The 71,591-nt window shown below is 43.1% G+C and overlaps 2 protein-coding genes and 1 pseudogene across 4 annotated transcripts; all 3 read left to right on the top strand.

Annotated features, from left to right (window-relative positions):
- Positions 1-38,873: 38,873 nt before the first annotated feature.
- CNBP (CCHC-type zinc finger nucleic acid binding protein) lies at positions 38,874-47,584 on the top strand. Of its 2 annotated transcripts, none has more exons than XM_077325669.1 (5): positions 38,874-39,106; positions 44,883-45,002; positions 45,162-45,254; positions 45,374-45,572; positions 46,418-47,584. In XM_077325669.1, exons 2-5 carry the CDS (start codon positions 44,900-44,902, stop codon positions 46,533-46,535), a joined length of 513 nt encoding a protein of 170 aa, XP_077181784.1. In that variant the 5' UTR covers positions 38,874-39,106; positions 44,883-44,899; the 3' UTR covers positions 46,536-47,584. The 2 variants fall into 2 exon arrangements, with proteins under 2 accessions (XP_077181784.1, XP_077181783.1); XM_077325668.1 differs by having other exon boundaries at positions 45,371-45,572.
- Positions 47,585-54,453: 6,869 nt separating this feature from the next.
- ISY1 (ISY1 spliceosome associated protein) lies at positions 54,454-71,206 on the top strand. Of its 2 annotated transcripts, none has more exons than XM_077325647.1 (11): positions 54,454-54,578; positions 55,864-55,886; positions 56,931-56,982; positions 62,262-62,327; positions 62,833-62,875; positions 63,805-63,917; positions 64,206-64,323; positions 65,611-65,733; positions 68,236-68,348; positions 69,133-69,219; positions 70,454-71,206. In XM_077325647.1, the coding sequence occupies exons 1-11, from the start codon at positions 54,576-54,578 to the stop codon at positions 70,559-70,561; spliced, it is 849 nt and encodes a 282-aa protein (XP_077181762.1). In that variant the 5' UTR covers positions 54,454-54,575; the 3' UTR covers positions 70,562-71,206. The 2 variants fall into 2 exon arrangements, with proteins under 2 accessions (XP_077181762.1, XP_077181763.1); XM_077325648.1 differs by having other exon boundaries at positions 54,476-54,578; positions 62,262-62,358.
- On the top strand, positions 59,722-59,854 carry LOC143834576 (U2 spliceosomal RNA; annotated as a pseudogene).
- Positions 71,207-71,591: the final 385 nt, after the last annotated feature.

Here is a 71,591-nt window from a genome sequence, read left to right as displayed (position 1 = left end):
TGTGTCCACCACCTTGAACTACCCCACCTTATGGTGAGAGGTAGTTGTTTTGGTTTTAAATTGTATTTTTATCTGTTATGAACTGCCCTGAGCTGGCTGGCTGGGAACGGCAGTATATAAGCCTAATAATAAATAAAAATAAATTACAGGAACTGATTCAAACAGAGCTATAGGCCCATTATGCATGCACATTTCAGAACAGTAAGCCTTTAATCTTGACTTTGGATTCTGTGTCCACTTTACACACCATTCTTTTTTTCCTCCACTGTATTGATTCTGCAGCTACAATTTTTAATATGCACTTTTCTAAACTGGGGCGAAACATCACCTCTGATGAGTTGGGGGCGGTGTCTAAAGATTTTTTAAATATGCATTTCCTCTATTGCAGCTGAACAGTAACATCCAGCAAGCACTGTACATTTAAATCCTTCTGATTCTGGTTTTGCATTTTAGTGTGTCAAATGTGATTCTTTGCTGTGTTATTGGCCACCATGAAAAATGGGAGTCACATGATCTTATAATATGGGGAAACATATTGTGTGTACAGAATGAACTAGCATTGTGACCTGTGATTATTGGCAATTTGTGAGTGTGTGTATATAAGCCCATGCCTGTACAAAGTCGGCTGCAACTCCATCATGCTTTGCATAGGGCTGCAATTTGGATGGGGAAGAAGTCCACTAACAGAAGCTCTGGAGAGATATTTTAGTCTTATCCCACTAAAGTGAAAAGGGGGTGCATTTTGCTGTTCCCCTAGTGCAGCTGCATAGTAACTTTAATTTTCTGCCCTTTGTTGCAAATTTGCAGGGTTTTCTCTTTGTAATTCTTGAATTTGATCCTACATACTTGTCATGATTTTGGCAGTTCTTTAAAACCTCTCCTGTGCAGATAGCACTCTGTCCTCTAATGGATCGATCCTAGATAATTCTTAAATTCAGTGGTTTGTAGGAGCTCTATGTGGCTCAACTGCCATTTTAATGTTAGGCTTCCAGAGACTGCCAACATAGTTCATCCCCAAAAAACTTAAGCATGAACGAGAAAAACATTCACAAATCTTTAGACTTCCCACCCATTCTTTGCTGACAATCCACACACACACACACACACATTAATTTATTTGCATGCAGTACTAAAATCCCACTTCCAAGTCAATACCAAAAGGGAACTAAACTTCACACAACTACTTTTAACCTCCCTCCCCACACCTTTTACATTTTTAATTCAATGATCTGAGACTATTGAGAGTCTCGTAATGTTAGACTCATGCCACATGTCAAAAAAAATTAAAAATTTAAATGAGGGGGAAATGGAGCTTGTTCAACAAGGAAGGGGGGAGAATGGTGGAAGGTACAGAGTAAGCAGAACAATCTGGATGTGGGTGGGGGAGTGATCTTCAAGGTGCAGCAAAAGGGCAGGTCAGTGGAAATCTGAGGGATTTGACTTGGAAGTGAAATAAGATGGAAATTTTCCTAAAAGCACTCTCATAAAACCTAGGAAACAGTGAACAGTAAGTGAACTGAGCACTGAAGGGAGAAAAATCAAAAATCAATGGCAAAGAAAAGCAGACAGATATGCATGGGAAAACACTTGTGCATAATAGGCCATAGGTAGCATGATATGAGCAGACTATGGTCAGGATTGCATATTCCTATTTATTTAAAATATTTGTAAACTAGGAATTAAGCCCGCTGTGCTTGAAATACAGCGGGCGCTAGCTGGGGGATAATGTGGGCGCAGGAGGGTGTTGGGTGGGCCCTGGCGTCGAGGGGTGGTGGCTGTCAGTCTGGGCCCCCCCTGGCGATCCTGGAGACTCACCGGGTCCCGGGCACGCGGCAGTGTGCTGGCTCATAGGTGGTCAAAGGGAAGGCAGGCAGGTGAGGGCAGCCTCCGAAGGCGTCACGTGTCGGTCTATCGGCAGCGGCGATAGCGGCGGCATTGTTGGCGGGGCGGTGGCCCCGGAGCGGGCCCGTGCCATCGTCAGTTTCACGGCGGCCATGTTGTCTCCTCGAAGTTGGCGTGGGCGGCGGCGCAGCGGCATCAGCTCCACGGCGGCGCTCCGTGCAGCGGTGCCATTTTCTGGAGGGTGCGGCAGGGCGCTGGGCGAGGAGCAGCTCGGCGGCGTAGGCCAAGTCATGGGCGCCATCTTGAATTTTCGGCAGCGGTGGCGAAGTGGGAAGCGGGAGCGTGTAAGTGGGGGTTTGGGGGTGTGAAGGGCGCGGGTGTCGGCGGGCGGAGAGGCTCGTTGTAGGTTGGGGTGGGAAGGGCGCGTTGTGGGTGGGGTGGGGACAGACGTTCGGGGTGGGGGTGGGAAGGGCTTGGGTGGTGGTTGGGGGGGGTAGGATGTCCACGAGCCGCACTGGTGGGGAAGGGCAGTCGCTGGGCGGAGGGGAAGAAGTTCCGCTGGAGCCCAGCGGTGTGGGGCAAGGCTCCTGGCCGGCAGCCATCTGGCAAGGATGGCTGCTCGGGAGGAGTGAAGAGTTAGTGGCGGGCCATCTGGGAGACGGGCCAAGTGGCCAACAGGGAGGCATGCAATTGGTCACTTGGCCCCTGAGTGGCCCTCGGAGCTTTGCGGCTCTTGATTGGCCCTCTCAGAGGTTTTATCCCGGGCGGGTCCCAACCTAACTTCTCCCCACCAGCCCTTACTGCTTTATTTAGTCCGCGGTACCCCGCGCTGCGGGAAGTTTAAACATATATTTTCTAGAATCAATCTGGTTAATACAAAAATTAAATTCAAACATATAGCAAAAAGTAATTTAAAGACAATGGCACAATTTATTTATATTTTTCTATGCTTGTTTGTTTTAATTGCGACATTAAATCAGCATTTTAAGTTTCGTCAGATCATCATTTCCCAAACTCCACTGTGAGGTTGAAATGAATTTTCACTTGTGTTTGCTTGAATACATGTTTGAAATGTCAAATGCTCTGCTTCTGAGGCTCTCGGATGTAAATGTAAGTTTTTATAATTAACTGACAAGCTTATTTCATAAGCATTATTTTTTTCTAGCCAGGCCTACCTTCAGTGTGACTGGCATTGCTGGCAACCTCCAGGTGGGGCCTGAAGACCTCCCAGATTGACACCTGATTTTCAGACCACAGGGCATAGCTTTCTGCAGATTCTCAGAGGTGTGTCTCCATACATTCAAGCATACTCACATTTTTGGAAACTAATTTGAATGGTCCTGTTGTATATGCAGACAAAGACCTAGAGCTAGAGCCATGAGGCTGGGATCCTGAGCCCTCACTTAGTTTTTTGGATTTTATTGTATGGTTTTTATTGGGGGGTTTTATGTACTGTAACTCGCCTCAAGCCTCCAAGGAGAAGTAACAAATCAAATTAACAACAACAACAACAATGATGATGATGATGATGATGATTCGCCAGCCCTGTGTCCTTAACCAATAGCAGAAGAGACTAACGAGCCAATGGGACTTAAGGTCCCATTCAGGGGCCTCCACTAAGGACCAATTATGTGCTTTGGCAGGAGTTCTGAATTTTATATAAGTTCCACAGTTTGCTTGTTGCTTGTTGTTCAATATTTTTGGCTCCAATAAAGTTGTTGGTTGTTGGAGCTGAGTGTCTGTGTATTACTGAAGCCATGAATTTAACACGATCCCTAATTTTAATGGCTTTCTGACTGTAAGATATGGGCTTTAGACCCCAAATTAATGATTACGTAAGAAATATTTACTGTGAGAGAATTTTTGAAGAAGCAATGAATAAAATGTAAAGAAGATCATGTTTCAAATTGAAGTGACTACATATTTTACAACTTCAGGTCTCATCTTCAAAGAAATTATGAGAGCTTTTGAAGTTTAGAGAACTTCCTTTCACTAATGGAGGTTATAATCTTTCTTCAGGTTCTGGCAACTCGTCCAGCAACAAGAACCACACGGAGCATATCATTTCCTTATTTAAGTGTTTATACCCTGCCTTTCCCTTATGCCACTACACTGTTGGGAGGGATCAATGCTGGCAGAATTCCACACAGCTTATTTGTGCCTGTCAATGCTGTTGGGAAGTTTTCTCCTGCTTCCACACCGCATTTGAGTACACCCAGAATTACTACTGATCTCCAGACCACACAGATCAATTCCTCTAGAGAAAATGGTTGCTTTGAGGGGTGAACTTCATGGTATTATACCCTGCTGAGGTCCATCCCCTTCGCAAACTCCAAGCTTCCCAAGCCTCAACCCTAACCTGAGGTGATCTTGGGTACACTCAGACTTTTTTTGGGTGGTACTGGGGAAATTAAACATTTTTGGATTTCAGACACTCCTGTCTTCACACTTGTAATGGCTTCTGACACCAAGCTAAGTTGTCGTATACTTTTGACCAGACTGTGTATAAAACCCTTAGATTTCTTCAATGGGCCCTTTACAAAGTGGCACAAAGCAAACAACAATCACCCCTTAGATGAGGGCCACTAGACACAAGGGCTTCTGTGGCTGTTTGCTGGAAGTCTATGTATCATAGGTACATCTCACAAATCTACTTAAATATGGACCATTGCTTTGTTTGGAGGGTTGGTTGTAATGTTCTAATGATTTATGTGCTTATTATGGTCTGTTTGTAGGGTGGCCAGTCAGTGGGGAGAAGTCTGGGGGCAGGAACATGAGGAACACTGTTGGCACAATAACATTGTCATTTCTGGGGAAACCTCTCTAGGAATCACCAGAAAATATTCCAGTGTTTCCTAGGCAGTAGAAACCAGAGGAATGGGGCATAGGAAGGGTATGGGGTTCCCATTTACCCAGTTATGAAAGGAAACCTCCGGGTAATTGCAGCCCTTGCCTGCCAGTGATCAATGTTGGTCTGCAATAGAACAGCTAGATTTGAATCCAGTAGCACCTCAGATACCAACAAGAGTTACAGGGGGCTTCTTTCTGCAAAATCCCCTTTATCAGATACAAGGGAGCTTTGACTCTCAAAGGCTTATAGCCAAATCTCTTGTTGGTATTAGTGGACTCAAATCTAACTGTTCTATTGCAGACCAGCACAGCTACCCTCTGAAATTATCTTGTATTATACGGACAATAACCCTTCCTGGTTAGGATGACATCATTTTTCCTTGGGAAATATTTCATAACAAACATTGTGGTGATGTGGCTGAACGTTATCTTAGTCTTTACTTGTCACTGGCTGACGGAGTTTTGTTACCGTGCCATAGGTACACGTTGTACTTCCTTATAACTAATTACACAAGTGAATGGCAATTACCAGCATCAGTTAAAACAATTCCAACTGGTTTGGTGACTAGCAAGAGCCCTGAGTTTGTAAGGAGCTGCATGAGATATAACAAGCCCCAGTGAGATGGCAGCCTTTTACTACAGCCTTCTGATGAAAACACCAATCATCAGTCACTTTCTTTTATCAAGTCACTTTTATTTTATCCATCCTGCAAAACTAGAATCAATGAGACTGCCCACCTGGAACATGAGTCAGGAAATGGAAAAGCATAAGATAAAACAAAGGTAATATCTTATGCTTCTCCATTATGCTTCTCCAGAGGTCAGACTCATAGACCAGTGAGTCTGACCTCTGTTGTGGGGAAGATAATGGAGCAGATATTAAAGGGAGCAATCTGCAAACATCTGGAGGACAATTTGGTGATCCAAGGAAGTCAGCATGGATTTGTCTCCAACAGGTCCTGCCAGACCAACCTGGTTTCCTTTTTTGACCAAGTAACAGGTTTGCTGGATCATGGAAATTCGGTTGATGTCATTTACTTGGATTTTAGTAAAGCTTTTGACAAGGTTCCCCATGATGTTCTGATGGATAAGTTGAAGGACTGCAATCTGGATTTTCAGATACTTAAGTGGATAGGGAATTGGTTAGAGAACCGCACTCAAAGAGTTGTTGTCAATGGTGTTTCATCAGACTGGAGAGAGGTGAGTAGCGGGGTACCTCAGGGCTCGGTGCTCAGCCCGGTACTTTTTAACATATTTAATTAATGATCTAGATGAGGGGCTGGAGGGACTACTCATCAAGTTTGCAGATGACACCAAATTGGGAGGACTGGCAAATACTCCGGAAGATCGAGACAGAGTTCAACGAGAACTGAACACAATGGAAAAATGGGCAAATGAGAACAAGATGCAATTTAATAAAGACTAGTAATCAAGCCTGCTGTAAGAAAAACACAGCGGGCGCTAGGTAAGGGAGCCCCCGGCAGTCGCGCGCAGTGCGGCTGGCGGGGGCTCCCTTGGCCAGCGGCCTGACGTGGCAAGAGGCGCTTTGCGCCTCTCGCCGCATCAGGCCGCCAGCAAGGGAGCAACTGCGAGCCGCGCTCTGCGCAGCTTGCAATTGCTCCCTTGTCGGCAGGGTGGGAATCAGCCGGGCCAATCGAGAGGACATTCAGTAATGGGTTTAAACTTCAAGTACAACGATAAAGGCTAGATATCAGGAAAAAAATTTCACAGTCTGATTAGTTCAGCAGTGGAATAGGCTGCCTAAGGAGGTGGTGAACTCCCCCTCACTGCATCTTCAAGCAAAGGTTGGATACACACTGGAAACATCAACAGAAATTTATCACTGGAGACCAACTCATACTCACAGAACTATATGCAAACATCTAACCCTCTTCAACTTTTTGTGGCTCTGCTTAGGTCAACTACTTTCCTGTTTGAGGAGCAGGGTTGCCAACTTTATATTTGCAAGTTCCTGGAGATTTGGACATGGAACCTCAGAAAACTGTGATCTGAGAAGGAGAGGGAGCTCAGTACGAATGTTATGCCACAGACTCCACTTACCAATCAGCCATTTTTTTTCAGAGTAAGTGACCACTGTAGTCTAGAGGTCAGTGAGTAAGTGACCACTGTAGTCTAGAGCGGTGGTCCCCAACCACCGGGCCGTGGCCCGGTGCCGGGTTGTGAAGGCTCTGGCACTGGGCCGCGGCTCCCTGCCTCCACAGGGCTGTGCCGGGCCGCACATGCACGTTTGCAGTCGCACATGACGCAAACGAGCATGCGCGGCTGGGCGATCACCCTCCCTGCTGCCGCCGGTCCGCAACCTGAAAAAGGTTGCAGACCACTGGTCTAGAGAACTCCAGGTAGGAATGCCAACCTCCAAATGCTGGCTGGAGATCTCCCACTATTACAATGGATTCTCAGGCAATACAGAGACTTATCTTCCCCATAGCAAGCTATGGATGTGAAAGCTGGACCTTGAAGACAGGAGGAGAATAGATGCTTTCAAATTATGATGTTGGAGATGAATGCTGGGAATACCATGGACAGCCAAAGTTACCAACAAGATAGTTTTAGAGAGGAGCAAACCAACTATGTCATTAGAAGGCAAGATACTATGGCTAAAGCTTTTGACACATCATGTGATCAGACTCATCAGAGAAATCATCAATGCTCGGCATGGTCAGCGGCAAAAGTAAACATGGTTGCCAAAGGATCCACTGGCTCGACATGATCAAGACTGATACAGGGATGACCACGGATCAACTGAAAGGGGCCGTCATTGACAGAGATGTGTGGCAAAGATTTTCCTATAGGGTTGGACACGACTGAACGGATAACATCAACATCATCATTGTGTTGAGGCTCCATCCTTCCTTAAACCCGCTGTTCCAGGTATTTCCCAACCCAGATCTGGCAGCCCTAACTCCAGACCCCATCTGGAGATCAACAACCCTAATGAGTAATCTCCTCAGCCAGTAAAGAAGGATGGGGCATGGTGGCACCTTTGTCTTGCTGTGAGCTGAGATGCACAGCAAACATAATGGTGCCAGAAAGTCAGAATGTGGTCACACTCCATTGAGTCCAGGCCAAGTCCTCAGACCCCAACTAACGGACTATCCACAAGATGGACCAAACAAGGTTACAAAAGCCAAAGAGCTGGATATCCCCAAACTCCCTGCTGGTAGGTCTGCCACCACCCCTGAATGGTTCCCTGGGCTTTCAAGACCCAGAGGCAATCTTGAAGCCTATCAAGGGCTATAACAGGTATCTTAATTCTATTTAGACCTATGAGGCAACATTATTTATTATTTATTATATTTATATACCGCCCTCCCCTGAGGCTCAGGGCAGTACATAACAGAATAGCAGAGTGACACAGAGAAAGGCACAGGCTACCACTTAGCTTGTTCAAGAAACAAAGGTTTAAAAAATTATTTTGTTTTTATTAAGGTGCACATCAATCCCAGCAGCCGGCTCAAGGCTGACTCAGCCTTCCATCCTTCCGAGGTCGGTAAAATTAGTACCCAGCTTGCTGGGGGGTAAAATGGTAATGACTGGGGAAGGCACTGGCAAACCACCCCGTATTGAGTCTGCCAGGAAAACCCTAGAAGACTTCAGCCCAAGGGTCAGACTTGACCCGGTGCTTGCACAGGGGATACCTTTACCTTTACTTATGGTAATTATATATTTAGCAGTACTGAGAACAAGAGCATTGTGAAAAATTACTATCTAACACTGGTATACTCACTTAAGGACAAGGAATGACAAAGTTTATAAGCAGAGTGTCAAAGTCCTGAGTGCAATGTTTCCAAATAGTCAAACCACATGAAACATACATGATGCAGGTACAGAAAAAGGTGTGACAAAGTGGTGTAACAAATTAAGCTTCTTTATGGATTAATCCCACAAGGGATTCTCAACACAAAAGCGAATCACGTTCATTTGCCATTCAGTTAAGAAAGCGATAGAATTTCTGATGTCAGGACAGAAGACTCGAAGAACAGCCAATTCCAAGCCAGGGGTTGGAATGCTGACTTCACCTGATTCTCAAAACAGCTAATTGAACACATCTACCTTCTTGTTAAGAGCCTCTTGTAGCGTAGGGTGGTAAAGCAGCCGACATGCTGTCAGAAGCTCTGACCATGAGGCTGGGAGTTCGATCCCAGCAGCCTGCTCAAGGTTGACTCAGCCTTCCATCCTTCCGAGGTCGGTAAAATGAGTACCCAGCTTGCTGGGGGGTAAACAGTAATGACTGGGGAAAGGAATGGAAAACTACCCTGTATTGAGTCTGCCATGAAAACGCTAGAGGGCGTCACCCCAAGGGTCAGACATGACTCGGTGCTTGCACAGGGGATACCTTTACCTTTACCTTAACTTCTTGTTAATTTATCTCTCTTAGAATTCTCTCAGCTAGTCTTCCACGGCCACAGGTGTAGGCTCCCTAATTGAGAAACAATGACTTGCACAAAAAAGAATCTTTTGTGGCCTGCGCTGAAAATGTGCAAACCTAAGGCCTGAACCAAATTTTTAAACAGAAGCAGAGCAGGAAGCCATTATTTCACTACACAGGGGACTTCTGTCTCGGAGTGAATTCAAATGTACACATGTCTACACAGGGAAGAGAGGGGTGGGGCTTTTGGGTGGCACCCTACCATATCCATCCTGGTTGGCTGACTTCCTGATGCCTAGGTGAGATGTGATTCCCAAAAGCATAACGGGGCCCACCTTATAAATAATTTTAGTTCCAGAACTGGTTCAGCTTTGGCATATCTGATTAACTGGAGCCAGTATTTTATTCAAGGTTTTGATCAAGTATTTATCTGATTAATCAACCAACTGCAATCCTTCCAAGCCCATAGAGGATTTAGAGCAACCGCTCTACAGCCACGACCCCTACAGCAGGGGCGGCAGCAGCACGTGCCGCTCCTGTTCACAATTCACAGCCTCTTTTGCGCAGCCTCAGTGAGCTCTGAGGTGGTGGAGCCAAGCCGAGGTGTTCTCGGGGGAGCGCTGGGCGGGGCACTGCTTCCTAGGCTCCCCCAGACGTTGGCAGCAGTGGCGCCCTGGCACTGGCCTCCTCCGCACCGCTGTATGGCGGAGCCCAGGAAGCAACACCCCACCCAGCGTTCCCCAGAGCAAGGCTCGGCTGGGCTCCGCCACCTCTGAGCTCACCAAGGCTGTGCCAAAGAGGCTGGTGCCATGGGTGCTGGGCAGGGTGTTGCTTCCTGGGCTCCCCCGGACAGCAGTGCTGAGGAGGCCAGCTCCATGGCGCCGCCACCACCGCCCTTCTCCCCATTGCCAGCATTCTCTGGGGTCTGCGGTGACCCTCGTGAGAGGGTCGATTGACCCCACTGGGGATTGCAACCCCCAGGTTGAGAACCGCTGATTTAGAGGGATGTAATATTGTCAAGGATTGTGCTGTAAGTTTTGCTGTTCTATTTATTAATAATGAAACATAGAAAGGAAATTGTTGTGTCTGTGGTTTAGCAGAACCGCAAAGTGGGAACTGCAGTTTAAAGATTGGGGACTTGTAATTGCATTGATCTGTATGCAAGATCCATCCTGTTGCTGGATCATTTAAAGAAGAAAAATAAGAAGAGTTGGTTCTTATATGCCGATTTTCTCTGCCAGAAGGAGTCTCAAAGCGGCTTACAGTCACCTTTCCTTCCTCTCCCCCTAACAGACACCCTGTGGGGTGGGTGAGGCTGAGAGAGTCCTGATATCACTGCTCAGTCAGAACAGCTTTAGCAGTGCTGTGGCGAGCCCATGGTCACCCAGCTGGCTGCCTGTGGGGAAGGAGTGGGGAATCAAACCCGGCTTCCCAGATTAGCTCCTAGCCACTACACCAAGCCAGCTAAAGGGCCCAAACAATATAAACCTGGAAAACCCACACAGGCTTTGGAGGGAATGACAGACTTTGGAGGGAACTCTGGACTGTATATAAGTGCAGGTGGTGGTAAGTCGGTTATGCGGTGTGATCCAAAATAAAGAGCTGATGTTTCACTCTACAAGCGAATCCGCACTTGATTGAAACAGTATTCAATAGAAATACTGTGAGTCTCCCAGAAAAATGTTTTTTAAGCAAGGGAAAAGAGTTTGGTATATATTCCATGGTGCAGTAGTTGAAGGGAAGTACCATTTGACACAGTGGGGAATACAAAGGGAGCAAAATTGTAGAGATTTAAAAGGGGAAGGCTGAAAGAAAAAAAGATGTGTATGGGGTGGTGATAGAAGTACCACGTTAGTGGGAAACAAAGAAATCCGGTCTCATTGCCCAAGGGTTGCTGTCTCTTTTGTGAGAATGAATCTTGAATGTAGTATCTTAGCCAACAGGGACCTAGTTATATGTCAGAGAAACTAAACTGGTTTCTCTTGGCAACTTGAATACTGGTAAACATTTGGAGATCTTTTACAGCTCTTACTTTTGTATTCAGTTATTGGAGATTTAAAAGTCTTTTCAGTTTAATGTTTTGGGACTGTATTTTCCAACTGCATTTCTGAATTCCATCCAGTTGGGAGTGTCATTATTTTCTTAGGCAAAGAGCACTGCCAAGTTCACTACAGCTAATGAGGAGACGCCGTTGGATGATTCATCTGCCCAGAATAAACATAAGCAAAGTTCATATGCAAATAGTGGCTTGTTATTAGTCTCACTTTGACTCCTTCTATGAGACAGATTCCATTAACGTTGGCAGTCAGATAGCTTGGCTGGCCTCCATGTTTTGTTCTACTGACCACATGGCTGGCCCCTGATCAGATCAGAGCAGGCAGGCAGTGGTTTTCGGGCAACAGAAGCAGGCCACTGAGCTTGTTGCTGGAGGGCTAAAATGAGCACCTACATTATGAATGCTTTTTCTGAACTCTGAGGCTTTTAAAGCTCGTTCCTTTATTATTTATAGCATTAGAAGCCTGCATCCCTCAAAGAGTGATAACAGCATGCAGCACATATTAATTATAGTACATTACATCTGAAACATCAAGGGATTATAAAGAATGGAAATAAAACTTCCACTATTAAGAAATAATGTCTATTTTTAACTGTGCCACAGATATATGACGCTAGTGTTAATGGGTTTCTGGAACTGCCCAAAAGAGCAGTCCTAAGCATATCTTCTCAGAATACTAGTCAGGTCTCTTCAATCATACTTGTACCTAGGGAAGTGTTTGTAGGACTGCAAGAATGCAGAAGTGCTCACAGTTATGAAACATGTATATATGTCCTCATTAGAATAATGCACAAGGTTCTGCTATGGATGTTGCAATGCAAAACAGTCACTATTTCTGTGTCAAGTGTATTTGTAACATCATGGGGCTCATGGGAATTGTAGCCCATGGACATCTGGAGGGCCGCAGTTTGACGACCTCAGTTGTAGACCCAGGCTTGATTCCCCACTCCTTCACCTGCAACCAGCTGGGTAACCATGGATTAGTCACAGTTCTCTTAGGGCCATTCTTGCAAAGCCGTTCTGTTGGAGCTCTCTCAGCCCCACCTATCTCACAGGTTGTTTGTTGTGGGGAGAAGAAGGGAAAGGTGTAAGCCACTTTGGGTATTAAAAAACCCAGCTTATTATTATTAGTCATTAAAGTAACAAAACTCCCCTAAACGATGGCAGCGTATACAAACATGTACTCTGGTAATTCTGCAGAGACAGTCAATAGTGAAATCTTGGTTGAGTCTGCTTTTGCCTGGCATTGGTAACAACTAATGAACAGTGGACCTTGTTAAAACTCTGATAACAAAAATACATTCCTATAATTTCTTCATGTTTCATTTTTTATGACTATGCAATCATTGCTCATTTGTTGACACACCCTGAGTCTAGCTCAGTATTGTCTAACCCAGGGGCCCCCAACCTTCTTAAGCCTGCAGTTGCTTTTGGAATTTTAACACTGGATGTTGGGCACAATCAAAAATGGCTGCCACAAGGGCCCCAGGGAACAGTGGTATATAATAAATTTAAAAACCAAAACCAAAATGGCTTCCACAAGAGATGGTCAACCACAAAATGTCAAGGAGTGAGTTCATGCATAACCTCAGTAGTAACTTAAACATTTCAGGCAGACCCTCTGTTTAACAGGATGCCTTTAAAAATACACATATTATATTGTTTAAAAACATTTTCTTGTATGTACACAGCTTATGTTCAGTCATACACTGAAAATCCTGGTGCTATGGTGGCAGCTGCTGCCAAAGAAACTTTAAAAAAATCTGCACAGTCATATAGATCTCCATTGGGCAATCAGAATCCCTGCTGGGCACAAGTCTCACCTGGTCCTGCCCATTTTCTAAAAACGCCTGGCATGTACCAGGAAAGGTGTCTGCAGTCACCATGTTCCCCATGGGCATCACAATGGGGAGCCCTGTTCTATCCTAATGAGTTGTAATTTCCCAGGGTCTCAGCTGGAGAAAAGTCTCATCTTCTTCCTTAGATGTAACAGATGGTGCCTCATTTGAACCTGGGGCCTTCTTCATACACTTTTGAGTCACAACTCTTCCTCTGTTCTTGTACAGCTAGTGTATCCATTGTAGATGCAAGAATAGTGTGGAGTGTGGCTGTAGAAGAGTCAGTTTATTCTCGCAATGCTGTGAGCTCCCCTTCGTTGGTGCTGGAATGCATAGCTCCCTTGATTGGGGTTTTTAAAGGAGTGAACAAAAGCACTGTCCTTATTGGGAAACAGTACTATTCAAATGGAAATTTGAGTTTTAGTGACATCAGGCTGGGACAAGTGCAACGTGGAAGGAATAAGCCTACACTTTTAACCAGGCAGGCAAGGGCTCTTCAGTCCAGTGGGAGCCTTTCCAAAGGGCACTCATTCCATGATCCTTTGTTCAGCACCGTTTCAGTGTACCTGACACTATATGCCAGGGAGATTAGGTGAATGTCAGTTTTCCTTAAGGGCACAGTGAGGCATTTATTAAAAGGCAAACAATTACTGGGCCTGTGGAGGACGCTCAACTGTGCGATGCTGCTACAGCTTTCCCCCCAGAATGTATGAATGATTCATTTGTGTTCCCTTGACATTTGAAACTATTTTCATGAAGAATCTAAACTCAGTGACAGCTCTTTCCTAATATCGTCGTCGTCGTCGTCTTCTTCTTCTTCTTCTTCCCCCCTCTCTCTCTTATGTAACCATGAATTTGCATACCAAGTAAAACAAGCCATGTTCCTTTGTATACAATTCTGCTTCTTCAGCCCATATGTCACAGGGCCAAGTGTGAGCTGCTGACTCAGTTGGTGAGGCAATGCCGAAGCTTGATTCAGTTTCCTCTCAAAGAGGAACCCCTGTCTTAAAACCACTGTGTAATTCTCAAGCCATGCAGGAGCTTCTGGGGAAAGGACTGCACAGCTCTCAGAATTCCGCCAAACTAAAGCATGCACAGCCGTTCTTTACTGATGGTACTGTACTCCAGGCAGATTTGAATAGTACCATTTTCCAAAGAGTAATTAATAACCAAACATTAAGTTTTGCAAGAAGATGCATTCCATGCCCAACCCAGAGTCTGAAATTTTCCCCTGAGGTGGTGAGCTGTTACCTTGACAGACATCAAAGGCAGGGAGAAGTTCATACTGCAGTTTTTCTCACCCTCTCTGAAAAGGAGTTTGGCACTTCCATCTTAGTCAGGCTGAATTTTGTCAACATCCTGAGGCACTTCATGCAAACAGCAGTCCCGAGAAGGGACTAATATCTCCTACAGATCGCAAAAGGGGTAGGAAGGGATCCCCTCTATAAGCTACTGCAGTAGTGAAGTTTGGTTGGCACATGAGCCAGGATGGAAGGGCAGTATATACACTGAATGAATGAAACTACAAAGATGACTCATTATAGCTTCATGACATCATCAGGTCAAGAGAGTTAGGTGAACCTGCCTGCCAGACTGTGATAATCTTACCGATGTACAGACTTCCCAAACAATGCCTTAACACAGAAGATAAAGACTGGGATAGAATAAGGCTGAAATTGAACTAGACTACCTCACATAGCTATGGGATGTGTGTGTGTGTGTGGGGGGGGGGGATGGGACAAGATGAGATATAAAAAGAGCCTAAGTAATACTGAGTGCCAGATCTGGGTTCCTTATATTACAGGTCCCTGTCTCACACATGAGTCAGGAATCGTATAATAATGTGTTCACTTGGTTGGGCAAGAAAAAAAGGAGCTCCACTCAAGATTCCTGTTTGAAATCTGAGTAAGGGAGGTCAAATCTACAATTTAGGCTAAAGGCAGGAACTTACTTTGTCAGACGTATAAAATGGCCTAGGAGCTGACAAAGAGGTCTGGGTGTTGGTAGAAAACTGTTATTCTGTTTTCAAGGGAACAACTGGGCAGGGACACCTACATTTAGAAATGAGAGGAAATACCATCACTGCTTTCGCAGAGTTGTTACAGATAGAACATACCATATAGAGCCAAGTTATTGTTGGCAAAGTTTGAATATTCAAAGAGGAGTGGAGCTTAAAATAATAACAGAATCTTGGAGATTTTTAAAAAGCCTAAGGGCATCCACAACATGACATTAGCTCCCTCTAGTGGTTAGTGTACACTCTCCGTTGTTAAAAATAAACTTTCCCAGAAGTGAGTTTGTGACCTTTTAGTTATGGGGCAATTTTTTGTGTGTGTCAGGAAGTCCTTAGAGTGGGCTGTTCTCTGAAGCCTTCTTCTATTTGGTTATATATGATTTTTGTTCTGATACACTAAGCTGTCTACAGCTTCCCCAAGAATCCTAACCATAAAGCAAGACAATTTATTTAATTTTCACTTTAGCCCAAGGGACTGGATAATTTAGGATTCTTTGGAAACAATAAAACTCAGTAATTAAATACATAATAAAAACAAAGTAGTACTCAAAGTAGCTTTTATATAATATAAAAATATTGTTAAAAGCACAGGCAACCTGAAAAGCTTTTACCTGTGTCTGAAGAATGATGCCAGGTAAATCTGAATAGGGAGGGAATTTCATAAACTAGAAGAGAATATGGAAAATTTAGTTTCTTATCCATCTTATTTCTTATTATGAAAGTGATAGGCATTGTGATACTTTACAGTTGGATTCAAAAAAATGCTAGCACACAACCACATATATTTATGAATTTGTTGTTGTTGTTAGGTGCAAAGTTGTGTCCGACCCATCGTGACTCCGAGGACAATGATCCTCCAGGCCTTCCTGTCCTCTACCATTCCCCGGAGTCCATTTAAGTTTGCACCTACTGCTTCAGTGACTCCATCCAGCCACCTCATTCTCTGTCGTCCCCTTCTTCTTTTGCCCTCGATCGCTCCCAGCATTAGGCTCTTCTCCAGGGAGTCCTTCCTTCTCATGAGATGGCCAAAGTATTTGAGTTTCATCTTCAGGATCTGGCCTTCTAAAGAGCAGTCAGGGCTGATCTCTGCTAGGACTGACCGGTTTGTTTGCCTTGCAGGCCAAAGGACTCGCAAGAGTCTTCTCCAGCACCAGAGTTCGGAAGCCTCAATTCTTTGACGCTCGGCCTTCCTTATGGTCCAACTTTCACAGCCATACATTGCAACTGGGAATACCATAGCCTTGACTAGACACACTTTTGTTGGCAGGGTGATGTCTCTGCTTTTTAGGATGCTGTCTCGATTTGCCATAGCTTTCCTCCCCAGGAGCAAGCATCTTTTAATTTCTTTGCTGCAGTCCCCATCTGCAGTGATCTTGGAGCCCAGGAAAATAAAATCTGTCACTATCACCATTTCTTCCCCATCTATTTGCCAGGAATTGAGAGGGCCGGATGCCATGATCTTTGTTTTCTTGATGTTGAGTTTCAAGCCAACTTTTGCACTCTCCTTCTTCACCCGCATCAACAGGCTCTTTAGTTCCTCTTCACTTTCTGCCATTATTTTATGAATTTACAGGTCAAATTTATACTTCCAAAGATCCATTTTAATGTTTTGTGGATTGAAAGTGATTTGGCATTTCCTTGGTAAATACCTGAGAAGTTTCCAAAGAGGATATAGGAATTTCTTTCTACAGAGGGAGTACACTAATGCCATTAAGTGCTCTTTTTCTTTATTTCCCTTAGTTCCTAAGGTGTTGTTCCACTGTCACAGTAGCAAGTCCTTGGACAGAAGAGCTGTACCATCTGCGTAGGAAGGGAGCAGGCTTTTGTTGATTCCCCTTACTGCCGCAGATTCCAAATTTTGCTCTCCACACCGTTTCTTCTGTCTCACTGACCTACAGGAGCACAGAAGGCTGCCATGAGAAGAGTCTGGCAGGGAGGTTGCCTTCATGTTGTGAAACTCTTCTTGCACAACTTGGGATCTAAGTCACCGCAAAACAAATGATTATTTTACTGCAAACAAAGCAAGAAGTGGAACCTTCCAGGCCAGATTTAGGATTATCAGGTCCTAAGGATTTGGGGGTAGAACCTGGGAAAGGTAAAGTTTGGGGAGGGGAGGGACCTATATAATGATATAGAGACCACCCTCTAAAGCAGCCATTTTATCCCAGAAAACTGATCTCTGTAGTCTAGTACAACCCATCTCCATGCAAAAGAGATCAGTTCCCCTGGGGAAAATGGCTGCTTTGGAGAGTGAATGTTATCACATTATCACTGAGGTCCCTCCCCGCCCCAAATCCCACTGACTTCCCGGTCCATCCCCAATATCGCCAGGTATTACCCAACCTGGAACTGGCAACCCTGGTCTAGAGTGTTGGAATGTTATGGATATTCCAGTACATTAGCACAGGGGTAGTCAACCTGTGGTCCTCCAGATACCCATGGACTACAATTCCCATGAGCCCCTGCCAGCATTTTCTGGCAGGGGCTCATGGGAATTGTAGTCCATGAACATCTGGAAGATCACAGGTTGAGTATCCCTGCATTAGCAGAGTGCTCAAAGGCTTAGAGGCCATGCAGCATGTATGTACTGATAAGAATCAGAATAACAGAGACTCTTATCCTTGGGAACTAATATGGACCCATAATTATAAGGAAATCCATTATAGAGAGAATAAAGACAGCGTTCTAGTCAAACTATCCAGGATGGATGAGAAGGCAGGAATCCATGTCCTGCTCTCATGAAGCATGTTACCAAGAAGAGAAGAGGCACAGTGTGTGGAGAGAGGGTGTCAAAAGGCAGAAGGAAGGTTTCCAGAGAGTAGCATTCTATACATCAAAGGGACAGCAGCATAGCAGAGAATGAAAGGATGTCCTAACTCTAACTCTATTATAGTCCCCTCTGAAGTCCAAAGCAGACAGACAGACTAAAGTCACTTCACTTCCAACATTCTAGGAAATCTCCAAGTCTCACCTGCAGCTTGGCAACCCTAGACAGTGCCGCCCAGCTGCCTTAGCTGTGGGTGAAAGTATGTATTCTTCCTCTTCTTCTTCCCTTACACATGGTCATAATTACACCTTCCTGTTAGTGGGATCAACTGTGGTTAGCATCGCTTGTGCTCTGATATTTACACAAACTGTAGTTAGCCCAAATGTTTGCTTTCACTCATCTTTAACCGCTCCTGCGGAGAGGATAAAATAAAACAGTAAGGGCCCTGAGGGCGGGCCCTGTCCGGGATGAGGAAGGGTGCTGATTGGCCCCTTCCGCCAGACTGATGAATCCCCTTGGCGGGGTGCCCCTTCTCCCCCCCGCTATTTGCCGCACGCCACCATTTCCTGCCTCGCCGCTGAGAACAGAGGTAGGCGGCGGGGTGGGGATAGAACAGGAGGAAAAAGCCTCCCCGGGCCCTGGGCAGCCTTTTTCCGGCAAGGGGGGGAGGAAAAACGCCTCCCCACAGCCCGGGAACAGCGATCGCCAGCTTGCGCAGCTGGCAATCGCCCTCCCTGGGCCCTGGGGAGGCTTTTTACAGTGAGCGGGGGAAGGAAAAAGCCTTCCCAGGGCCCAGGAAGGGCGATTGCCAGCTTGCACAGCCAGTGATCGGCCTCCCCGGGCCCTGGGGAGGCTTTCTCCATGGAGGGGGGGAGTTCGGGGGGGCAGCCCTTCCCACCTGCCCGGGCAGCGCTGCCAGGGCAGTTGGGAATGGCTAGCGCCCGCTGTATTTTTTTTTACAGCAGCTTAATTACTGGTAGTTAATAATAAACATGCCTTTAAGAAATAAGCAGCACAGGAGGGGAAGAGAACGTGACTTCCACTGCAATGTGTTGTTGGTTTTAGTAAGTTGCCTCTTCAGATGACAGCAAATATATGCTTTAACTAAGGCTTTCTCAACCAGGGTTTCATGAAATCCTATAGGGTTTCTTGATGGTCCTGAAAGGGTTTCCTGAAGTGGTGGGAGTTATTTTATACATATATATATATAACAAATATATGGAGGGAGTGGGGTGGGGAAGGGCCTTCGGTGGGCGTGTACACGGCTATACTTCTCAGCCATATTTTTAAAATATTTAAAAATATTTAAAACCCCACTTCTGGGGCTTCTTGATGCCTGAAGAATGTTTCAGGCTCAATGTTAAGCATGTTGAGAAGGGCTGCTCTAACCCCGGCCCCATAGAGTCATACATCTGACCTATATCATTTTTGTCTTGGAAAGATGGCAGCTGTGTCTCACTGTATCCTTTTTATCATCATAGTTTGAAATGTTTAACAAGGTTGTAAAAGAAGATAAAACCACCCTGTTTTTTTTGTTTTGACATCTCATCCCTTTTGCTGTTGTGCTTCTCCACCAGTCAAATGAGAACCTTTTAGTTAGGATACCAAAGGCAGTTTTCTTGTGATCTTATTTACAATCAAACATGTCATCCTTCTATCTGAACATGTGCAATCGAAGATACAGCTGCCTTCCAGTGCGGCCTTCAAAGGGATCATTGCTTGCATTCTGTTGACAAAAAATGCTGCTGTTGCTTCCAGGACTTCTTGCACATCTTTTCAGAGTCTCTGCTTTGGTTTTAAATTACAATGCGAAGGAATCGGCCCTGAGATCAAGGACAAACTGCTTAGCAAAACCAGTTTCTAATCTCAGTATCTGAGGCACTGTTTACATATATCTCAGTTCTTTGAAAATGTCTCTTAATTCTAAAAGTCACCTTCCTGTCAGGAGTCTGGGGTCAGTCACACCATCAGGTTTTCTACTAGATGCTAGGAAGTTGCAAGGTTTTGGCAGGAGCAACCCTGGTCATTGTGCTTCCAAGAGCTGCCACCATTCTATATTTGAACAATTACAAGGCAATGATGTTTCTGTGCCTCGGCATAGCATGAAATACAGAAAGTACAGGGGCCACCTCAGAAGTTTTCCCTGGCATAAGGGAGAGGAGGGGTAGCATTCCAGTAGATCTAGTTTCAAGTCAATCCTATTTCTGCTTCTGGTGTTCATCTTCTACTGTGCTGCAATAGCTGTCTGCAAAGTTGGGACAGGTGGTTGACATATATATATATATATATTTGCCCAAGGAATGACCGTGCTTCATTTGTTCATATTGGTGAAGTAGGTACCCTTTTAGGGAACTCACAGCAATGGACATTATAACAACAGTCCTAGGGCACGGGAAAGAGACTTCCCTAAAGCTACCCACTTAGCCAGCTAGGGACTTGAGCCTGCATTTCCTGCATCCAAACCATACAGTTTAATCAGTACAGCACTGTCCTTTCTCATGCCATACATTTAGTCATTGTGTTAGGCTATGTTTTTAAAAAACAGATTACCCTTTATTTCCTGTGAAAGGCTGGTGTCATCTGCACTAGATCCGAGGTAGAGTCACAAGTTAGGCACATGAATAAAGAAGATTTTGGAAGATAAATGAATAGATCCTTAGACAGTTTTAGGAGTACAAGAACTGGGGGCTTGGTTTACTGCTGGATCACAGTGGATGGGGGGGGACCTTTTCCTAACCCCAAACACTTCCTCCCTGTGGGGGGAAATATACTAGTAACTTAAAGGAAACCTGTATATTTCCCTAGATGAGCAGATAATAGTTCTAGGGGATGCTTAAAGGCAGGAAAATGGCATGGGGTGAATCCCTTTAATTCTCAGTGTGGTCTTGATCCAAAGTAGAGACCCAATAAAAAACTGCTTGGCAGATCCATTCACCAATCTTCATAGTGTTCTTTGGCCTTGAATATACCTATAATGCTACCTGATCTCCTAGAAATCCTATGGAATTACACTTAATCGCCAGACTGCAGAGATCAGTTCCCCTGGAGAAAAATGGTTGCTTTGGAGGGTGGGCTCTATAGCCTGGTAGAGTAAGAGAAAAGGGTGTTCTATGGCAGTGGTCCCCAACCACTCAGTGCCTTTTACTGAGGCCCAGTGGGGGGGAGGTAGTTTACTCCTCTACTCTCAACCACTGCCCTAACGCTCTCTGATCGCTATGGTAATGTTTAAACATCCCTTCAAAATAAGATACAGACACGCCACAACAATGAACATAAGGAACATTTTATTTTCATGGAAATTTTAACTCATAACAATGACAAATCAATGGGAACCCTGAGCTTGTTTCTCTGCAACGAGATAGTCCCATCTGGGAGTGATGGGAGACAATGGCACCCTAAGTGTGTTGTAAAGGGCCGGGGGGGGGATGAAGTAAAGGGCCGGGGGGGGGGAGAGAAGGCGTCCTTCGGGGCCTACCTCCAATTAGTTGAAGGACCACATGTGGTCCGCGGCCCACAGGTTGGGGATCGCTATTCTATGGCATCATACCCCATGGAGGTCCCTGTGCTCCCCAGGCTCCATCCACAAATCTTCAGGAATTTCCCAACCTGGATCTGGCAAGCCTATCCCCCATCTTCCACTGGTGGCCAGGGGGGACCTTGCAACCCGATTTCTCTCTAACATGCCACTCACAGCTAGCTGTTCTACCACAGGCTAACATGGCTGCCCTCTAGAATGATCACTTGTGGCTAGGAGCTGAGGAGGTGGAGGGTTGGGGCCTTACCAGACAGCCAGCTCATTTAAGGGAGATCTCAACAGCTACCTCAGAGACTAAACAAGTATTTTGGAGAGTTGAAGGTGCTCTGAAGGAGCCATTCAATGTTATCCTACATGAAGTTATAGCAGCAGTTAAATTAAAATTAATTAAGCCAATACATTTCCCTCAGCGGACTTGGCATTCTGTTTAGGGCTACGCTGATACACATTTCTCTCACTATTGCCTCTGTTTATAGGATTTGCAATTTTTGTAGTATTTCAAAAACCCAAAGAATTTGCTTTTAAAACGAACCAGGGGACCAAAGAAAAGAAGAGAGCATTGGGCAATTTCTTTAGCTCTCTTATAGACTAATGGCTCCAACTATATTTTGTGAGGAATATTGTTTCTAATGTCTCCTGTGAAATGTCAAACATTCCTGTCCTATTAGAATTGTCTGGCAAAAAATAAAATAACATCCTTCCTGACCACACACTGAAGAAGTGATTCAGCAACATTCCATTTTATGAGTCAGGCGAAAAAATCAGGACCCGGCACAGCGTCTCTCGTATCACAGGCCCTCTCATATCCTTCTATCTGGATTGGCAACCTTTTAAAGTCTATGTTTCAAATGCATGCAAGTGTACACACATAGGCTTTGTATGTGTGATCAGGAACTGGCTTTGTGCAGTAATTCTATTGCCCTCTATATGTGCATAACTTGGAATGCCTGATTAGGTTTACCAAAAAATTTGTTAATATCCAAGACACTGAAATTATCCATATATCCCTCCCTTCCTCAGGCAACTACTGGGTAAAGTTGGCAAGTGAACTAGAGCATGCTACAACAAGTAATTTTGAAATGCTGACTGAAATCTGCATTCCAAACTAGAGCTGTGACATTTTAAGTTTACAGCTCCTGCTGGCAGGCATATCATTGCCAAGTTTGTTCACCTAGTTGATAAGCCTTCTAGATTGTATGCTTGATTTTGTTCAAATTCAGCAATACAATATCCTCCCCCTTTCCCCCCACTTTCATTTGGTACACTGTAGACTACTAGAGAAAACACTTGATAATCATGATTTTGAAAGGGGAAGCATGAAAATTGGAACTACAATTAAATTGTAATGGTATTAGCTCGTCATTAGATTTAACAATTCCTGCTGATATTTAAAATGAATGGAAATTTGGGGAGATAATCCAGATTCCACAACCAACTGACACCAACCGCCTTGTAAAGGAATTAAGGAGGCTGAGACATTGTGTGGGGGAGAGATGACGCATCACAATTGTCACTATATTGTTACCATTGTCACTTCTAAGTACAACCTGGAACTGACAGTGGTATCTCTAGGAATCATCAGAAACTCTATAGTACTCACAGAGCTATCTAGTATCACTTCCAGGTTGTACCTGGAACTGATTTACTGGTACAAACACTAGGAGAGATTTAAACAAATGTATATTATTGCATTTATTTTGTCACAACTGCAATGATCAGTGGGAGGCCTCCTGCCATAGCACGAATGCTGGGTAACCTGCAGACAACCAGAGTTGCCAGACCAAGGCTGGCAACCAGTGGGAGACTCTCTGGGAGCAACTTTGCCAGTGATTTCACTTCTGGTGTGATCTGAAAAAGACACTGTGGCACTGATAGTACTCTAGCATTTGTCCAGAACAATGGCTTAACCCATAGCATCATTCAATATGACATCATTTATAGGTCATGCAGGAAGTGATATAATGACACTGCTGGTGACACTGATCATGCCCCCTACACACACACACACACACTGTTGGAAGGGAGACTGCATGAAGGGATGAGAGACTTGGCGTCCCTGTATACAACTAGGTCTTTGAGGTCCTAAATGCAACTCCTTTATGTCCTATTAACAACCCAGCTTCTTCACAAAAAGCACAAAGAATTGAATTGCCAGCCCAAAGCTGTCAACCAGTGCTAGAGTTTGGGAGGAGGGACATCCACTGGTGATGTAATGTCACTTCTAGCATTAACCAGAGGTGATGTCAGTGCCATCAGGATGACGCTCTAGCATTCTGGCAAACCAGTTTCAGGTGAATGCTACAGCATTACGCTGATGCACTGATGTCACTTCTGGTTTGTGCTGAAAGTGACTAACCACACTGGAGGGAAACACTGATGATTCCTCCCCATTTTTCCCCATCTGCCCATCAAGCAGGGGCAGGAACACTGGGCTGCTTGAGCCTCCACACATTAACCCTGTTAACTCTTTCTGAACTGCTTCATCCTTTCCTATAATTTACTATTCCCACTCTACTAATATTGCTTTGCCTACAGATTATTTGTATTACTTTCACAGTTCCTGGTTCTAACACTAACAATGCCATCCTCATCCTAAACCAGCTTACACTGTAATGAGTCCACAGAACTTCATTTAAGATTGCACTGTAAAAAAAGAAAAGTTTTTTAAAGGGTTTGGGCAACACGAACAGGTTTACTGGGCTTCTGTAGGACTGCCATATATGGCTGGTAAACTGTTTATGGTCCAGGCCTGCTGTGGGAACTAAACTCTGTTCTAGATTGTGTCTTGCTTTACATTCTCAGTCGGATAGCTAGCTTTGTTTGCTCCCTGCTAGCCCTTTTTGTGTGGGGCTTCCTGCTAGCATGTAAAGAAAAGAAGCTTTGGGGGTGAGTCATTTTGAATGGAGAAGCAGCAGAGGAGAGCAGGAACATCTAGCCCTTATAACTTCACCTGAAGCTTTTTCAGTTCCAAATCACCTCATCGTTACTTCTGTTCCTCTCCGATGATTAAAATCACATTTGAGAGGCCAAATGTATTGTGGGAAACAAAGGGAAAGCACCCAGCAAGCAAACGGATTAGTCAACCACTATATCCTGAAGCTTCTTTTCATGGGGGGGGGGGGGGAAGGCCACTAGGGAGTCTTGACTCATGCACGTATAGACCATTAGTTTGTCTTCTAGTCATACCCCATTTCGGCATCTCCCCAGATCTGATTAAATATGGCTAACTAAGCTTACCCTGAGATTATATTTCTAACAGAACAGAAAGAAGAATGCAACTCTTAAATTCCTGCTCACTTCTGCATCCTGGATCTCACGTGAATTAAAACTATTTCCCACTTTTCTTGACCTGAAAGCAGATGTATGAAATAGCATGCCCTGTTTCTTTGAAGGCAATCCTACAGAGGGTGAGTGACAGCACTTGTAGACGAACAAGGCAGAAAGTACATATGGGGCAGTTTCTTGTTCCTCTGCTGCTTTAGTCCAATTAAAGGGGAGAGTAGTTTTTCTGGATTGCAAGGTGTTGGCTAAATCTTCTATTGGCAAGGCTCATATTTTTCCCTTTTAATTTCTATCTGTAGCCTTTCTCAGGTTCACATACACCTCTGCAATGTGAAAGTGGAAACAAATAGCAGATTCTTTTTTCTCCCCCTGCTGCCTGCAGGCACTAGATCTGGAAGGGGATAGAGCAGAAAGAGAGGTTTCCAATTGTTTGGAATTTGAACTATCTGCAGTCTGTTCCTTTTTGTTTACGTAGCACAGCTTTTAGAAAATTTCCAGGTCAGTAACTCAAGCATGATGCAGAAGAGTATAGTAGATTGAAAAAAATGATCTTAACCCTATGAAATATACTATAGCCATCAACTAAGGCGCAAGTGCTGGGCAAGTGCTGGGACTTATATACATTCATATTCCTCTTATGAGAAAGGACAGCCTTTCCTGAAATTTCAGGGATCATATGGTGTACAGGAGAAGAATACGTTGGCATGTTTCTCATAGGGCATGGCTTTAATTGTAGGGTGGAGAAGCTTAAGGTCTGTATAATTGGAATAGCTATATCAGCAGCTGTTTGAAGCATGGAAAGAAACATGTGTCCCTCCCTATCTTACTTTAGCTTGGTATCTGCCTTAGACAGTGAACTTGAAAACAGTATATTTTAAATTGTATGGTGGAAGTTTCCTAAAATCCATTTCTTTGTTTGGTTTTCCTTCTTATAATTCAGAAGATAAGGACAGTAGATTTTGGAGATGTAGCTGCACTAAGATAAGCATCAACAATAAAAGCTATTTGGCTTGACAGGTGCTTTGCTTGGCAGGTCTCCTATGCGTTACTTAAGAGTTTCATGGCAGACAAAAAAAAACCCTAGTAGACAAAGGATTTCTCCATCACTCCTTGAAAAAGCTGTACTTAAAATTTCTGCCTATCATATTAAAACCAGGAATGCTGCCTGGGGGGAAGCAGAAATGTTACGTACTATACAGTATTTTCAAGCCTGTGCCATAGTGTGAGATAATGGAAGCCTTGAAGAATCATAGTCCATAGAGGAAGAGTTGGTGGGCTCTGTTCAGGCTATTGTGAATGGACACACTCTGTTAGAGGTCAGACCCAAGTTATGTCCTGGAAAAGTTTACAGATGCTACAGGAGGAAAAATTAATTTGACAAATGTATTTAGAAATATGTAGCATCTTGAATTTTCCTTGGAAATAAATTGGCAGCCAGTGAAGATTTTGCAATACTGACAACATTTGGATCATTCCAGTGAACAATCTGACTGCCATTTTCTGAACCAGTTTCTGAACGGTTTTTAGAGGCAGCCCCGCATACAATGCACTGCAGTAATCTAGTACAGATATGAGGATAAGTAAAAAAAGTATTGCTACTAGGGTTCCTGTTCATACATGCACAGGTTTATTCCCAACAAAACATGTTTAAAACATGTCTCTGATCAGTGGATGGCTGCAGATAAGTTCTCTCAGTAATACACTTGTCTTAGTCTTGTTAAAGGTAAAGGTAAAGGTATCCCCTGTGCAAGCACCGAGTCATGTCTGACCCTTGGGGTGACGCCCTCTAGCGTTTTCATGGCAGACTCAATACGGGGTGGTTTGCCAGTGCCTTCCCCAGTCATGACCGTTTACCCCCCAGCAGCAAGCTGGGTACTCATTTTACCGACCTCGGAAGGATGGAAGGCTGAGTCAACCTTGAGCCGGCTGCTGGGATCGAACTCCCAACCTCATGAGCAAAGCTTTCAGGCGGCTGCCTTACCACTCTGCGCCACAAGAGGCTCATCTTAGTCTTGTTAGGGTGTCTTAATTTCTTTTAAAACTGCATTTGTGAGAAAAAGGCAAGGAAAGTTGTATCAAGGAATTTTTTCCCATCATGATAAGGTACCTCTTCATTCTTTAAGGGTAGCAAGGGTGGTACTACAAGAATTTTGTTAGGAAATCTTACTCCATCCACCCTACTGTCTTAATCTTGCCCCTTCAGACTTCTTTTTGTTCCAAAAAGTCAAAGAATATTTAAAATGGACATGATTCAAGTCCCTCAAGAATGCCAAAATTGCTATTTTGACATGTGTAAACTGAAGAATGTAGATTTCTTCAGGAAAGATTTGAGAGATGGAAACACCACTTTCAGCAGTATATTTATCTAGATGAAGGATATGTCAAAAAACAAAAGCGTCGAGTTTTTACAATTTTGTTAATAAAGGTTTCTATCATTTTGTAAAAAGCAGAGACTGCCAACAAAAGTGCCTTTAGTCAAGGCTATTGTATTCCCAGTTGCAATGTATGGCTGCGAAAGTTGGACCATAATAAGGAAGGCTGCGCGTCAAAGAATTGAGGCTTTTGAACTCTTGTGCTAGAGAAGACTCTTGCGAGTCTCTTGGACTGCAAGGCGAACAAACCAGTCAGTCCTAGAGGAGATCAGCCCTGACTGCTCTTTAGAAGGCCAGATCCTGAAGATGAAACTCAAATACTTTGGCCACCTCATGAGAAGGAAGGACTCCCTGGAGAAGAGCCTAATGCTGGGAGCAATCGAGGGCAAAAGAAGAAGGGGACGACAGCGAATGAGGTGGCTGGATGGAGTCACTGAAGCAATAGGTGCAAACTTAAATGGACTCCGGGGAATGGTAGAGGACAGGAAGGCCTGGAGGATCATTGTCCATGGGGTTGCGATGGGTCGGACACGACTTCGCACCTAACAACAACAAATGATTTTGTAGCAATACTTTTCAACTTACCTTCATATTGCAAAAACAGTTGGAAGATTAACTCTCTCCAGTAATAACTACAGCTGATCACTAGCCTCAGCTACTGAGAGGAACCTCTTGCCAAAGTTATGGTTCTTCCTGTATAAGGGTGAAATTGCTCAGCTCACCAGTTAAGATTTATTTCACAAGTTCTGTGCTCTGTGTCCCCACCTTCAGAGGTTATATGGCTAGCAACCAGAAAGAGGGCTTTTTCAGTAGTAGCACCTCACTTATGGAATGCCCTTCCCCCTTGCAGTTTGCCTGGTACCTACATTGCTTTCTTTTAGACAGCTAGTCCAAACATTCCTGTTCACCCAGATTTTAAATTAAGGATTTAATCTTTTAACACTATGTTAGTCTGAAAGGTTATTTTAGACTGTCAATGGTATGTTTCTATGGCCTAGTCTTATGCTGGGCTGGGTTTAGAATGCTGGACTTTTTATTCTGTAAGCCATCTCAGACCAGTTCTTGGATAGCAGCATGCATTTTTTCTAGGTAAGTGAAATAAACACCACCTAAGGTGACCAGATTGTCCCACTTTTGGAGGGACATCTGGGGGCACCTGGCAAATTGTACTTATGTTGCAAGTAATATATATATATATATATATATATATATATATATATATATATATATATATATATATATATATATATATATAGATAGATATAGATAGATATAGATATAGATATATATAGATATAGATATAGATATAGATATATATATATATAGATATATATATATATATATATATATATATATATAGATATATATATATATATATATAGATATATATATATATATATATATTACAATACTATTTTTGCGTTCTATGAAAATTCTTCTTGCTTCATATAGACCAAATTTTTAATCAAGAACTCGCCCAATCAATGGTGTCTCACTTTACCAATGTTAAAATCTGGTCACCTTAAGCTATGAATCTTGCTCTTTTAAGAAGGATTGCAACCTCATCAGGAAAATACCGAATAGTACAGAACCATCTACTAACATAATCTCTATCTTGTCCAGATTGAGTTTGTTTGTACCACAATACAGACTCCAGACACCAATTAAGCAGGTTTTCTTTAAGCTTTCAGATTTTTCTGCAAACCTGGAGCTTTTCTCAGGTTTATAGAAAAAATCTGGCTTGTCTTTTCATGGCTTCAGTCTCTAGATTTAAGCATCCACAGATAAGGTCATGTTGAGAATCAAATATATTGATTTGCTTCTGTTTTTCCACCTGAAAAACATAGACATGGTGACAGGCAAGTTGACAAGGCAGACTGACAAGGACAAAGAGGTTGTTGAAAGGCACCTGACTGCATTTTATGATTTTAAACCTTCTGGGTTGTATGATGTGCATCCAAGAGTGTTCAAAGAACTTTCTGGAGAGCTTGGAGAATTTTTGTCCATCATCTTCAGGACTTCTTGGGGGACTGGAGATGTGCCAGAAGACTGGAAAAGAGCAAATGTTATCCCGATTGTTAAAAAAGGAAGGAGAGATTATCTGGGAAACTACAGGCTACTGAGTCTAACCTCTCTTGCAGGGAAGATAGTGAAACAAATATTAAGGGGGGTGATCTACAAACATCTAAAGGACAACTTGGTGAGCCAGGGAAGTCATCATGAATTTGTTTCCAACAGGTCCTGCCAGACCAACCTGGTTTTCTTCTTTGATCAAGTGATGGGCTTACTAGATCGTGGAAACTGTTGATGATTTCAGTAAGGCTTTTGACAATGTTCCCCATGATATTCTGATGGAGAAACTGAAGAATAGATTTGCAGCTAGGGGGATAGGGAACTGGATAGGAAATTGCACGTTAAAAGTATCTTGGTTTTACTGAGTTTTTAGATTTTGTAAACCACCGTGAGATGGTACATCCGAGAGGGGAGGGTGTATAAATCTTTGAATGAATGAATGAATGAATGAATGAATGAATGAATGAATGAATGATGAGACCTATCAGTTTAAAAGAGAGGTTAAAATTTGAAAGAAAAGTCTATGAACATTTTAAAGTCTTTAACAAAGAACTTTAAACACTAAAATATCTTATTTGTATAACAAAATTTTGAATTCCTCATTCCAACGACCCCATTCCTCTTTGTAAAATAAAATCATATATTTCATTGTTTTTAACAACACCACAGTGCCATTCTGACTACAGTTAATGAAAAGAGGGTTCTATACCTTCTTCAAAGGTTCCAAGCTGAGTTAAAGCCAAAAGATCTGTCAGTGACAGAGTGGAACAGTGAGTTTCATTTTATACAACAAAGAAACCATGCTACAAGGGCTATGAGGGAACATCATTTTATTTTTGAGGGAATAATTTACCTCAGCGTGGGGAAATGTCCATCATAGTGACCAAGGGAATGTTACAATTCTCTTACCCAAGGATTCCTGCCCACACTAACAATTTTTCCTAATCAACACCAAATCTAGGATTAGGTATGGTCCTGGAGCTGGAGAAACTACTAAATATCCCAAGCCCAAAAAGCTGGAGCAGATATTGCAGGGGGGAAAGCTAAGTGACTCTATTGCTTCTTCCTTGTAAATGTCCCACAAGCTCACATTTTCATTTGTAGGCAAGCACACAGATACTAAGCATTATTACAACTGGATTAAAAATAATCCTTTCTTCTCATGAACCCTGAAAACTCTAGTTCTGTGAGTACAGCTATAGAATTGTAACACTGAATTCTTGGCCTCTTCATTGCAGTAACAATTCCTAAATCACTTCAATTTTTTTTTAAAGTCAGACTTATTCAGAAAAATCTCAGGCAGACTGTCACCATGCTGCTGCACAAAGCAAAATTGTTGTTCCCACAAAACAAGCAGTCATCGTACTCAGAGCTTTAAAATAGCCATTAAAAATAACTGGGTTCTGCTTGATTCTGGTACTTGAAAATGGGCAGTCCCCCACTGAGCAGATTTAGGAAATTCCACAGAAGGGTGTGTTCACAGTATTGAAATAGCAAGGCAGCACAGAACTGCCCTTCAAAACGAGGCAGCTGCTGAACTGCCAAGCAGACATTAGCTCTAGTCCATTACATAGAAACCACACCACAGGTTTCTTTCATTGACCCTGCTACAATATAGCACAAGGAGGTGGCACAGCCTGCCCCACATTCCATCCTTGCTCTCCATTTCCTAGTTTACTCCTATGAAAACCGGCATCTCATTAAAGATGTGTAAGCTCTGCCCAAAACAAAGGTTTCATAGCTTGCATCCTATACAAGTACCATGAGAATAACTGAACCTGAATGGTTTCTGGGCAGGGAGCAGCCAGTTTGGTGCAGTGGTTAGGAGGGCGGACTTCTAGCCTGGCATACCGGGTTCGATTCTGCGCTCTCCCACATGCAGCCAGCTGGGTGACTTTGGGCTCGACACGGCACTGATAAAGCTGTTCTGACTGAGCAGAGATATCAGGACTCTCTCAGCCTCACCTACCTCACAGGGTGTCTGTTGAGGGGAGAGGAAAGGGAAGGTGATTGTAAGCCGCTTTGAGCCTCCTTCGGGTAGTGAAAAGTGGCATATAAGAACAAAAAAAAATCAAAAAAATAAAGTGGCTTCATAGTAGCTTTACCTTAAAAGGTGGGGAGGGGGGCATTAATGTCTGGATTTACACTTTTACGTAATTTGTAATCAAGGCCTATTCTGCATCTCTTGATTTTCCCGCTTTTATTCTTGCCAATTTCCGCCCGATTCGGGCTCGGGCATTATGAGTGATCTGCAACAAACATTATTTCCAAAACGAAACAGCTTTAACATACTTGCGTCATCTGCATCACGTTAGTTTAAATCGATCCCTGACGTTCTGACATACTTCCCACCAGACTGCGCCTGGATATGTTTTTTTTATTACTGTATTTGTACACTTTTCCATTTCTGTGCTGTCTCAAACAATCTAAGCTCTCAAAACAGAGCTGAACAGCGTATTTACCCATGAAACAATTATTCCCCCTTTCTTTCGCATCTGTGAGTCGACCCATCAGCAAGAGACAAACACGTTCAGTCAGCATTGGAAGGGGGGGGGGGTTGTGAACCAATCAGCAAGAGAGAACCATGCAGTTTCAGCACTGGAAACGCGGGGGTTGGTTGACCAATCAGCAAAAGACAGTTCCGTAACGTCACCATTGGGGAGGAGCGGGGGGAAGAATGCCGGTTAATCCGAGTGCCGAGGACATCTACACGTGGATCCTTTGGTGCATCCGGCGCGAATTGATGGATATTCGTGAAAATAAGTGCTCCCTGATATTTCGAGGCAAAGGTATGGTGAATGCGGGTCGAGGCATGATGGTTGCAGATGTAAAATTTCCATCGATGGAAATCAAACTGGAAATCGATTTCAGTGCAGACGGGAGGGACTGAATCGACCTGGGAATGGAATAAAAGCTCCGTGCAGTTTACACCCAGGCCAACAAGCTGTCAACTTTGTTATTTTTCCTGCCACTTGTGCATGACCAGAACATTTCCCTTTTGTAAAGGTTCTTTCTGTCAGCAAACATTCATGATCATATCTCAGCTTTTCCCTTCTGCCTTTTTAAGCACCTTTCAACATATTCAAGTATTCCCAGCCAGGAGCTCCAGAGGGAGTCTGTGGCCTTTCCACTCCTGCCTTAATGGACACAGCCACAAGCTCCATTGCTCACTCTCCCCCCCACCACCCCAGGTATGAGTGTATTCACTCATGGATTCTATGCCTGGAAGGGGGTGGAGTCTGCATGCCTCTTCCTGCTTTAAACCACCTCTTGTCTGTCTCTCCTCACTTCTCCTTGAGTCTGCCTGTTGACCTGGGTGGTAATGTGACTTTCGGTGACATATCACTTGCAGGGGCATGGCAAGGAGGCATGGCCAACTGACATCACTTCCAGCTCCTCCATGGTCAAAAAGTTGAAAATGGCTGATCTAGATATTTATGAATATATTGTTGGATGTGTATAATTAGAGGCGGGTAAAGTCTTAAGTAACTGTAAATTAAATTATCCTTGCTTCCTCTCTAGGTCCACCACAAGAACTTCCCAAGGGTGCCTTGTGAGTTCCCTGCTCAGAACTCAGCTCCTGGGCAAGTGGGGGTCCAGTTCAGATCAGGATCATGGTGAACAAGGAGACCAGGAACTTAAGCTTTCCCCCCCATGTGCCATTTCCTAACTTGAACCTGCCCTAAGAAGCTGTTATACAGTGATTTCTACCTTCAGATTTACCCAACAGAGCTAATAAGACCCCGAGGCTATCTCAGGTTAGGTTAATCATACAGAGGAAGGTTTCAATCCACTCTCCCCACAACAGTACCAATCCAAATCAGGCTGACACATGCTTATTTATTTATTTTATTTATTTTATTTTATTTATTTAGATTTATATACCGCCCTCCCCGAAGGCTTGGGAAAAGAATCTAGAAAACAGAACTGACAAGTCATGTCTCTTAGAAGTACCCTGAGACAGACCCACAAAAGATCTAAGGATAATGTAACATATAGTTAGGTCAGTGTTTTTGTTTAAATTTTACCTCATCCAGGTGGCCTTAGGTAAACCACTCTCTCTGGCCTTTTATGCATAGGCATTTTCCCTTGCTTTCATCAGGCATGTCTGTTGGATTTTCTTTTTTGTTCTCCATTGTTTTCACTGTCCATGTCTGCCTGGTTTTCTTTCTTTCTTTTTTGTTCTTCATTGATTTTCTTCCCTTCAGTACTCAGTTCACCTTCCTTCCAAGGAGAACGTAATTCAAAAGCATACAGATTCCCTCACATTCCCCCTGCCCTTTTTCCATCGCTTGGAAGCCTCACTACTACCTACATTGAGATCATGCCTCCCACTCGGCACTTTCCACCATTCTCACCCCTTCATCAAAGTTCGAGCTACATTACTGTTTGTTTTCCATCATTTACATTTGGGTTTTTTTTAAAGCAGGAGAAATCTAGTGATGAGTTTATCACTAAATTTGTATTGGTGAGGGAAAGAAATTGACAGTTGTTAAGTCTTGAATGAATAAAAGGGATAAACTAGAATGGTCAGAAAAATTATCCTTTGTTTAATAAATATTTCTATCCTGTCTTTTCTGCTTAAATTCAAGTGGCTAACAAAGCAACAAAAAGGTTCAAGGACACAAAAGTATAACAGTCCCCTGATAATTGTAAAAATACTTTATAGGTTGTAGAACTAATTTACATATTAGCAGGACTTTTTATTGAAGATATTTTACAGTATTGGGTATGCTACCAGCACCTTATTTCAATCTGCCAACCTGCTCCATTCAGCCAGAATAAGTGATTGTGGACCCTCAGAAAAAGCTTGGTGGGAATCTGAGGGGGTGGGGAGTGTAGTGTTTAGGAGCACAGACTTCTAATCTACCAAGTTGGGTTTGATTCTGCACTCCCCCACATGCAGCCAGTTGGGTGACCTTGGGTTCGCCATAGCACTGATCAAGCTGTTCTGACCGAGCAGCAATATCAGGGCTCTCTCAGCCTCACCTCCTTCACAAGGTGTCTGTTGTGGGGAGAGGAAAGGGAAGGTGATTGTAAGCTGCTTCTGGTAGAGAAAAGCAGCATATAAGAACCAACTCCTCGTCTTCATCTTCTTCTTCTATATATGAGTACTGACATCACTTTTAAAAAGCAAAAAGCAAAAAAGGAGAAAAAATGAATTTGGCTTCTAAATTTGTGGGCTCACAGGATTGTTGTGAGAGGAAATGGAAGAGAGAAAATATGTATGTTTCTCTGAGCTCGATAAAAATGTGCTAGATAGAAAGGAAATCATATGACTGGCCTATGAGAATGACACATATGAATATTATCATTGCTGCGAATAACCCCAGCTGCACAGAAGTGGTTTTTCAGTGACAACCACACTAGTGTGATAATATGAACTGGATTTTCCCCCTAAATTGTTTCTGCATTTGAACAGGCATACTCAGCATGCTGCTAACACTTTAGGAGTAATAAAGAATAAGAACAAAGTAAATTGCGACATTCAAGAAGCATGCCAGCTAACAGAATCTTGGACATGTTTGTAATTTTCAGTATGCTCCTCTCAGCTCTACTTTTTTTTTAACCACAAGCCATATATACCTTTTTATGATTGTGCTCCTATCCCTCCAGCTTGTGGTTTCTCATGCTGCTAAAATGAGAACAGGGCTATTTTTAGCATATAAAAGTATGCAAGGCACTACAGAACTCCTGATTGTGCCTAATTGTCTTTATATTTTTATTTAAATTATACACATTTTATACATATTGTAGTAACTAAATATTATTACTCTATATAAGAAAACTTGCTAATGATATCATTTCTGCCCTGCCTAAAAGTTATCCAAATGACTCACTTCCTAAAATTGTATGCTACCCTTATATGGGCTTCTAGAGAGAATTATTAAGACATTCAAGGAGATTGCTATTCAAAAGCATCTTTCTTTATAAAACGATTTAAAACATATTACCTTACAGAATCTATACATTGATAAGAATATACTGAAATACCTTCAAACTGTTGCTTATGACCTCCATTTTGGTGACATTTTCACACACAAAGTATCATGTGTTCATTTTTAGAGAACCCGTATGGTAGATTAGGATCTAAGAAGTATCAATCCCCACCCCCTTCTGCTGCAGACGTTATGGGTTATGGAAGAGCTGGCTCCTTCTCCAGCACTTCTTCTGGCACCTGGTGCCTTTGTACTGATGTCTGCCTTGTTACAGCTTCCTGAGCGCATTGGTGCTGGCTTGGTTCGGAGGTTTATACTGGGATAGGGGTGGTGAGTTAGGGAAGGTGGGAGGTTATTTTTTTAAAGGTTATCATTATATTTTCTTGCTCTTTTACTGTATTTTATATTTGTTGTAAGCTGCTGTAGGCTGGCTGAACTGGAAGCAGTGGTATAAAAGTGGAACTAATAAATAAATAAAACTAATAAGGAAGTTTACTAGGTGCCTTGGGCCAGCCAAATTTACTTGGCATCATTATTGTGAGGTTAAAATAGAAGGAAAAAAATCTGCTTTGGGTCAGGGCGTTAATGGATATAAATGAAGATTTTTGCAAATGTTAAGGATTTTTTGGAACCATAATTTGATTGTGCACCAAGGCTATAACCCTACCTGCAAACAGAGTAGCTTTATTTTATTATGCTATTATTTACCACATTTATACTCCACCTTTGCAGACCTAGTGGTTTTCAACATTTCCCCTTTCTCCATCTTTGCTGAAGTATGTCATCCGGAAGACCTCCTAAGGTGCTTGTTTTTGAAACAAGCTTGCCAGTTAATCTAGTTCAGTCTTTCCTAACCTTTCTACCAATGAAGGAGTCCCTGAAATAACTTCTTAGGCTTCGAGAAACCCCTGAAATGATGTCAGCTGGCCATGCCTCCCTGCCATATCCTCCATCCCCCTCATATTAATAGACAAGCTCAAGAACAATGAGGGCAGACGGACAGGAGGTGGTCTAAGGAGATAGTAGGCATGCAAGTTCTGCCAGGCACAGAAACCACTAGAAGAACACACTCATGTTTTGGAGGGGGAGCAATCAAAGCAGATGGTTCTCTAGCTTGTGTTACAGCCCCTTAAAGCAGGAGGGAATGGCTGCAGAGCCCTGGGGATCTGTGGATCCTTGGTTGGGAATCCCTGATTTCATTTCAGTAAAAAAAAATATCAAAACACCTGTGACTCAGGATTTCACTTTGCAGAAGGCACTACCCAAATATACAAAGCTATTAAATTGCTGCACACACCCCATAAACCTCCACACACACACACACACAGCAAAGAAAGCAGTGAGTCATGAATCTCTCACAGGTGGGTTTTGAGATTGAGCACTGGGCAAAATTTGAGGGTGCCTCTGAACAAAGTAGCCATGGAAAAACAGCCTCTACCTCTGTAATGCTACATATTTAGAACTAGTAAAGTTATTATGAAAAAATAAAATGGAAACTTGTTTGGGATTCCTGCATGAGATTCTTGCATGAAGTTGAGTCTGGAGAAAGTAGCATGGAGTTACATTGAAAAGTAAATTTACACATGGATACAAGAGGGCATTTCTGCACATTAGGAAAAATAGTGTTATGCCAGCTGAATGGCGTAGCGCTAAAAATTATTGCGCCTCCCAGCCACTCCGCACCTTTTCGCTGTCTCACTCTTGTCTGCCGCCTTTTCATTACGCTCCACAAGTGCTGCTGGAAATGGAGGAAGAGAGCAACACGCTTTTTACACGACTCTCTTCTGCCTGTCAATCAATCCCCTTTCTCCAGTTTTCAAGGTCCCTCGATGCCCGCTATTTTTTTTTAAATTAACATTTCTCCATTCAAATGCATATACATCTAATTATAGATGCAAGGTGCTTTTTGAACATCACCCCTATGGAAGCAAGAGTCTTGGTACTTTTATAAGTTAGTCTTGCTCATGATGGTCAGGGCCCAGTGTACCTGAGGGACCGCCTCCCTGCCTATGCCCCTAAAAGAGCTCTGCGCTCCACCGCCACCAACCAGCTAATGGTCCCTGGCCCTAAAGAAGTCCGCCTGGTCTCGACCAGGGCCAGAGCATTCTCTGTCCTGGCCCCCACCTGGTGGAACGAGCTCCCGGAGGAGATCAGGGCCCTCTTAAACAGTTCCGCAGGGCCTGCAAAAAGGAGCTCCTCCGCCAGGCATTTGGTTGAGACCAGACGTAATCAACAGCGAATGAAGGGCCCCCACTCCCCCCCCACTCCTCCCCCTTCCTCCCAGAACTCCACCAGAGCGCTCTGGACCTGTTGTGGTATTGTACCGTTCCATCGTTATATTATTTTATTATATTGTTATACTGTTACATTCTGTTATATGGTTACAACCACTGTTATTAATTACTGTATGTTTAACGAAGACTGTTTCATGTATCGTTGACTAGTTTTAATGTAAACCGCCCTGAGCCTTTGGGGAGGGCGGTATATAAATCTAAATAAATAAAATAAATAAATGATGGGGGGGGGGATTTTAGACAGGCATGCTTTGTGTCACAAATCAGGAAGGAGGATTTTTTTGGCATTGCCTGCAGGCTTGTCCACCTATTCATTGCTCCAGGCTGTTCGTTTTTTTAAAAAAAATTCCCGCCCCTGGGAACAAGGAAGAGGGAGGTGGGTGAGAGGGCGGGACATTGGAGGTGGAGATAGCGCTTTTTCACCGCCATACCTTTCATTGGCTGGTAGCCTGTTGGTTGTCCCTGGGGGACAGCGGTTTTTAGAAGGGTGAATCTACTTTATGCAATTCCCCAGCGTATTTGCTGGCCTGATGCAGGAGGTTGGCAATGTCATGCAGGGTGGCTGGAATATAGCATAAGCATTTCACTATATTTATTGCATGCAGAAAAGTTCTAAGGAGAGTGTTTATTCCAAAGTGAAACTAGTTCCCCTCACCTCCCAATAAGGTAACCACAGCCCTCACATGGACAGCCCAATCTCAACAGATTTTGGCCGCTGAATCGGGTCACCCGTGGTCAGCATTTGGAAGGGACACCACCAAGGAATACCAGGCTCGTGATGCGGAGGCAGACGGTGGCAAAACGCCTCTTTAATGTCTCTTGCCTTGAAAACCCCCTACGCGGTCGCGATACATGATATAATTTGACGGCAAGATAAAAAAAAACAGCTAGGGCGGTGTTCTTATAGTTACATACCAATTACTTATGCCCAGTAAAAACACTTCCGTGGTAGACAGCTTTCTGGGGGTTCCCCTTACATTCAGAATCGCTGTCCTTTCGGCTAGTTTGAGAAGTGCACATTATGCGCCAAGAAATCCGTACTGCGGGGCCACGGGTAATTCCTTGTCTCTGACTGATGTCTCCCCCTGTATGACGTTTGCAACCAGACGGGGCACATTAATATTACACACTGATGCAAATGCTCAACGGGCTTAAGTCGAAGACTTGCAGGTATACTCCACGCGCAGAACAGCCCGGAGAATCCAGGACGGGCAACTTGCGTCTTTCCATCCGCAGTGATAAGCCCCAGCCTCTTGACAGACAGCTCGGCAGCACAATGAAGCGTCGCTTGGGTCAGCCCAGCTGCGTCAGCAGGCCGAGGGTGGAGGCAGGGTTGCGCGAGCCAGAGTGAAGGCGCACTCTCCTGAGGGAAGGCTGGGCGGGACGGACGGACGGACGAAAGAAAGCGAGCGGGAAGGACGCCCCTCCCCCATCGCTTTCCCTGTTCATTCCTCCCATCCCTCTCGCCCAGCCCCTCCTCCCCGCTCAAGAGGGGCATAATAAACGTCGGAGATTCCGGTAGGCGGACTCCTCCCCCCTTTCTGCGGAGCTGATTGGTCCTTTCTATCCTGTCGTCAATAGGCCACGCGGAAGCCACAGCGCTCTGCCATTGGCCGCGCTGGCCGAATAGGGAGCCGTGCGCAGATCGGCAGGGAGGGCGCGTGGGGTCGTGTGCAAACCGCGTGTGGCGCAGCCAGCAGGGATTCAACGGCAGCAGGAGCAGCGCGTAAGAGGCCAGTCAAGTCTCGCGCGCGTCCGCGTGTTTGCGTTACGTAGGGGGGGAGAGAGAGAGAGGGAGGAAAGTCTGCCGCTCGCTCACCCGCTCGGACGTCCCGGCCTCCGCTCTACCGAGAGGTAAGAAGCAGCGACGGAGGGAGGCCGCGGGAGGGGAAGGAGGCCTCGCGGGATGGCGGCAGGCCGAGCCGCGGGAGGAGCGCGCTGCCTTGCTGCGGCCTACTGCGCGGGAAAAAATGTTCTCTGGCTGACGGGGGGGGGGGGGGCGCGAGGCGAGAGGGCCGAGGCGGCGCAGGCCGGACTTCTCCGCCTTCCCGCCTCGCAGTTGGTCCGGCCCCTCTCGCAAGTGGAGGATTTCGGGAACTCGGGCGGGGGGGGGGTTGCGATGGAGGCAGCGCCGCAGGCCAGGAGGCGAGGGGAGGCCGCGTTTTTCCCGCCCTCCGCGGAGGGCCAGGGGAGTAAAGGCTGCCCATCTGGAGGGAGGCCAGGGAGGCTGACGGCGTTGGGCTGAACCAGGAACTGCGTGCTGAGCGGCCTTCTACTCAGGAGGGGGGGGGGGAGAAGAAGGTGGCTCTCTTTGCTAGATCGGTGGCGCCCCTGCCTGCCCGCCCGCGCATTCTCCACGTGCTTGGCGGAGTGACTCTGGAGCTGGGCTTTGGGCGCTGCTGCCTTCTCCTTTTACTCCTTCCTTTTTTCTTGTTCTTCTTCTTCTTCTTTTTTTTTTTTGAAAAGCGCCTTTTGCGTATTACTTCTGACTGCGGGTTAGAGTTTTATGATTCCCGAGCAAGCTTTATTGCTTGCTGCTTGTCTGACGTGATCATGAAGCTATCGTGCGAGAGAAAGGGAGGGAGAGATGCAGAACGATGTTATCGGTGTTTACTAGGAAGCAAAGTGGTTTTACTTGAGTGGGTTACTCTCAAGTAGGTACACCCATGAGTATCAACTCTGTAGAGTGGGTGAGCATTTAGTTACCCTGACATGCATTGTCAGGGTTCTTTTAAAATTGGAATTTGCGTATAGCTCACTTACCCAATGAGATTCAAATTGGATTGTGTAGTGTAAATTAGTATCAACAGGATAAAACATAAGATAGGTAATGGAATAGATCTAGGATTATAGCGGTCTGAAATAAATGAACAAGTAGACATGACAAGTGAAGCAATGCAGAAAATGCTAAGGTTTAAGTGACTTTGGACACATGTATAACTATTTCATTTTTGGTAGGTTACATGGGGTCTTGTAGGTTAGGAAAGCCAACATTATTGGCTAGTGACCATCATTGGGAAGGCCACACCTAAGCATCTATATGTCATTGAATTTTGGCTTATCAGTACATTGCTATTTTATGTAAAATTGGCAGCTGGTCAATAGCAGGTAGTGTGTTGAATTTGATTATACTTTATTCAAAGTTTGTATGTGACAAAATTTCATTCTACAGAGTTTACGCTATAACAAACTTGTGCATATTTATGATGTATTCTTGGGCTCCTTGCAATGCAAAGTAGTTACTCTTCAGAAGTTTGATAGCTGTTTGGAAGAATTATAATAAGGCAGGATAGTAGCATCCTAAGAGTGATTTGTAGAAACATTTAAAACTTCAGATAGTAGTAATCTGTTGACAAAGGAGGGGAAAAATCAGTTGTCTTTCCAGTTAAAAAATATTTTTTTTAATTTTTAAGGGGACCATGAAGCATTTCCATATGTGAGCATTTGTGTAGCATTTGTTTCAAAAGAAAGGTGGTTGGAGTCAGTGATCAGTGACCTTGGAACTTTGTAGTTCTTATTATCAAACTGACAGTTGTGTTGCAATTAAAACTCCCAGCACTTGTGACATTGTGGCACTGAGCGTTGATGCAAGATGTTGCCTAACTAGTCTGAAAAATTACATCAGGTTAAAGCCAAATTGATTTCTTCCGGTGGTGATTACCATATTTAACTTGCCAGATGTCCAAGGCAAGTCTTGGTATAGTGTCTGTTCAAGTTTCATAGGCAGGCATCTATCAAATGGTGTCTTTATTATAGTTACATTCTGCTGCTGAGTGAGGTGCCCAATTGTATCTTACCAAGAAAATATTGCTTGATAGCCACTCAGCAGCAGGTGATTCTAGACAGTTTGCTAGGTCTTGACCTAGACTTAAGAATGACCTTCATGTTCATTCTTGAGATTAATATCTGGGCATTTTAAAAAAGAAACCCTTGGTGTAACATTCCTTTGACTGTTAACAAAACTATTTGTCATGACAGTTAAATAAAGCTTCTCTGACCTCATTAACTCCATCAATGCTGAATCTTGAATTAGTTTAGTAAAAGGATTATCAGTCTGGATGAAACCTGCACTGATCACGTATAGACAAAACATTGAGAGAGTTATTCTTTTAACATAATTATAATCTCTGTGTGTAAAGGGGCTGTTAAGTCTCTGCCCTGAGCCAGGGAATTAATAACAGGTGGTTTACCATTGCCTTCCTCTGCATAGTGACCCTGGAATTCTTTGGTGGTCTCCTATCCAAATGCTAAACAGAATCTACCTGCTTAGCTTTTGAGATCAGGCTAGCCTGGGTTATCTAGACTTGCTTTCCAATGCTTGCATTTTGAAGGTAGCATGAGTTAACAGAACTGTCCATTAATTCCTTGCCCTGTTCACACTGTTTGAAGTTAGAACATTTAAATTGCTATGGTGCCTTTAAATTAATACCATGAAACTACCAGACCCTTCTTGGGTTTTTTTTTTGCAAACATCTGAGTTAAATGAAACATCTAATCACACTTGATGTAGTGGTAGACACTTGAAGTCTGCATAACTGGACCACCTCTAAATGCTTTCCAAAATACTGTTCCTGCATAAAAGGAGCTCTGATAGGTGAATGATGACATCCTCCAAGTATAGCCTATTGCCTTTCCATTCCTCTGAACCTTCCAACAGCGCCTTTCCTGCATGTGCTAATAAAGCTGCTCAGACGCAGGATGACTATAGACAAGAATTTTATTTTAAAGTTGCAAGCAGTCTCGGATGTTAACTAATAGTGAGATAAAAAGGTCCAAATACATAACACAAAGTAGTATGTAAATAATCTCCAGAACCCAAAATACTGTTACAAATGTACAAATTTACAAATCTTGGAACACCACTGTGTGTTGCTATACAGGGCACATGTCCTCAGACCTTTTGTTTGGCCTTTGGCAGATAGTTTGGGAGCCGGCTTGGTGTAGCGGTTAGGAGTGCAGACTTCTAATCTGGCGAGCTGAGTTTAATTCCACGCTCACCCACACGCAATCACCCGGGTGAACTTGGGCTTGCCACAGAACTGATAAAGCTGTTCAGACTGAGCGGTAGTATCAGGGCTCTCTCAGCCTCACCTACCTCACAGGGTGTCTGTTGTGGGGAGAGGGAAGGCAAATGTGAGCTGCTTTGAAACTCCTTCTGGTAGAGAAAAATGGCATATAAGAACCAACTCTTCTTCTAGCTACTATTTCATGGTCATCCCTAACCCTATATCTCCAAAGTCTTTTGATACGGGCAACAGGGTATCATCTCTTACTTCAGAAACACTCAAAATGCCACCAAATAAGAACATGAATATAGACAGAAAGGCATGTTTGCTGGAGAGGTAAATGCAGTTGTGGACCTTTGGCCTTTCTGAAGACAGTTCTTCAGTTCACTCTTCTCCACATCCCACCTCCTGTGTCTAAGATGTAAGATACAACCCCTGTAAGGAGTGTTTCCTTATAGGAGCATGTTAGGTCTCCATATACTCTTTGAGAGTGTACTGGGTGTAACAAATCCAGAAATGAATGTCCAAGGGTGAATTTGGACTTCGGGGTCAGCATTCATTAGCATGCTGCTGCTTGGACACAACTGAAATAGCATATTTTTTTGGAATTTGGCAAGTTTGAAATACAAATAACCACTTGTATAGGCTTTAGTTGAATAAGACAAGAATAGAACAACTATGAAGTGGCCAGAAAAGGAAAACTTGAGCCAGGAACACTTAGATATGAGGGAAAGGTGGTATTGAGAATCTTTAAAAAGGCAGAAGATGGGAGGAATGAATGAAGCAGGGAATTTAATAGAAGAAATGGAAGAGGGCTAAGAAAGGCAGGCAGTGGAGAAATTAGTCACAGTGAGAAAATAAGGTCTTGTGTATATCGAAACCTGGAAAATGCATTTGCCTAGTTAGAGTGGAGCCATTCAGGTTGCATTTTAAGTAATTATGGGAGACTTACTGATAAGATGCATCTGTCATGCTTTGGCATTAAATATAGTCAAAGGATCCTTTCACAATTTCTTAGGCTTTTCCCCAAGTACTTGATTCCATCTGATTTGTATGGGTGGACAACATAGTGAAAAGCCACAGGTGAAGAGAGTTTAGCACTCATTTAATCATTTAATTTAATGTGCAAGCCAGCCTTTTTCAACCTTTTAACTGCATAATAGCCCCTAAAACATTTTGCACGCCCTGAAGTGATGTCAGCTGGTCACATCTCCCTGCCATGCCCCCTGAAATGATATGTCACCCTCTCTCTCTCCCTCCAAAAAAATATCCCACCTAACTCAAAATAATCCAACCAACCCCAAAAGGATTCACCCTGTTTGGCAGTGGAGGGATGCGCTGCCAGCTGCTGGGACCGAAATGCCAGGCTGCAGTGGCGAGTGAGAGCTAGGCTTCAGTCCCTACTCACATGTCCCCAAGCTCTGAAGTGGTCCATTGGCCTGCTTTGCCTAGCCAATCCTGAGGTGGGCTTAGGCTCCCCTCTCTACAATTCACTCAGAATAAAAAAATATATCAAACAAAACCCAGCAAATCACAAGTGGACACACTGCACTAGACTCCAGCTGCCACTAACAGTTCAACCATGATAGAGTTCAGGGTTCTGGAGTAACCCTGGGGTTACACATAACCCTGGTTGGGAAACTGGTCTAAACTGGTTGATGTGCATTTGCAACTGTTTCATCCCCAAAGTGATAAGAACAAATAAGAGCACTTGATCTGAACTTTTACATGCTGAAGCTATATTGCTGCAGAAGACTGTTAAGCATTTTCTGATACCTTCTTGATGTATGGTATTAAACTGCTTGTTTTAGCTTAACCTAACTAAGTTCCACGTTTGAGCATTTTTTAATGAGGGGGGGCTATAGTTGTGATATCTGTAGTAGATTCTTGATCCTATGGCGTGTCAAGTAAAAAGTGAGTTTGCCTTCTAAATATTGCTTTTTTGTTCTGATTCTCTTATGTCCCTTTTTGAGATGTCAGGTTTTTAACAAAACTTATATTTTGAGTTAAACCAGGGCTGAACAGTTGTTTCTGCCTGTTCACAGATCAGAGAGGAAGATTTAGTGGTCTCAACACTATATTTTCCATAGTGAATTGCAGTATATATCGTCTAATTCATCCATGTTCACCCAGTTACTGGAGAATGTTTCAGACTATGTTAATGTAGCTTTGATTTTGCTTTGATTTGAGGGCAGCATTAGGTTTTAAATTTGTGAGGTTTTTAATATAAACTCTTAAAAAGTAAGATACGTATATGTGTCTTTCCATTATATTTGCATAGATCTATCGTAAATATATAGGAGCATTGAGGTTCTGAAAGTAAGCTGCTCCAGTTTTCTTTTAGAACTGCTCATAAATGTTACTGGCCACTGCAGAGCAGTTAAGGCTTTCTTACCACTTTTATTGTGTATCTAAAGTGTAAATGTTGAAGTGAGCTTTTTTGATGGTGCTATTTGATGACCTCAAATTAATGACAATGCTGATAGAGTTTGGTCAGTGGATTCATAATGAAATAAAGGCCAGGTTTAATTTGGGCAGTGGAGATAAGGGCTTGGAAAAAGAAATGATGAAGATAAACTTGTGACATGTTGAACATGCTGTAACTATTGCTTTCTCATTCTTAGGAAATCTAACTGCAGCAATGAGCAGCAACGAGTGCTTCAAGTGTGGGCGTACTGGCCATTGGGCTCGGGAATGCCCAACTGGAATGGGCCGTGGCCGTGGAATGCGAAGCCGTGGCAGAGGTACCTTCACAAGATGCTTTATTGTATATAGGGTTTTAAAGTAGAATGCTTACACTTTCCCTAACTATTGTAAAAACCTCCAATTTTTAACATTTGAAAAAAGACACTATTGTGTGTTTTGGACTTTGATTTCTAAATGCTTTTTCTGTTTGTAAACAGGCTTCCAGTTCATGTCGTCATCACTTCCAGACATTTGTTACCGCTGTGGTGAATCTGGCCATCTTGCCAAGGATTGTGATCTTCAGGAGGATGGTAAATATCACTAAATTTTAGGAAACAAATAAGAGATTAAACATTGTGTTAAATACACGTTCCCTTACTCCATCAAGGTTTTATAGTCTTGTTTTGTTTTCTTTCTCTTATTGTGGAAGCCTGCTATAACTGCGGTAGAGGTGGCCATATTGCTAAGGACTGCAAGGAACCCAAGAGAGAGCGAGAGCAGTGTTGCTACAACTGTGGCAAACCTGGCCACTTGGCTCGTGACTGTGACCATGCTGATGAGCAGAAGTGCTATTCTTGTGGGGAATTTGGACACATTCAGAAGGACTGCACCAAAGTCAAATGCTATAGGTAAGAAAGTCTTACAGCTACAAAAATGAACATTAATTACATTAACCTAACTCTTAAATTAGGTTAAGAGCCTCTTGTGGCACAGAGTGGTAAGGCAGCAGACATGCAGTCTGAAAGCTCTGCCCATGAGGCTGGGAGTTCGTTCCCAGCAGCCGGCTCAAGGTTGACTCAGCCTTCCATCCTTCTGAGGTCGGTAAAATGAGTCCCCAGCTTGCTGGGGGGTAAACAGTAATGACTGGGGAAGGTACTGGCAAACCACCCCATATTGAGTCTGCCATGAAAATGCTGGAGGGCATCACCCCAAGGGTCAGACATGACCTGGTGCTTGCACAGGGGATACCTTTACCTTTAACTCTTAAATGACTGACTCCGCAATTATTCTATATTTGAAGGAAGGCTATCTAAACATTTGTTCTACCTTTTCAAAATAAAATTGTGAAGGTAAAACGGAGGAGAACTAGGTTGCCTTAAGCACCTTGCAGAAAAGCTAAGATAACAATATGATAGGGGTTGGTGTTGGCTTTTCACTGGTATGACTGCTTGTATCTGGGAGGTAGCTAATCACAGAAGATTTGTATTTTTAGACATTTGCAATTTTGTGTCTTTCCTTTGGCAGTGGCTAATTTATCTTAGTACTTGTTAAATTTCAGTTGTGTAACTTCCTAAAAAATGTACTATGTTCCTTGTTTCTTTATGTGTATGGACTGTATTGGCTAGACAATCTCAGTAGTAGTCTAGGATTAGAAACAGTAAATAACAAAGTAACTTTAGTTTCAGTTTCTAAAAAAAAACACTGACATTTCATTAGATTTACTCTGCTAAAATGCTATTTTGTCTAATTTCAGGTGTGGTGAAACTGGCCATGTAGCCATCAACTGCAGCAAGACTAGTGAAGTCAACTGCTATCGTTGTGGCGAGTCAGGACACCTTGCACGGGAATGCACAATTGAGGCTACAGCTTAACCGTTTTCCTTTGTCGCCCCTCCTTTTTCTGATTGATGGTTGTATTATTTTTCTCTGAATCCTCTTCACTGGCCAAAGGTTGGCAGATAGAGGCTACTCCCAGGCCAGTGAGCTTTACTTGCCGTGTAAAAGGAGGAAAGGGGTGGAAAAATCGACTTTCTGCATTTAACTACAAAAAATGTTTATGTTTAGTTTGGTAGAGGTGTTATGTATAATGCTTTGTTAAAGAACCCCCTTTCCGTGCCACTGGTGAATAGGGATGGATGAGTGGAAAGAGTTGAGTCAGACCAGCAAAGCCTCCTTGGGTTCCATGGAAATGATCGTATGCAGGAGGAAAACTGGAAGTGTCTGGACTTCCACAGTAAATATTTTATTACAGTATAATGGCCTTGGATTGTCTGACCTCAGTTAGCAGTATAATGACATCAAATGATATCTGTATGGGGCCTTAACTAGAGCATATAGCTAAGTGGGATAAACAAAACAATGCACATGCCTGTTACTGGCCATGAGAGTGAGGGAGAAATCGAGAACTGGAGTAACAGTAATACAATAAGTGAGTGTCTAATATGAGATAACAAGGTAATGGAAAACGTTAAATAAATACTTCAAACTAAATCAAACCCAAAACATCAGTGCTTAGAGCATACACAATTTGGAGCTATTCAGGACTTGAAAAGAAATGCATTTTCACAGAAATCAAGAAGTTATTTTTGTATACTATATCACTTAGACAACTGTTGAGTTTCATTTGCTTGTAATCAGTTTTTAAAGTCAGATGGTAAAAGCAATTGAAGTCCTAGAATATAGAAATGTAATTTTAAACTATCAATAAAGCTGGAGGAGGAAGGGGAGTTTGGCTGAAGTTTTTTTGTTTGTTTGGGGTTTTATTTTTCAGATATCTAGTGCAAAATACCATATAGAAAAAGGTAAATGTGGAAAAATAAAAGCTGAGCATTGGGGTTCTATTGTACCACAAATGTATTATACAAAGTTACTTCCTGTATCATTTAAACTGTAGAACTGTCAAATACATCACTTCAGCAGCATTATTTGCTTTTTTGTTCTCTGTAGACATAGTGCAGAATGAATTATAGGAAAGCTGTTCTTTATGTAATCTGTCTATGTGTAGGACAGACTCTAGACAAGGCTGAGGAAAATGGACCAGAATCTGTTGATGTTTTCTAGTCTGGGAATGTATAAAAAAAAAAAACTTCTAAGACCTGATACCAGCCTTAGACATACAAGCAAGAATTGCTGAAATGAAAAGTGAAAACACAGCAGCAGTCATCCAGTGTATGATACCTTATTACTTGCTCAGCACTGCTCTAAGATCAGATCAAAAGAAAGTGCCTATCTTTTTTTCATCATGAAGTGTAATTGTTATGTGCCTTTAGGCTGTTCAGGAGCCCTTGTAATGCTCACAACCAATGCCTAAAATAGAAACCTGAGACAAGAAAGGCTGAACTTCTGTGTGCCCTCCATTCTGTTACAAATAGAAAAAGCAGGATATTCATTGCCATTTTATACTTCAAAGATTTACAGCTCCTGACCACCAAAGTCGCAGCCTCTGCATTTTTAACTTCAGTAGAAGAAGAGTTGGTTCTTATATGCCACTTTTCTCCACGAGGAGTCTCAAAGCCACTTACATTCACCTTCCCTTTCCTCTCCCCACAACAAACACCCTGTGAGGTAGGTGAGGCTGAGAGAGCCCCGATATTACTGCTCGTTCAGAACAGCTTTATTAGTGTTGTGGTGAGCCCAAGGTCACCCAGCTTGGCTGCATGTATGGGAGGAGCAGGGAATCAAACCCGGCTTGCTGGATTCGAAGTCCACGCTCCTAACCACTACATCACGCGTGCTCTCTAAGTATGAACCTTATAAGAAGTGAAACTAATAAAAGCTGTTCTACCAGTTCTGATGAAGTGAGCAATCTGCTAACAACATGATCTTATTTTCTAAACAACTTTTGGTTATTTCAGAATTATCCAATAGCAATAAAACTCTGGTTAATATCTAGGGATGTGTATTCAGTCTATCCGAGCTGAAAAAGTACCCCCCAAAATACCGTACCTGTATTTTCCAGATATTCTTTTCATCCATATAAATACCAGTTATCTATCTGAAATGGGTGAGCCTGAAAAATCTTGAAAATATTTGGGATTTTTCAGGTCTGTTTGATAGTTAGACACTGAATACACTATTTGGGGCTAAGATAGGCACTGCAAGCCCTCTAAAACAGTGGTTCCCGGGCCGTGGCCCAGTGCCGGGCTGCGGCTCACTCCCCCCCCCCCCCCCGAAGCAAGAAGCTTGTCGGGCCGCAAGCTAATTGGCCGCTTCGACGGCTGATTTCCTTGCGGCCTGGAGGGGTGGGGAGAGGAGAGGGAGCCACGCCCGCCAGCATGCCAGTGGCGCAAACGCGCATGTGCGTTTGCGTCCACCGGGGGCGCAAACGCCCCTGCTGGACACGCACACGTGGCTGCCGTGCGTGCGCGGGGCCCCGGGTTGCCCTCCCCCCCCAGCACAGCGGTCCACGGTCTGCAAAAGGTTGTGGACCGCTGCTCTAAAAGACTTCTAACTTGACTCTCAGCTTGCAGAAGATGTTTAAAGGGACCATGTTCCCTTTAAATGCCTACTCTCCATTAGAAACTGCAGGATGGGGACAGCTTTTGGGAGGCTCATAGAGTTGGATCTCCTGTCCAATCTCTTGGAAAATGGGGTGTTTTTTTAGGAGAAACACTAGCAGCTATGCTACCAATTTGATGTGTCCCCTCAAAGAACAGCTCCAGATACCCTTGGATCAGTTTTCCGTTATACCTTACAGGGGCCACTGACTAATCGTTCCCATATAGTATAATAGAGTTGAAAAATTCCAGGACAAATGCCAATAAGGGTGCTGGCTTGGGAATATTGGGAAATAAAAAAAGCAGAAAATACCAACTTTTTCTTAATGCTAACTGAATAACATAGAAGTGAGGGATATCCAGATTTAACTTGCAAAACTACAAATTGGATTATTTATCAAATATTAAAGCTGTAATTCTTTAATATACACCATAAACTTCCATGTTATTTTGAAAGGTTGCTGACTGTACCTACTTTTATTGAGACTGTATACTCTGCTCAACATACTTTGAAAGCTGAATTGTATGATCTGTATACAAATTGTATATTTCAGCTTTAGGTAACTTGCTTGCTTCTATGCAGGAGGCAGGGTAAAGTTCAGTATAATGTCAACCAACAGAAGTCAAGATATCTCAGGAGGAAGAAATATGCCTGAAGTAATAAGCAAGCTTTTCAGAGTTTTCATAGTCATAAGGACTTATTTATGGAAATGGAGTTTGTTGTTGCTTCCCTAACATCATTTTTGTGCCAGTGCTTCTGCATACTTAGTCCTACATATGACTTTGTTAGAATACTGGAGGTATTTGTGAACTAGTAATAAATGCTAGCACTGCTGAGAGTTCAAAGCAGATGTCATTGATGGAGCTGTGTGGCTATAAACTTAATGCATTATCATTAGAGTTGAATTAGCAGTACTCAAACTGGGTCATACTGGAGAATAAAGGAGTTGGTTGCATGTCACCTTACAACATCAAATTTTCCCTTCAGGCCTCACTCATGAGCAAGCTTGCTTTTCCTTGTGACAAGATTAAAGATTCACTATTCTGCTTCCTTGTTAAAATATTGCTTTTCCTATAATGTGAAAAATACTCTTACAGCAACACATGTTCATGCTTCAAAAATGATTACTTTGGTTGAAACATTTCCAATAATTACTGCAGAGCAGTTTTTCCAAATATTTGGTAGGTTTGAAACACTTCTACCTGGCAAGATGTAGAACATTTACTGAAAGGGAAAGTTGTTGGAAAATACTATGCATCTCTGCAAAACTGTCTTTGTTAAAAAAACAAAACAATTGCCAATAAAACTATTACCATAGCATAAAACAACTTTTAGTAGCTTAAAATGGAGTTCACAAACCAGTCCTTGGACTAGAAGCAGGCCATAAAAACAGTTTACAAATGGAATATCTTCAGTTAAAATTATGGGTAAAAATGTTTCAGTGTTGTGCCTAAAAGAAAGTACCCTAAGGTGAATGCCAGAAAAAGCACCGCTGAAAAGGCAACTTGGTAGCTTCATCAGCTCTGCAGTGGATTCACAGTTAAGTTCTAGTCTATGATTAATTAACTTTCAAGCCTTGGTTTGCATAGTGCTTTACATGAGCACTATTCTGCCCATATATAACACCTGTAAAACAGCACATTATTCAGGCAGTTGGCAACCCAAGCTCAACCTGATGATGTTTAATGTGGGAACCAGGAAGCATATGCCATCAAAAGTTCTAATTCTTAACATGGTACTAGCTATGCATAGTTTAGAGACTGGAGCCACGAACAGACAACACAGATAATTCCACAAACTTGAGAAGCACCTCTGGTTTGCAGAAAAGTTGAAATAATAACAATATTGGTACCTTTTAAAAAAGCATACCCTCTTATCTCAGTCGTGAGGGTTGCTAGGTAGTTGCAACAATACTACCAGCCATCATATGTTGGTTTCTGTCATTAGACAGGAGCAAGAAAGGCCCTTTCCAGGACTATTTTGGCCTCCCAGCCCACCACTGTTCTGTCCTACTGTCCTGAAGAGAGGACTCAATAGAGTGAGGAATCACACTGCCCCCCTCTCCAGCAACTTGCTACTATGTAATTTGCACAACTCATTAGGTGCAATCCTGGCTACAACTGAGCCGAGCCTGTTGTTGGGAAGGAAGGTATATAAGCTTATAAATACACTGATGCTATGCAAGTTGTCTGGTCCTAGCAGTAGCAGCCTCTGACTGGGCAGGGCTACCACATAAATAACTTGAGTGATTTGCTAGTGCATGACTTCTGGTGGGTAGAGTGTCAGACTAGGATTGGTTCAGATCTTGACTCTGCCACAGAAGCCTGCTGGGTGACATTGGGCCAGTCATTCTCAGCCTTATCTACATCACAAGATTGTTGTAAGGATAACGCACAGGCATGCAGAATTGTGTAACCTGGGTTCCCACTGGGGAGAAGTCTGAAGATAGGAGGGGACCTGAAGACCGGAGGGGATGAAATAAAGGTTGGTGAGTGGGAAAAGGAAGGGGGATATGGAAGCTGCTAGAAAGATAAGTCACATGGGGAAGTAGTTTGGTGGGGAACTGCAGAAGTAACCTGCAAATGTTTGTGGGTTCTTTTCTTGTTTTATTTTAACAATTATTTTAGTTGTTGGTTAAAACTGCTGATCCAGGATGCCAAAGAACGTTTGGTTAATTTTCACATATGTAGGAACCTAACTTTACATGGTTGTTTGAACTAAATCTTTTAACAATTGCATTGTTTCACAATAATATGTGTTTGCAGTTATCAGACATTTTGATCATTATATCTTTTAATAAATTAATGCTTTAAAATACTTAAGCATTATTTGTCTGGTCAACTGAACACTTCTAATCTGGTGAGCCGCGTTTAAATCCCCCCCCCCCCCAAGCAACCAGCTGCATGACCTTGGGCTTGCCACAGCACTGATAAAGCTGTTCTGACCGAGCAGTAATATCAGGGCTCTCTCAGCCTCACCAACCTCATAGGGTGTCAGTTCAGGGGAGAGGAAAGGGAAGACGAATGCAAACTGCTTTGAGACGCCTTCGGATAGAGAAAAGCGGCATATAAGCACCAACTCTTTTTAAATTGGCTAGTCAAAAAAATTGCTAATGCTGTTAAAATGCTCAATTAAAAATAAAACAAAATTTGGATTTGGATTTCTACATGTGTAGAGTACACCCATTAGATCATACAAAGAACAAAATATTTATTCACTTAGTACATATCTGAAATTGTTAAAATGAGTGATATAGTTGTTTGAAACTGAAAAACAGTACCACTTAGGTCCTGCATGGAATAAGTTTGATTTGAATTTCTTGGTTTTGAAGACAGTCCACATATGTTTCTTTGGTATCGGTGTGATAATTCATTGAAGTTCATGCTCAAGTATACAGTATATTTGCAGCCCCCTTACTGGAGTGTTGTGGTTAAGAGTGGTGGCCTCTAACTTGGAGAACTCGAATTCCTCACTCTTCCACATGCAGCCAAGTGGGAGACCAGTCAGAGTTCTCAGAGCTCTCAGCCTCCCCTACCTCACAAGATGTCCATTATGGGGAGAGGAAGGGTAGGTGATTGTAAATTGCTTTGAGACTCCTTCAGGTAGTAAGAAGTGGGGTGCAAAAATCAGTTTTTTCTTATGCGCTCCCCCTTCAAAAGTTTGAGGACCACCTTGATTGCTGTGAATGACCCTGGTCATCATTAGGTATCTCTCTAGTCAGCCTTTGTAATGTAATACTGTGATGCTGTGATCCCTGAATTTTGTCCCTTTTTGTCTGGCTTTCTTCCTAGATTTCAAACCTTCTCAGTGTCCCATTGGTATTTAATATATGGCAACAGTGGCGATTTTTATCAGCTACAGACTGATATTTATGTATTTCATCCAGTAAACCACCTTGCTGACACAAAAGGTGGTTTATTACATATAAAAATCAATTCAAATTAACAGCAGACACCTCCAGCAAGTAGAAATACTCAGATTACAGAACTGGAAAACAGTGCAAATAAAACCTGTCTAAGGTTGTGATTCACCAGAATACAGCAAGTTAGAAAATAATGTAGTGAAATCTGACTAATCAGGTTTAGCTTTGAAATGGCTTCTTTTTGCAATCCTAGGCTAGAGTAAGCAAAATCATCAGGATCTGGGTAATATTGAAACTTACTTTGGCATAGTTATATGCCTGTATGTGGAAATGCGGAAGCAGTGCTGTGCCAATTGCAGCGGATTATGTAAAATGTACAATTAAGGATGCTGGATTTATTTCACCACATCACCCCGTCTCTAAGGAATGTAATGATGCATGCTTGTTTCTGTCCCTTAAAAATCACAAGCAGTACCCAGTTTTAATCCCTTACTATTTCACCCCAAGGAATGAAATAAGGTGTGCATGTTTCTGTCTCCTAAAAATAACAATCTGTCAGGCAGTAGCACAACAGTACCTAGTGTTAATCTTTGCTCATTGTTCTGAATTTTGAATACAAATGTGCACTGAAAGGAATTTTGCTTTTAATAACAAACTGCTGTATTACGGTTTGACAAGTGTAACTCCTGCAGTTACAGTGCAAGAGGTAAGGAATTTTCTACTAGCCCAGTCAGAGGGGCAGAATGTTGGATTTAGGATCAGGGAGACCCAGGTTTTAATCCCCGTTCTGACTCAGAAGCCTGCTAGATGACCCAGGACCAGTCATATCCACTCAAAATAACCTCACCTCACTGGGCGGCTGATGTGAGGACAAAATGGAGGAGAGAAGAAGAATTATGAAAACTGCTTCCAGCCTCCACTGAGGAGGAAAGCAGGATGAATAAAAGAATGAAGAAATAATCTTTAAAAACTCTCCAGCCTAGTCTTTGTTGTTGCCACTGTAAAAACCGTCCTCAAGAAGCTGGAGCCCGCGGCCTGCTGAATCGGGAAGTTATCATTAACTACTGCTTCGGAGAGAAATAGACCGTAGCTCGAGCGCCGTTGCTCCCGTCTCTTCTCGCGAATCGCTCAAAAGCCTCCGCCCGCTGTTTGCTCGTGCGTGTTGCGCGTTCACGCGGCCCCGGAATAGGAACGTTTTAAACACGCACCGCTAGCAGACATATAAGGCAATGGAAATAAAACTGGGGCACAGATACTTCTTTTTCCTTTGTAACACCACGGCCCCAGGCTAAACTATTACTTTCTTCTCTGAGCCTTTGTATGGATTTCAGTTGGCCTTCGGAGAAAGCCACCCGTAACGAATACTTCACTTTCAGCCTGCGCATGGAACAGTACAGCGCGGTCGCACTTTACAGCCGGAACGTATCAGCGATAGCTTCCGGCCATTCCGTTCCGGAGCATCGGATACGCATGCGTCCTTCCGCTAAACTTCCTTCACTCTCGCGGCGGCATCTGCGGGCGGAGAAGCGGTGTGTTTCGAGGAGGTCGTCACCATGGTAAGTGAGTGGAGGGATAAATCCCGCTCTAGCCCTTGGGCACGAGCCAACCCACCGGGGTCTTTCCTTGCCCACTTGGGGCATCCCCTCATTCATGCACGCGAGAGAAGGAGCTGCGCACAAGGGGGTTTTGAGTGGAGTCACTCTCGCCTATTGGCAGGGGCTTATGGGAATTGTAGTCCGTGGACATTTGGAGAGCTATAGTTTGGCCAGGCGCTTGCAAAGCCCCCCCCCCCCCCACACACACACACACAAACTTTAATTCATGTGCTTTTTAAGTGCTTCGAGACTTGGGAAAAGCCAACAGGTGCGGCTTTCTCCATCTAGAACCTGTTGAATGTCTGCCTGCTCTATAACGTTACAGGCACAAAAGCTTTGCTTCTAATCATGTTATGTACTGGAGACATTTAAGCAACGCTTTTCCTCGACTGGGAACGATTTTATTTCAGGACTCCTTTTACAATGTGTTTTGAGTGTGAAAATTCAGGGTAACCAGAACAAAAATTAATTATGCAATAGCAAATTATTAATTTTTACAAGAGCTTCCTGTGGCGCAGAGTGGTAAGGCAGCAGACATGCAGTCTGAAAACTCCGCCTATGAGGCTGGGAGTTCAATCCCAGCAGCCGGCTCAAGGTTGACTCAGACTTCCATTTAACTATTGATTCTGATACAACTTTTCCAAAAGAGAGAAGGGCTCCAAAATAAGATATCACATTAGAGATTTTAACTGAGAATTTGGTTTTACAAGAACTTTGTCAGAAAGAGAAAAAAAAAACTTAGAAATTTACACAGTCTTTCCTGAAACTGGATTGAAGAGAATTTTATAAATATGAAACGGAGGAGGGGTGGGGGATTCCTGGAAATCTATTTAGAAGGCTACCTGATAGTATCTGCAAAGTTTATAGTTCAAAAACAATTGGCAGACCTTCTAAAAGACATAGGAGTTACTGGTTGCTGGTAGAGTTGTCTTGCTTGTTGTTTAGCTTCTAGTGTATGGTACATATTGTGAATGTTATAGAGGCTACTACAAAGAGGGGAAGCCTAACAATCATACAAATAAATAAAATTAATCTCACAGTTCATATATTTGGAGCCCATTACCTTACATTTTAAAACAGTTAAAATTTTAATTCATACTTGGGTGGTTTGTTGAGAAACGACTGACCTAATTACCTTGTGGACTTTAGTAGTTACTATAGTTATTGTTGGATAATGTCTGGTATCATTTCTCCGCAACACCACCTTTTAAACAAAGATGTAATTGTTTTTCCTTTCTTTGTTTAGGCTAGAAATGCCGAAAAGGCCATGTAAGTACTGTTTGATTCTGAGGTGGTTGTCAATGAGACAGCTGGGCATATTCTCTGAGAGTGGTTCTCTTTATCAATTAAGTTGTCCTTGTACAGCTTCTGTATCTTGGCATTCTTGTACCTACATTTTGTACATCATGGCATTTTGTACATTGTACATGCTACCTTATGCTGGAGTAACTTTGTCCAGGCTAAGGAACATTCTGCCAACTTAAATGGTCTCTCATTTGGAGGAAGAGCCATTGTGTTGAAAATAGGTGTCAAAATCTGTTCAGTGGAATTGCAGGATTCCTTAGGCTGGCAATAAACTTTGAAATATATTCATTGAAATGGTAAGATGCACGCCAATATTCCAATTCTGAACTATAAAATAAGTCACAATTGTGAGTTGCTTAACAGCTTTGAGTATTGTGGTTGTGAAGTGTCTCTTCATGTTGAAATATACATTATACATTATTGCATGTATATGTGTGAACTTCTTAATTGAGACCTGGTAGGTCAAAAAGCCAAGACATCACCCTGCCGACAAAAGTGCCTTTAGTCAAGGCTATGGTATTCTCAGTTGCAATGTATGGCTGTGGAAGTTGGACCATAAGGAAGGCCGAGCATCAAAGAATTGAGGCTTTTGAACTCTGGTGCTGGAGAAGACTCTTGCGAGTCCCTTGGACTGCAAGGCGAACAAACCGGTCAGTCCTAGAGGAGATCAGAGCTGACTGCTCCTTAGAAGGCCAGATCCTGAAGATGAAACTCAAATACTTTGGCCACCTCATGAGAAGGAAGGACTCCCTGGAGAAGAGCCTAATGCTGGGAGCGGTCGAGGGCAAAAGAAGAAGGGGACGACAGAGAATGAGGTGGCTGGATGGAGTCACTGAAGCAGTCGGTGCGAGCTTAAATGGACTCCGAGGAATGCTAGAGGACAGGAAGACCTGGAGGATCATTGTCCATGAGGTCGCGATGGGTCGGACACAACTTCGCACCTAACAACAACAACAAAGGTCAAATGTATGGAGAGATAGTTGTTAAATGCAATTTTCTTCCTTTTAGGACGGCCTTAGCGAGATTTCGCCAAGCTCAGTTGGAGGAAGGAAAAGTTAAGGTAAGGTGGGAAGCAAAACATACTTAAAACACATTGGGTTAGATTCAACAAATTTTCATGTGAGGAGTTCAGATCTTTGCTGTGTTCCTCTCCCCCAACAGCCCCTTCTGACCCCACAAAAGTTGACCGCAGCAGATGTGGGTTCCATGTGGACCAGGAGGCTGCATTGAGTGGGCACTTCTTCCTCTTCTGGACATACAGTTTTACTGATGGAAGGGGGGGGAAGGCACCATTTGGCTCCCTGTTCTCTGCTTAGTGCAGTACCCAGATGGGTTTGGCAAGCCCAGGAAATGAGTGTGAGGAATGATAATCAGAAGGGGAATACAGCAAAGATCCACTTGCATCTGCTGATGTACTGCAGAATCTAACCAATTCTTTAAAGCAGGGGTCCTCAACCCCCGGTCTGCGGCCCGGTACCGGGCCGCCAGCGGCCGCACCTTCCTCCCCCCCGCAGCGAGGGGGGGAAGAAGCAGGCACGGCCGCCGGCACGCCAGCGACACAAACGCGCACGCACGGAGCTGCCGCGCATGCGTGTTTGCGCCCCCTGCTGGCGAAAACGCGCACATGCAGCAGCTCTGCGCGTGCTTGTTAGCGCCACCTAGTAGCGAAAACGTGCATGCGCGACAACTGCGCGTGTGCGTTTGTGAGTGGCGGCTGGGCCGCCGGCTCTCTCCTACCCTCGGAGGCGGTCCCCGACTACTAGAAGGTTGAGGACCGCTGCTTTAAAGTTGAAATGCTTCAGGAATGTACTGGTTGAAATGCCTCAAAGGCTGTTGTTGCTATACACAGTTGCCAGTAGGACTGTGTGCTCCAGCATGCTTTGGCCACTTTGACGAGCACAGCAGCCCAAGGCAGCCAGCGCCAGTGCCAGCACCACTCCTCCCTTCCAGAGCGCTGGCCATCTCAGGCTATGATGCTCTCCAAAGTGCACTGGAGCATGCAGCCTTAGTTGACACCCTTCTAATAATATAAATAAAGAATACAGTATATATTATCCTGGGAGCTGTATATTGCAATTTGTGTTTTCTGTTGTGTTTCATATACTGAATGTGAACTGGAAAGAAGTGGAATGGAAGCAGTCTTGTATAACAAGCAAGACATTAATCAGATGGGCTGGGACTTGTGAAAAAGGCATTGGTAAATTAATGATGGAATTCTTTTGTAAAACATTTGAGCAATTTAAGCCTAAAATTTATATAATGTTTGGACACAATTATTGGCCTCACATAGCAAGCCTTGTTTATGTCATGTGCCTCCAACCCTAGAAGATAAGTGTAGATCTCATGGGTGTAGCACTAAAATTATTGACCATGTGTTGCTGGTTAGATGTGGGACTAAGGAAGGCGAGAGTCCTCTCCACTAGAAACTTCTGAGGAGGAAGATTGCAGGGAATGCTGACTTATAATTACCCTCTAGTAGTATGAAAATGTAAGCACTGAATTGAAGCTTTTATACATGCCCATTATGTCTGATTATAAGAGGAAGCCAGAATAGATCCTGTAACCTTTCACTTCCTTGATGTTGGTCTTGCCAGAGAACCATTCATTGAGCATTTTGTTCCCATTGCAATTATAAACTTGAGTTTTGCACATGACACTGTTTTATGCCATTAGCTAGCCATGTGATGCAGCTCTTACAAATCTGTGTTCTCTCTGGGTTGTTAAACAAAAATGCTATTATATATTTGTTTTACTTTTGTAGAATATCTATTAACTTCCTCTGATAGAGAACATTGTGATACTGTGCCTAATAAATTGTCAATCTAGACAGGGTGCTTTCTTCATGATACCATTTCAGAAGGCAGCAGAAGAGCTAGATTAGAGTCCACTAGAACCTTAGAGACTAATAGGATTGGGGGTGGGTCGGTTAAGCTTTTAAAAGCCAGATCTGACAAAGCTGTCTTTCGAACGTGTATAGCTCCCAGATCTTTTTGGTCTCTAAAGTACTCCTAGACTTTTGTCTTAACATTGACATACAAGTTACAGTTCTGTCCATTAATTTTTCTTTGTGTATTATTAATTATTTATTATATTTCTTACCTGCCACTCTCAGCATACCGGCTCGTGGCGGGTTACAATACAAAAAGTCCCATAACACAATAACCTCAGTAAAAACCACATTAAAACCACACAGAATAATACCACCCCCCCAATATGGTGGAAAAATAATCATACTCCCCACAGAATGCCTGCTACCCAGGCGGCAGGGGACTGTGTATAATGTGGGCTTTTTTGGGGGGGGGGTCTTCTTGGGGTGCATTTTATCCAAGTAAATGTGGTACTTTGGGGGCCTCCCCACATATGCACAAAAATTTGTAATTTTTTAACAGTAGGAAAAACTTACGGAAGCCAAGGATAATCAGGCATCAAAAGTCATTTTGAGGGAGGAAGACAGAAAGAGGCTCAGGAATTGCTCTGGAAAGACAGGACAGCAATGGTGATTAGTCTTGTCACATCTGTAGGCAAATACAAGAGCAATCTTAAGCAGGTGTACTCAAGAATTCTAGAGATACAAAGAGATACAAAAGCCTTTATTGGCATAAAGAACAATACAGGTAAGGAGATACAAAATGGTACAATTATAAGAATCAGACAGAGTTACTCAATTTTGTTAAAAACAAGTTAATACTAAAAACCTTTGTTAAAAATTTTGCAATGCGGGCGATACGCTCGGGATCCTTACTATCAAGTAGTTTATTGATTGCTGCCGTTTCGTTACTATGGAATTGAAGGGAAGATAATCGCTTCTCGGCCTTTTGGCTAAGATCAAGTGTAGTATCAAGAATTCTAGTTGGGTCCAATCAATGGGGTTTACTCCAAGAAAAGTGGTGTTAGGATTGCAGTGTATGTCCCCTGTCTATAGGAAACCAGTGGTGGAATCACCATTTGCATCTGATTAAGGATAGCAATTTAAAATTTTGGTCCAAGAACTAAGTGCCACATTCTGTTTTACACTGGGGATCTACTGTTCCCCAATATGTAGTTTACCATTAAAAAGCAACAATATGATAGCACCAGAGAGAACTGGTTTATTCTTCTCCCAGTTCATCCCTTTTTCTTGTCAAAACCACAGTTGCCATGATTCTAGTATCTGGCTACTATTAGCTCCAGTGGGGGGGGGGAGAGATTGGGGAACCCCCCCCCCCTTTCCTGAACTAATAGCAGCCTGGGAGTGGGGAAACAGTGTTGTGGACTGAAGTTGAACATTTTTACCCAGTCTTAAGTCTCATCCAACGTGTTCCCATACAGTTGCTTTTTAAAGCTAAACTATATACATCATGTATAATTGGGTCTTTGATCTCTTAGACTGCATTGTATTCATCTTTGAAGCTAAGGACACTTATTGACTCCTGAAATTAAATTAATAAAAAAAGAACTACAATAACATGGCCTTTAATTTCAGCAGATTAAGAACAAATCTGTAACAATGAGTGTCTAAATAAAAGCGGTAAGGCATCCTGGGAGGAGTTTGGTGTTAACGGTTATGGGCCAATCAGGCCCATCATTGGCGCCTGTAGGCCTCTGATTGGCCATGCACCCACTGACTGCCCAATCAGATTAGAACTCCCGCCACTAACAGTCTTCCCACAATTCTGCCGCTTCTTCTCAGTCTCTGGCCCCTCAGACACCTCTCCTGAGGTGAGTGAGCTGCCAGGGGTGCCTGGGAGCTCTTCGGCTTCACTCTCCTGAGGCAATGGCTCCTGCCACCAGAGCTTTAGGGAAGCCAGCCTGTGTCTTCTCTGAGGGGGAGCGCCCACTCCACCCCAACTTTCCCCCTCTTACAGACCCTGGAGCACACTGGCTGCTAGGCCGTCTCTCTCGCCCAGCTGACATGGAGGCCACCAGCACATGCTTCCACACTGCCTGAGGCATGCCTGCAGGCCGAGAAAAGCCTGACAGCCCCAACCTAAACCATAAACAGAGGATAAGTCCAGGGGGAATGCCCCCAGCTCCAGACTAAAGAGATCAGTTCCCCTACAGAACATGGATGTTTTGAAGAGAGAACTCTCTGGTACTGTAATTGGGGATGTCACTCTCCACGTGGGACCTGGGAATCCCCTAGAATTACAGCTCCAGACTAAAGAGATCAGTTCCCCCAGATAAAATGGTTGCTTTGAAAGGAGAACTCTCTGGTACTGTAATTGGGGATGCCAGTCTCCACAACCTCCCCCCCCCCCCACACTCACACACACAAAACACCCCTTCATCTCCATGCCGTTGCATTTAGGACATCCCCCTCCTTCCTCTTCCCACCACCAAGCTCTAGTGCGTGTTGTATTCCTGGATACAACAGGCTTTACTCCTAGTACATTATAAACTAGTGACAGCTTGTGTACTAGACATGGGGCTTCAGGACAGCTGGAAGTGCTGTGAGGAAGTGGGGATCTCAAGAAAGGCATTTGCTGTGAGCCCAGGAAGAAGTTGGCATGAATCCTGTAGGAGTAGGAAGGAAGATACTGTTAGGATTTGCCCTGTATCCAGCACTTAGTTAAGCGCTCGAAGAGACCAGGCATAGTCTTATGATACTTTTGAAAGGTGTAGACCTCATTTTACAAGTGAAGGGAATTAAGTATTTTCTATTCATTATTTATATTTGTCATATTTTTAGACCGCCCCTAATGGGCCTGCCATCTCGGGGCAGTTCATATCATATAATACAGTGGTCCCCAACCTTTTTATCATCAGGGACCGGTCAACACTTGACAATTTTACTGAGGCCTGTGGGGGGGGTTGTCTTTTGCCGAGGGACGCTGCCGCCTGAACCCCTGCTCCATTTGTTTTCCCGCTGGTGCCTCTGACTTCCTGCCGCCCGCTGGGGGGCGCTGCCAATAGCAGCTGTGCAGTGCCACTCCGAGGGGGAGCCCCAGCCATGGCGGCCGCTAGAGAGCACCAAAGGTGAGCCGGTGGCATAGTGGCAGGGCAGCCCCCGAGGCAGTAGCCGGGGAGGAGGACAAGGAGGAGCTGTGGCCCGGTACTGGTCCCCGGACCGGGGATTGGTGACCAATGATATAATAAGTATAAAATACAATACTGATTTCAAGGCAGCCAAAGGGTTTGTTAGACTGTATAACCTGATTTTGCATTTCATACACAGCTGGGCTAGCTACAGGTCTAGGGATTGCATCAAATGCAGAAAGAATGGGACCATTAATAGGGATGGTCTCTGAACCGCCTACTTCTATAGAGACCAGGAAAGGATACTTGACCACTTTGTGTGTACATGTTAAATGTCACAAAAGTTTGAAGAAAGAGTGTGATGTATTTATTTTTTCCAAACAGGAGCGAAGGCCTTTTCTTGCATCAGAATGTAATGAACTGCCTAAAGCTGAGAAATGGAGACGTCAGGTATTCCTTGCCTGTGATGGTCCAGCACGTCGTGAGTGGCCATCCTACTGTCAGTGCTGTATTTTCTGAGGGCATTCAGAAGGTGTTTTTGGTAGCCTCTTCTTTCCTAGTGCATCAAATTTGGCAGTGTAATTAAAGTATAAAAGACATATTTTCTTGACCCAGATGCTTAAACTCTAAACTTGCCAAAGAAACAAGGAGATTAGTGAGGAGGGAGTGTTCAACAACCCATGAAATCTCCCCTTCCTGATAAGAGACCCTTTTCACCTGTTCCTCTCATGCAAAGAATTCTGCTCTGCTTATGAACCAGAATATCTTTCTTCTACAGTCTGTCTCGTCACAGTCTAGAAGCAATAAATAAGCTGTAGATTTTAGGCTGAAAATGCAGTATTTTTAAGAAAGAAAACTAAATTGTTTCTATAGGTGTCACATGACATTTCTTACAATAGCAATTTGAGTCTAAATTGTCTGAGAAAAAACTAATTGTTGTGTTGTTGTTTTAAAGATAATTGGTGAAATTTCCAAGAAAGTGGCACAAATTCAAAATGGTAAGTTCCTGATAAAGGGCAGCTTGTTTAATGTTCTTGCACATCTGCAAAGTCTGGTTTTCATTAATATTACTTAAGTGTGTCACTTCTTTTGGCTTCTGATCTTAAAGGGCTGCCATAGCCAAAGCCTAGCCTTTTGTTAGTGAACTGATAAAGGTGTTGCTATTCCAGATCATCTGTAACTTGCTGTTGTTAAGATAGGATAATGAGATTTCTGAACCATTGCCAATCTAGTAATAATCTAGTAATAATAATATTTATTCTTTTACCCCGTCCTTCCCACAAGGCTCAGGGTGCATAACATCATTTATTAATACATTAAAATACATTAGGATCATAAAAACTTCATAATATACAGTAAATCAATACCCCTCTGCCACTAGATTAGATATTGTAGGTTATTATAATATTAGTATCAGAATTTTAAGTGGATTGGGTAAAGGTGTCTTTCCAAAATATCCTGATGGATTTTGAGTTCTTCCAGGTTATTCAGGGGACATCAACCAATAGATGTTATGGGTGTTTTCTTCCTGGCTTCCACCATAGGCCTGTGAGTAGCTCTGTCTTGCAGGCCTTGCAGAACTGGTCAGTTTAGTACTTGGCAAGTCTGTGTCTAAGTAACCCTTTCTTTGATTTCGTTATTAGCAGATGTTATGGATGTCACTTTGAATTTAGTTGTAGTAGGCTTGATCTATTCAGTTTCTTTGTGGACCTTGTAAAGCCTTGTCATTATAGGAAGAGTGAGTTCCAGTAAGGCAGGATAAACAAGGAAGAAATAAGAAAGTCACAATGTAATTATTCATATTGATTTATTCTTATTTATCAGTATACAGTGGCTGTTGCAGAAAGTCAGAATAGGAAGAATGTCTTCCTAAAGTAGACTCAGTACATCACTGACTGAAACCTGTATCTTTTCTCGTTAAAAATAGCTGGTCTGGGTGAATTCAGAATTCGTGACTTAAATGATGAAATTAACAAACTTCTGAGAGAAAAGGGACACTGGGAAGTCCGAATAAAAGAGTTGGGAGGACCTGATTATGCAGTAAGTATGAAATAAGAACTGGATTGATTTGTAGGAATGTGCAATCAATACAGATTTAGTGATCTATAATTCTAGCCAAGGGAGGCCTGATTTTTCCATGCAGTTAGCCACCCAAATTTGAGAAATTCCACATGCCAATCATCAGTTGATATAAATGGTTTCCCAGATAATTTGGAAAGATTAACTACCTTAGTGGTTGAAATATGAACAAACTAGAATTTTGCCTGTAGTTTCAGATTCTATATTAGGGGACGATGTTAATCGCTGTGGTGTTGTTTTTAATTTAAGAGAATTGGGCCAAAAATGTTGGATCATGAAGGAAAAGAAGTTCCAGGAAACAGGGGCTACAAATATTTTGGAGCTGCTAAAGACCTACCTGGTGTCAGGGAGCTTTTTGAAAAAGAGCGTAAGTAATTTTTGTTGCACACGTGGATCTTCATTTCAGTGTAAACTGCTCTGAGCCAAAATGGAAGGGCAGTATATAAATATTTAAAAAATAAAAAATTAAATTAATACCATGAATATAGCAATTTACTGGTTTGAATCTATGGAATTTTCAGGTAATGTGCTGTAGAAATTATGAAACTTATTATCTTGATCAACTTTTATGCATATTTACCACTTTCTTGATTTTAAAGCTGCTTGGTTGACCAAAAACTGATTTATTTAAACTACATACTGATGTACATAGCTGATGTTCTCTTCAGAATTATTCCTTGCTTGAGGAGAACAACCATCTCCCTCCTTACTTTGTATCAGGGGCCACAGAATCCCAGGCTGTTAAAGAGAAAAACACATTAATATCCTACAGATTTTCCCACTCAGGGAGACATATTTTACCTTGCCCCTACCACTTTCCCCCGTTGCCACTCCCCCCCCCCCCAAAAAAAAGCTGATGCTGGAGGTAAGGGGGACTCTCCTGGAAAACATGACCATACGTAGGAGCATTAAGGTAGAAATTAAAACTGTAGGATGTTCAAGTATCTTACCTCCCAGCACCAGAGAGGTGCATCCTTTTATCCACCAACAGCAAGTGCTGGATGTTCACCAATCTTCTCAGCTTTCCCCTTCGCCTAGCTGCTATTTCTTACTCTGGGAAAGTTAAGTCTCAGGTTGAGGGATTCACCTGGGGTTGTAACACCCATGCAAAGTGGAAGGCTGCAGTTGGGAGGAGATCAAATAGCTTCCTCTTGCTCTCAAATGAACACGGGGTCCTTGTGCAGATCTAACACAAGAGAATTAGTATGTAGGATCAGTATTGTGACCTTTGGTTGATCCTTCCATTTTATGGAAAGCCAAAACACAAAAAGTTTGGCTCTTGACTCCAGGCCAATTCAAACTACATTTTTCAAAAGCAATGTTGTCTTTATTGTGTGTTTAAAGAAAATCATATTGAATGAAAATGTAGCCAAAGCAACAGTGATACAACAGGATTTGTTTTCACACAATCAGTGTGAATGTTGACATTTTGGAGCCTTTGCAATGGTAGGAAAAAAGGTGATGCTTAACATCTTCCAGGAAGGGAAGTATTTTGTTGAGTGTCTGAGCAGAGGGGCTGGAAGATAAATGGGAGGTTAGCATTCTGTCCGTAGTCTCTGGGTACCTTGCTCGGTGTCAGAGCTAACGCTCCACTTCCATTCACCTTTCTTTTGGGGGGGTTGATTGAGAATGAACTTTCTCCTTGTCTCTTCAGCCCTTCCTCCTCCAAGGAAGACTCGAGCTGAACTCATGAAGGCTATAGATGCAGAATACTATGGCTATAGAGATGAGGATGATGGTGTTCTGGAACCACTGGAACAAGAACATGAAAGAAAAGGTATTATGTCCATAATAAGGTTGCACCTCCACTTAATTATATTTGCAGGAGCCCAGTTTCATGTAGAGAGTTGCATAGAAGCCCTTTTCTAACGGCTCTTTTCAGTTTCTTCAGCATGAGTTTTGTGTTGGCAAAAGAGGGCAAGTAATTGCCCTTGTGCTTTGACCTATGCTGTACTTTATTTAATGCTACAAGAATGCTGCTTGTTGTATTTAAACTGTATTGATTGACTGAAGACAGGCTTTTGTGGTCAGAAGAAGGATTTAGCAGAGTACCTTATGTAAGCTTTATAAATGACTGCTTACATGCCAGCGTGGAGGTTAGGTTGACGAGTGTGTATAAGTGGCCCAAAGTCTCTCAATGAGAATCCATGTCTGAGTGAGGCTTCAAAATCCCATCTCCTTAATCCTAGCACAATGCTCTAACCCAGGGGTAGTCAAACTGCGGCCCTCCAGATGTCCATGGACTACAATTCCCAGGAGCCCTTGCCATGGACATCTGGAGGGCCGCAGTTTGACTACCCCTGCTCTAACCACTTTACACTATATAGAGTTGTTGTAGATATGCTGTTCACCTTCCAAACTTTGATTTGGGGAACTGAAAATATGTGCTCTCTTCCCCCGACCCCCATTTGCAATTCCCTCTTCCTTTTTTCCTTCCCTTCTCAACTAAGCATAGTTTGCCATTCTGTTTATTTATCCCAACCAAATAAGAATTAAGACCAGCTTATGATAAGAACCAAGGAAGCAAGAACTGCAAACTGTGGTCAAACTGTGCTTTGTAACTCTGACTTCAGATCACACTATGGCTCAAGCAAATTAGAGTTTGTCCAGTTTACATAGTTGGACAACATAGATTAAAATACAAGCTAATCTGTCGCAAGCATTCTCTGCCGCAAGCATGCAGACTGCTTCTTTTGCAGTACAGCCCTCAAATAGTAAAGGTATTGTTCTTGCTGAATATGCTAAACTCAGAAAATACTGCTGAACTGTATTGGGCTGTTATTTGAAACTGCTTATTCAGTAGTTCACTGCAGTAAATAGAGCTTCACTTCTGTTGCTGCCGATCATGTGGGTATAGAAGAAATTAGTGCATGTGTTTGGAAAGGAGTAAGATGGGTTTCCAAGAGGAAATAACAAACCTCCTACTCTTGATTATGGCAAGGCAGTGCACAAGTAGATGTGACCGGCAGAGTTCCCTTCCTGCCATCATTCTGGTGCTTTGAACTAAGTTAGTTGGCTCAGTGGTGTAGCATAGCATTCAGGAAATTGGCCAAGCCTTTCATAATTGAATATGCTTTAATTAGATTGTGGATACTGCACTGATTAAATTACAGCGTATTTCAGTTGCTGACATTTGCAATGAGAATTGGTGAGCTTTCTGTGTTCAGTGTAAATGTTACATTTAGACAGTCTTTTCGTTTGATAGACTGGGAAGGGGCCTTTTGGATTAATCGTTATTTGGGTGCTTCCAAAAAAAAATCTGTATGCTTCCCCCATAAGGGAACTGGCAAACAACTCTGAAAGTATCATCTAAAAGAACTCAGGTAAATGTTCCATTTGTATCACAGTGCTCAACTATTTGCTTAGTACATTTCTATCCTGCCCTCCTGCCATGGAGCTCAGGGAAGCATCCATCATTGTACCATGCTCTGTTTTCTCTTCACAGTACCTTTGTGATGTAGGGTAGGCCATGAGACTGGCCTGTGGTCACCAGCAAGCTGTAGAGCAGAGTGGAGATTTGAACCTGAATCACCTGGATTCTAGTTGGACACTCATTAATACATTGTCATTTGGGTTCTGTCTCCTAAGGCATGAATAGCTCTTGGAAGATATTAATAGATTTTGTTTCCCCCCCCCCCCAATTGTTTGGAATCTCCATGTGGTACTCTCCTAGCTGATTACTCAGTTGAGTGGTTGTTCTTTTCCTTCTCTTGAGGTTGTTTTGTTTAAAGGACTTGCAACCAGCAGGAAAGAGACTCATCTTTGTACCATTGTGGGGGGATTCAAGGATATAAAGGCTTTGGGTTTACTAAGACCAAAATGTCTGAGCTTAAAGAAAAAATCCTTGCCACTACAAGGTTTAACTGCAAAACTTAACTTGTTAAACGGTGTAGAGCAGCCTTTCTCAACTTTTTTACGTTTGAACAACCCCTGAAACTTCTTCGGGCTTCGAGAAACCGCAGTAGTAGTGTGATCGTGCAAAATATGGTTGGGAAGCATAGCTGTATACAGGCCCACCCGGGGCCCCTCCTCTTCCTACCATTCGGGAAACCGTTCCAGGGCTGTGAAGAAACCCCAGAGTTTCATGAAAGCATGGTATAGATAGACAAATGGAATAAAATTGACTTGCTGCACCTAACTCTGACACAGTGATCTCTCTTCCCCTTCAGGCAGTGGGATGCTTGATCCTTGTTCCCAAGGTTCACAGATTCTCCCCATGACCACCACCACCTTTCAGTCTTCATTGTCTTTGATGTAATACCTTGTATTCTTTTCTCAGTTATTACCGAAGCAGTGGAGAAATGGAAAACAGAGAAAGAAGCACGACTGGCAGGAGGGGACAAGGAAGAGGAGGAGGAAGAAGAAAACATCTATGCAGTAAATGACGATGAGGTACTGTAGCTGTTCCAAGTCTTGATGGGCCCTACTCAGAACAATGGATCATGGATGCAAAAGAATTACATGCAGAATTAATTTTTAACTAACTTAGAGAGTTCATGTCAACCGTGGATACTGTTTAACTCTGTGAAACTTAGTTTTCATGTAAATCAGGAGGACATGACTATCATCTGCAGGAATTGGTTTCCAAATTTAAATCATTTGTTAGAAACAGTACATTTTTTACCCTGGACTTTTCTACAGTTGAATGAATTAATTGGCGACACCAACCTTAGTAGCCTACAGACTTGGGAAGCCATGAAGCTTCCTGAGAAGATTAACTGTCATTCAGCCTTCCGTCATAATTGTATCAGTACACCAAGTACACTAAACTAGGGAACAGAAAATTGCCCTTTTCCTGTTTCTTATAGTGTGAATTAGCTACTGCAGCAGTACAGTTCAGCTTGGATCATTCTGAATTCCTAGAAATTGAGATGCTGTTGGAAGTGCAAGAGAGTAGAACTTATCAGCTTGCACTTTTCCCTCTGAAACCCTTTTATCTCAACCGTTTTTCTCCCAGAAGCAGTTATTCTATCTGAGTTCACCTGCTGGGAAACAGCTGGTTGAGAGCAGAAGGGACTGCAGTCAAAAGTGTGGGTATGTTCATTTCCCACTGCAGAATGCACTCAGTTTCTGTTAGTTTGCTCACATATCTCAGTCACTTTCTTGTAAGGTTGCTTTCCAGTAGTGTACTGAAGCAAACAATAAACTGCATTAATGCATTCTGGATGTGTTACAGTCTGATGAAGAAAGTGGAAAGGAAAAGGAAGGTGAGGATAGCCAGCAGAAGTTTATTGCTCATGTCCCAGTGCCATCACAACAGGAGGTAAGAAACAAAGCAAAACGGTAAGATGCACAGATAATTTCAAGTTTATGCTGGCACTTAATTTAAGACAGGCAAGACACAAGAATTGTTGACAAGGGATTCAGGAATACGAAAGGAAAGCAAATGCTAAAATAAGATTCTCCATTGGTACTGCAGCCATCTGTACCGCATCCCCCAATATTCCGTGAAGGTTTCCCAGCTGTCTGGAGGGCACAGAGGGCTGCTGTGGAAATAGGAAGACAGCAGAGATCTCGTACTCATGAAAAATCAGTGCTTGATATGTGAAGTGGCCTACAACTAGGAATGGAAGCAAACTGAACTACAAAGTGGAAGGCTTAAAGGCTTATGGTTGAGGCCGGGCGGTAAGGAAGATCAGACCCCCGCCCTCACAAACTGGCGGTAGCGAGTGTCAACCCCCCGTAGTTGGATGATGCGGAGATTGGATGAGTAACATTATGCCATCATTGTTGCTATTGTGACCAATTGGTTACTAACCACTGTAATTTTATTGTTTATTTGTATGGATTTTAGGGGATGGGGTTATGTGAGCCACCTCGAGCCTTCGGAGGGAGGCGGGATATAAATACAACAACAACAACAACAACAATAATAATAAAAGCAAAATTCATGACAAATTTTCACATTTGTGGATTGTGACATGAATTTTGTGACAAGTCTACCATTATGAATCTTAAAAGCAGTTTGTGGCCGTTTGTAGGTGGAGCAGAAAGTCACAAACACAGCTGAGCAGCAGGGACTTTAAAGGATCTGCACAAGAAACCCAAATAGCTGAACAGCCGTGGGGAGCAGGCTACTTCCCCCCTCACTCAGCTGTTTTTCAGGCTTTCTTTTCAGGGCCATGAATTGGGTACCTGTTCATTTTGCAAACAAACCCATGGTTCAGTTGGTGGTTTGACCACAAACCACAAATTTACATGAACGACAGTTTTCCACTTCCTGCTCATCACCCACAACCTGCAGTGACTCCTAAGTATCACCACCACGGAGATTTGTCAATGAATTTGTGCATCTGTTTCAGAAACATTGTGATGGAGTTTATAGTAGTTTAAAATAGCAGGTCAATAAATGCTAGACTTCCCAAAATCTGTGACTGCCTTTGGCATCTTGCTGAACTTTTGATGGGTGAACAGTGTTCTTGGTTCATTTTTAATATTGTTTGCAGTCTATGGTATTTCAATAATATATTTGATGGCTGACTCTGCTTAACCTACAGATTGAAGAAGCTCTTGTCCGAAGGAAGAAGATGGAACTTCTTCAGAAATATGCCAGTGAAGCTCTTATGGCTCAAAGTGAAGAGGCTAAAAGGCTTCTGGGACTGTAAATATTTCTTGTGAATCTTCCGTTCATAATCCCTCCTAAAACAGTGGATGACTTTGAAAGCAGCTACTTAAAGCACTTTGATTCTGGAGAAAATAATGTTCTCAGTGCCTGTGCTTAAACCTGCACATGCCATGACCCTGAGTAGATTTCTTTGCAGCATCTCATTCCCAGTAAGTGTTATGTTCAGCCTTCCCAAAGACTCCAGATGACCAGCAACTTTGCCTTTAACCTCTCCTTTTCTAGTTCCCTTGGCATTTGCTTGATTTCTGCTTTATTTAGCAGTTTCTGTTATGCCGCCAAATGCTGTTGAGTTAGAAAATACATATCCTGATATGCAGTAGCATACTGAGCTTATTAGGCTTAGCCTGTGACTTGTAAATTTGGGATAGAAGTGGAAGGCACATTTTATAGCCGCTGGAGGTTCTACTATTCTGATTTTGCAGCAAAACTGATGTGCTCCACCCAACAATATTGTTTTCAGTAGCAAGTTCAAAGCTCTTCAGAGTAGCTGTTCACTGGGCTGGATTTCAAAAGTGCTGGATATTTCAGCAAGTAATACTGTAAATACTACTTCACCTTTGTAATTTCTGAAAACCTTTTTCCAGTAAAACCTTTTTATAAAGAAGAATTTATTCATAACTTTCAATCTGTCCTGTGTTATTGCATGAGAAAGGTCCTCTCTGTTTAGACAACAGCAACAAGATGATGACTAAATCAAAAGTACAGAGAACTAATTTGAAAAAAATTAACATCGTATATGAAGCCATCAGTTCACAGAGGCATAGTGCAGTGCTATTCCATATCAGTTCAAAAGGTCATGTTTACCTGCTGCAACCTACCTTTGTTTTTTTCTTTTTAAAGAGCCTCTATGGCCACTAATTAAGCTAGAGGAGAGTCAGGTTTTGGTAGTGGGCAAGAGTGTCATAGAATCCAGTCTCAGGTTCCCACTGTGCTATTGAAACACATTCAGTGACCTTGGTCCACTTGCATACTCGGCCTAACCTTCCTCACAGGGTAGTTGGGAGAATGAA

Source organism: Paroedura picta, chromosome 3, assembly GCF_049243985.1.
Source record: "Paroedura picta isolate Pp20150507F chromosome 3, Ppicta_v3.0, whole genome shotgun sequence".
In the NCBI taxonomy this organism is placed as follows: domain Eukaryota; kingdom Metazoa; phylum Chordata; class Lepidosauria; order Squamata; family Gekkonidae; genus Paroedura; species Paroedura picta.
Note: the sequence above shows the minus strand (reverse complement) of the source record. Positions and strands in the feature narration are given on the sequence as shown.

What these genes read in the sequence shown, in the direction of transcription:
- ISY1 (XM_077325647.1), top strand. An exon ending in TGGAGGAAGGAAAAGTTAAG is followed by an intron (nt 56,983 to 62,261) that starts GTAAGGTGGGAA and finishes TTTTCCAAACAG; the next exon opens with GAGCGAAGGCCTTTTCTTGC. An exon ending in ACAAGAACATGAAAGAAAAG is followed by an intron (nt 65,734 to 68,235) that starts GTATTATGTCCA and finishes TTCTTTTCTCAG; the next exon opens with TTATTACCGAAGCAGTGGAG.
- CNBP (XM_077325668.1), top strand. Translation starts at nt 44,900, where the DNA reads ATGAGCAGCAACGAGTGCTTCAAGTGTGGGCGTACTGGCCATTGGGCT. An exon ending in TTGTGATCTTCAGGAGGATG is followed by an intron (nt 45,255 to 45,370) that starts GTAAATATCACT and finishes CTCTTATTGTGG; the next exon opens with AAGCCTGCTATAACTGCGGT. An exon ending in ACCAAAGTCAAATGCTATAG is followed by an intron (nt 45,573 to 46,417) that starts GTAAGAAAGTCT and finishes GTCTAATTTCAG; the next exon opens with GTGTGGTGAAACTGGCCATG.